At 35.6% G+C, this 72,089-nt stretch overlaps 6 protein-coding genes across 12 annotated transcripts; 1 reads left to right on the forward strand and 5 right to left on the reverse strand.

Moving 5' to 3' along the window:
- The first annotated feature begins 7,173 nt into the window (after positions 1–7,173).
- On the forward strand, positions 7,174–9,377 carry EB1A (microtubule end binding protein EB1A). 2 transcript variants are annotated; one of them, XM_079000199.1, is made up of 8 exons: positions 7,174–7,623; positions 7,973–8,041; positions 8,133–8,219; positions 8,314–8,420; positions 8,506–8,648; positions 8,728–8,804; positions 8,881–8,942; positions 9,055–9,377. In XM_079000199.1, the coding sequence occupies exons 1-8, from the start codon at positions 7,516–7,518 to the stop codon at positions 9,098–9,100; spliced, it is 699 nt and encodes a 232-aa protein (XP_078856325.1). In that variant the 5' UTR covers positions 7,174–7,515; the 3' UTR covers positions 9,101–9,377. The 2 variants fall into 2 exon arrangements, with proteins under 2 accessions (XP_078856325.1, XP_078856324.1); XM_079000198.1 differs by having other exon boundaries at positions 7,177–7,623; positions 8,881–8,994; positions 9,084–9,377.
- Positions 9,207–13,459, reverse strand: LOC145052381 (PH, RCC1 and FYVE domains-containing protein 1-like). The gene is made up of 7 exons (XM_079000197.1): positions 13,176–13,459; positions 12,728–12,806; positions 12,354–12,440; positions 12,063–12,152; positions 11,858–11,938; positions 11,618–11,782; positions 9,207–11,544 (listed from the first exon to the last, which is right to left on the reverse strand). Exons 2-7 carry the CDS (start codon positions 12,773–12,775, stop codon positions 9,421–9,423), a joined length of 2,595 nt encoding a protein of 864 aa, XP_078856323.1. The 5' UTR covers positions 12,776–12,806; positions 13,176–13,459; the 3' UTR covers positions 9,207–9,420.
- Positions 13,460–13,711: 252 nt separating this feature from the next.
- LOC145049775 (HVA22-like protein a) lies at positions 13,712–15,403 on the reverse strand. The gene is made up of 5 exons (XM_078998133.1): positions 15,149–15,403; positions 14,964–14,990; positions 14,546–14,671; positions 14,162–14,420; positions 13,712–14,050 (listed from the first exon to the last, which is right to left on the reverse strand). Exons 1-5 carry the CDS (start codon positions 15,217–15,219, stop codon positions 13,976–13,978), a joined length of 558 nt encoding a protein of 185 aa, XP_078854259.1. The 5' UTR covers positions 15,220–15,403; the 3' UTR covers positions 13,712–13,975.
- Positions 15,404–16,331: 928 nt separating this feature from the next.
- PYE (basic helix-loop-helix (bHLH) DNA-binding superfamily protein) lies at positions 16,332–18,381 on the reverse strand. Of its 4 annotated transcripts, none has more exons than XM_079000203.1 (5): positions 18,073–18,381; positions 17,399–17,507; positions 17,187–17,305; positions 16,967–17,094; positions 16,332–16,867 (listed from the first exon to the last, which is right to left on the reverse strand). In XM_079000203.1, exons 2-5 carry the CDS (start codon positions 17,422–17,424, stop codon positions 16,535–16,537), a joined length of 606 nt encoding a protein of 201 aa, XP_078856329.1. In that variant the 5' UTR covers positions 17,425–17,507; positions 18,073–18,381; the 3' UTR covers positions 16,332–16,534. The 4 variants fall into 4 exon arrangements, with proteins under 4 accessions (XP_078856329.1, XP_078856328.1, XP_078856327.1 ...); XM_079000202.1 differs by having other exon boundaries at positions 17,399–17,512; XM_079000201.1 differs by having other exon boundaries at positions 18,179–18,380.
- A 22,896-nt stretch (positions 18,382–41,277) lies between these two features.
- Positions 41,278–43,755, reverse strand: LOC145052384 (uncharacterized). Of its 3 annotated transcripts, none has more exons than XM_079000205.1 (10): positions 43,501–43,755; positions 42,830–42,996; positions 42,671–42,735; positions 42,525–42,565; positions 42,363–42,451; positions 42,034–42,147; positions 41,866–41,943; positions 41,714–41,779; positions 41,561–41,638; positions 41,278–41,470 (listed from the first exon to the last, which is right to left on the reverse strand). In XM_079000205.1, the coding sequence occupies exons 1-10, from the start codon at positions 43,619–43,621 to the stop codon at positions 41,363–41,365; spliced, it is 927 nt and encodes a 308-aa protein (XP_078856331.1). In that variant the 5' UTR covers positions 43,622–43,755; the 3' UTR covers positions 41,278–41,362. The 3 variants fall into 3 exon arrangements, with proteins under 3 accessions (XP_078856331.1, XP_078856330.1, XP_078856332.1); XM_079000204.1 differs by having other exon boundaries at positions 42,830–43,014; XM_079000206.1 differs by having other exon boundaries at positions 42,830–42,993; positions 43,501–43,754.
- A 14,712-nt stretch (positions 43,756–58,467) lies between these two features.
- LOC145052385 (transcription factor TCP15-like) lies at positions 58,468–60,063 on the reverse strand. Its single transcript, XM_079000207.1, has one exon. It carries the CDS (start codon positions 59,812–59,814, stop codon positions 58,609–58,611), a length of 1,206 nt encoding a protein of 401 aa, XP_078856333.1. The 5' UTR covers positions 59,815–60,063; the 3' UTR covers positions 58,468–58,608.
- Positions 60,064–72,089: the final 12,026 nt, after the last annotated feature.

Consider the following 72,089-nt stretch of genomic DNA (forward strand, 5'->3'; position numbering starts at 1 on the left):
AGTGGGCAAGACCCAATATGTGTTATTATATGGTATGTGGTAGTTTATGGGAGCTCAAAAAGCTCCATGCTTACGGTTTTCTGTTTTGGTTTCAGGTACTTCCACTAGAAAATGGAATGGCTCGGGATGATTGCATGGCACACACCACAGTCACAGCCTGGGAGTTTACTCTGATATTTTGTTATGAGATTTTGATTCGAGACAGACACTATGATGTTTTATGATACATGATTTATGTTTTTATTTATGACTTTGGATGGATTATGATTTTAATAATGATTTGAAAACAAAAAATTTTGGGTCATATTATTGGAATGTTTCAGCATACTTGTGGCATTGTCGTCTTGGACATGTCAACAAGAAACACATAATCCAACTCCAAAAGGATGGAGTGTTGGAGTCATTCGACCTTAGGGACGATGATGTGTGCGAGTCTTGCTTACTTGGAAAGATGACCAATTCACCCTTCACTGGTACTTGTGAAAGGGTGATGGTTTATTGAATCCCATACATAGTGATGTCTGTGGGCCCTTTAGATCCACCACAAGTGATGTGAGCCGCTTCTATGTGAATTTCACTGATGATTATAGCAGATATGGGTATATCTACTTAATCAAGCACAATTCAGAAACCTTTGAAAAATTCAAGGAGTTTAAGCAGGAAGTGGAGAATTAGTTGGGCAGGAAAATCAGGATGCTTCGATCCGATCGAGGTGGAGAGTACCTTAGTCTTGAATTCAATGACTACCTCAATGTATGTGGAATCGTTTCGCAATTGACACAACCTAGTACACCGCAGTTGAATGGTGTAGCTGAGAGGCGTAATCGAACCTTGCTAGACATGGTTCGTTCCATGATGAGTCGTGCTTCGCTACCTATCTCATTCTGGGGGTATGCCTTAGAGAATGCCACCCATATCCTTAACTTAGTCCCTACAAAGAAGGTTGCCAAAACACCTCACAAGATGTGGATAGGGAAAGCTCTCTCGTTGGCACATATCAAGGTTTGGGGTTGCGAGGCTTTCGTAAGACGAGAGACTCACGACAAGCTCTAACCTCGTAGTGAGCGATATATTTTCATCGGCTACCCGCAAAAGTCCTTTGGATATCTCTTCTATAGATAGAGTGACAATGTTTGCGAGGAGAGGGGTTTTCTGAGAGCAAGAACTCATAAGCCAAGGGGATGGTGGGAGGCAAATCGATCTTCAAGATCTTTAAGAGTCGAACGATGAAGGAACCTCTAATGCTGACACTCAACTTGAGGAGGAAACTCTTGTTGAACCGATTGATGAGTCCCTACCTCTTAGATGTTCTAGTAGAGTTAGTCTTCCACCTGTGTTGTATGGTTTTCATATAACACTAATAAATTTGGATGAACCTAACAGCTACAAGGAAGCCATGGCAGGCCCGGAGTTTGCGAAATGGAAAGAGGCTATGGACAACGAGATTCAGTCCATGTATGACAACCAAGTTTGGAATTTGGTTAACAATGTGCAAGGTCGTAAGACGGTCGGGTGCAAGTGGATCTTCAAGAAGAAGACCGTCATGGATGGGAAGGTACACACTTATAAGGCGCGATTAGTTGCAAAGGGCTTTACTCATACTCCCAGAGTTGACTATGATGAGACCTTCTCACCGGTTGCGAAGATAAAGTCTATTAGGGTGATGCTAGCCATTGTTGCATTTCATGATTATGAAATATGGTAGATGGACGTCAAAACCGCTTTCCTTAATGGGAAGTTGGCTGAGGATGTTTACATGAATCAGCCAGAGGGTTTTGTCGATGCGAAGCATCCTAATAGAGTGTGTAATCTTGAGAAATCCATTTATGGGTTGAAATAAGCATCTCGCAGATGGAATCTTTGTTTTGACGAGAAAGTCAAAGAGTTTGGCTTTCTGCGAAGCGAAGATGAATCATGTGTATATGTCAAAGCCAGTGGGAGTACAGTTAGCTTCCTCGTATTGTATGTCGATGACATACTGCTTATAGGAAACGACATCCCGACCCTGCAAGAAGTCAAGTACTGGCTTGGGAAGCGTTTCGTTATGAAGGACCTTGGAGAGGCTGCCTATATTTTGGGAATAAGGATAGTGAGAAATATGAGTAAAAGATTAATAGGACTTAGTCAGAATACTTACTTGGACAAGGTACTAAAGCGTTTTAGTATGGAGAATTCCAAGAAAGGGGAGTTACCAATCCAAAGTAATGGCAAGTTGAGTAAGACTCAAAGTCCGAGTACCGAAGTCGAGATAACAGAGATGAGCCGAGTACCTTACGCTTTCGCAGTTGGCTCGATCATGTATGATATGACTTGCACTCACCCTGATGTGGCCTTCGCTTTGAGCATGGTCAGTAGATATCAAGGGAACCCTGGTAAAGCACATTGGACCGCAGCCAAGAATATTCTTAAGTACCTTCAGAGGACCAAGGAATGGTTTCTAGTCCTCGGTGGGAGTGATAAATTAAGGGTGCGAGGGTATAGTGACGCCAATTTTCAGACCGATAGGGACAACTACTGTTCACAGTCGGGCGGGGTCTTTACCCTAAATGGTAGTTCCAAGCAGGAGATCGTAGCTAATTCAATGTGCGAATCAGAGTACATAGCGGCGAGCGAAGCATCAAAGGAGGCGATATGGTTGAAGAACTTCATTGGAGACCTTGGAGTTATGCTAGCCATAAAGAAGCCCATGGAAATTTTCTGTGATAATGAAGGAGCGATTGCCTTGACCAAGGAACCGAGGGATCATGGCAGATCTCGACATATCGACAGGAAATATCATTTTATTCGACATAGGGTGGAAGAGGGACTCCTTGTAGTAAAGAGGGTATCGTCTGAGGATAACCCAACATATTCTCTTACGAAGGGACTGAGTAGGGTTAAGCACTTGCAGCACGCTAGGAGCATCGGGCTGAAGGACGATATTAGTTTAGATTAGATAGTTTTCGAAATGTGTAATAGATAAATGTAATTAACATTTGATGATTAAATAAAGGAGTATTATTTATGAGTAAAGTTACTATCTTATGTTAATTGTTTACCTATTGTTTCAGTTTGCATGTTTTGACTTCCTGAATAATAAGATTATTCGAACAGTCCACAGTCGCTCATACTTTGGAAGTAGGTATGAAAGAAGACTGTCATGAATTGGTTTGTAGACTGTTTGAAGTGTATTAGACATAGCAAAAGTTTGTTGCAACGTTCATGAGTGCTTATGAATAAGATTTGAGCATTGGATTAAACCCATGCTTGCTGGTATCACTTCATGGAATTTATCACGAGTGATCGCAAGAAGATAATATCATATGGTCTTTAAACCTAGATATATGATTTATTATTTTCAAGTTGGTTGTGCATTGATAATGCGTAAATGCATCAATAACTTGATGTTATAAAACACATTGTTGTGCATGATTTGATGAGTGAATGGTAAATGCATATAAGTCGAAGTTTATCTTTTTCTTTTATCCTAAGAGGGTAAAAGCGATATATGGGCCCCTCGATGATTTGGTTCGACTTATGTGTCGAGCCCGGTCAGGACTGAATTGATGTGTTCAATAAAGTTCTATGTCAGACAAATCAGAGATCGAGAAACAAACTGCTGGACAATAAGTATGACTATGTTCCATGTAATTGTCCGCACAATATCTTGAACAGAGGATTATACGATCCCTTATCTAAAGGACATGTTATTGATAAGATCAGAGTTCGACAACGTCTTTGAGAGTTACGATTGCTAATCGGATCCTGAAGTCGTACTAGCATTTATAGTTACTAGACTTATCCAAGTGGGAGACTTTTGGATTAGTGTCTAAGCCCGTAACTATATTTGGTATACACTTGACCTGGTTGTGCATGGTCCTTTTGGGTTGCCTTCACCAAAGCAAATTGACAGGATGATTTATATAGAGAGAGGTTATTATGGTTTGTTAATATATTATATGAATAATATATTAAAGGAGAAATCATATAGTTTAATTAATATTAGTCAAGAATTAATTATGAATTAATTTTGTGGCTAAAAGAGATTAATTAATTAAAGGGGACTGGAACTGCAATTACAAGATAATTGATTTTGGGCTGAGAATCCATAAGGATTAGGGCATGGACGAATTTTAGGGTGGAGTCCATCTTGAATTCGTCCAAGGGGGCCTTATTTTGGAAGGTTCTTTGGACTGCTTAAGGCCTAAGTTATCCAATTAGGGTTTTGACTGAAACCCTAGCAGCACAAGTATATAAGGACCCCTACGGCTAGAAAAATCGGCCACTTGATCCCTTGGAAGCTTGGAGCCGATTTCTAGCCTCTCATCCTCTCTCCTAAACATCATCCTCTTGCTTGTGGTGTTTATGAGCCATTAGAGGTGTTACACTTGTGACACTAAGCTTCTTGAAGACCAAGGATTCTTGCAACTAATGAAAGGTATCATCTAAACTTGTTTTGTTATAGATTTCGATTTCAATGTATGCTATATTAGGGTTTTCAAGTCTTGGATGTATTGCATGTACAATAGAGAAACCTAGATCCAAACTTTAGGGTTTTGCATGAGCACATAGGATTGTTCTTTGCTCTAAACCCATCAAGTCGTGGGCCCGGAAGGCAAGCCAGACTCACACTGTTGGCCTAGGGGTAATCCAGTCTGTAAAGATGTGGATCCAGTACATGTTGTTATTTGTATATGTGCTAATTGTTGTGTATCGGTATTTTGGGGGAACTCACTAAGCTTTGGGCTTATAGTTTCAGTTTTGGTTTCAGGTACCTCAGATGATCGCGGGAAGGCAAAGGCGTGATCGTACAGCTCTTCACATTTTATGACTATGTTTCTGGGAGACTCTGATATTAAACTATTTTGAAAACATTTTGTAATAACTAATGACTTTTGAATGTTTGAAAAAGTTTTAAATTGACTTGATTTTTATGGGTGTTACATCAGAGGTCTTTATAGTTTTAGATACATAGAGATGGATTGATGACCAGATCTTACCAAACGTTGATATTCAGACCATGTAGAATCGCTTTGTCTCGTGAAAGGTTAATATTCTTATTTGGAGGCTGTATTTGGATAGGATTCCAACTAGGACTAATTTAGACCTAAAAGAATTTGACATTCCATCTATTTTATGTCCTATATGTAACTTGGAGGCAGAACAGTTGAATCATATGCAGTGGTGGAGTTAGATAGGGTGTTAGGGGTACAATTATACCCCAAAATAAAATTTATATATTAAACTTTACATATTAATTTTCTATATGTAAGTAAGCTTAACTACCTTGCACCCCCACTCAAAACATTAAATTTTGCTGCCTGTTGTTTTTCTTCTCATGAATCCAAGTGATTACTGCCGATAGTTTATAGACAATGGTAAGATCGATATTCCACCATCCATTCGGAAACTTTTGTTAAAAAAATACAATTTCAAGAGGCTTCATTGTTCTACCTAGATTCTAATTGTTCAAATGTTATTTTAAATTCCGATTATGTTTGTACCCCCGTATTAAAATTCCTGGCTGCGCCACTGGTCATTTGTTCATCAGTTGTGATGTGGCGGCTAGAACGTGAGATGCAATATTTAAATGGATGGACATTAGAGCAGTTGTATTCAATTCAATGAATTCTCTATTTGAAAAGATCCATGAACTTCGATATAGTGGTAAGAAAAAAGTGGTTGTTGAGGCTATTGTGTGTACCACTATTCGATACATATGGAGATTCAGAAATGATAAACTTTTTGTAGGTGGTAAGATGTCCCGACGCTATTTTGATTCGATCAGAGAAATTTTCTTTTTTGGTTTTGTGATAGAAATATCAATTGTTCTTTAAATTGGGTTAGTTGGCTTCAACATCCCCTAAACAATTTGTAATTGGTTTTTGCTCTAGTTTTTTGCTTGTTATTTTATATTTGGCTTTAGGGGGAAAAAAAAGATGTGAATGACAAAAAACAACATCGAAGAATAAATTGTGTATCGTGGAAAAGAAGTACTAATCTTGGAGGAGTTATGCTTGGTTAAGTATAGAAGGATGGAAAAAAAAAATTATGGTTTTTTTTTTCAACCACATCATTACCGTATACCGCGGTCCATGTAATCTCACTGCAAGATGTGATACATTTGTTATTTTTGATTACCCTATGTACATTATGGGTTAAACTTTTTTAAAGAAAGTCAATATCCTCCTGCATTATGTTTTTACCCATCTTCTTATTTTGTAGATATAGATAAATGTCATAACTAAAAAAAAAACTTAAAAAAAAAAAAAAAAGATTTAAGAAAATTACGCATCATTATGTTATGAAAAGGAGCAAAAGCTAGACGAAGATTTAATTTTTCACTTTTTTTTTTATCATGTATAATATAATATATCATTTCTAAAAAAATACTATATGCTATATGCATGCTTGAGGATCGAAAAGTCTTGGTTTAAAATTTAGAAAATACAGTAAACATTTTCTTTTATGGTAGTACATTTTTTAAAATTTCTTTTACTAATAGTACACACGTTGGTTGTACATATTGTCGCTATGCTTCGATTTTGCAAGCTGACATTTCTTAATTAAATTTATTGTGATAGGGTTCTTTTTAAGTAACACATTGTCCAATATCATTTTTAGAAATTAGTAGATAAATGAAGATATACAAGTACTACACGACAAGCATATGAGACAAGTGGTTGATGCATTTGTTTACAAGAGACGAACATTAAACTCCATGTGAGCGGTGAACCCGTCACCATCAAAAGCATGATTCACGAGGATACCGTCTACGAGCCTTGTCGCAACCGAGGGCCCGGCCGAACCCTGCACATGACCGAGTCCATGGTCCCACCACCCCTTCCCCCCTCACCCCTTTTTTAAAGATTGAATGAATACACATGACATCCTTACACTTGGAGGCCATTACTATTTACCAACTCTATTTTCATTAAACACCCTCCTACATTTCCAAATGCCGCTTCAATCCTGTAATTTAATTCTGTTTTTTTTTCAAGAATAAATAACTGTCTTTTTATCTTTTGACTTATCAGATTTGATACTTTTCTATGAAATATATCATGTCGATTGACATATACGTGACAACATCTTCTTATTTAATATAATATATCAGATTTTACTCATTTTAACATTTTATTTTTGGTTTTGATTAAATTAAAAAAGAAAAGGAAAATTAAATTAGCGCCATCTTTTTGGTTTGGGTGGCCGGTAGGGGATGCCTCTCGTGCCTGACGGCTGACGCCATTGCCAGCTTTTCCCCCTTTTTCCTCCTTCTCCCTCGAGTTTTGCTTTTTCACCATTTATACAAACAATCAAAACTTCCTCCAACCCCAAACACCACAACCCTACTTCTTCAATTCTCTCTCTCTTTCTCTCTCTATCTTAATTGTTCTTCGATTTTTCACTGTTTCAGAATCTCTGCCTTTCCTGTTCCAAATTTAATCTCGTGATTTGAATTTTAAACCGAGTAGTGTGTGTGTGTGTGTGTGAGAGAGAGAGAGAGAGAGAGAGAGAGAGAGAGAGAGAGAGGGGATGGCGAGCAATATTGGGATGATGGACAGTGCGTATTTCGTTGGGAGGAATGAGCTTCTCTCATGGATCAATGCCAACCTTCAACTCAATCTTTCTCGTATTGAAGAGGTAACCACAACCACTTCATCTCTCTCATAATTTCGTTTTGCTCATTACTGAAACGAGGATTTGAAATGGAGACTTGATCCACAAAACTAGTGTTACGAGTATAGTAGAAACGAACCAATTCAAATATAAAATTTGATCTTCATACTCCATAAATCATTCTCCTTTTTTATTCATAACCCCTCCCCTCGATGTAAATTATCATATGCGAATTGTTGGTTGTCAGAGGGAAATTTGATCTTCATACTCCATAAACGACTGGATAACATAGATCCCCCCTCCCTATGCTTGTGATTAATTAAATTAAATTTAGCTTGTTAATTTATGAACTGCGGACATTCTATCTATGTAGGCTGCTTCAGGTGCTGTACAGTGTCAGATGATGGACATGACCTATCCAGGAGCCGTTCCAATGCACAAGGTAAGGTGACCACAATTCATCTTGTAATTCCATCTTCAATCCCTAAGCCTAGACTCTAGATTGTTGACATGATTTTTTTTTTTAACTACAGGTTAACTTCGATGCAAGAACAGAATATGATATGATCCAAAACTACAAAGTACTACAAGATGTATTTAACAAACTTAAAATCGATAAGGTAGGTAGTATTAGACTATTAGTATTACTAACAAATTAACAATCATAAATTCCTTCTTCATGTATGTTTACATTTATATAACCATTGGTTGCAGCATATTGAAGTAAATAGACTAGTGAAGGGTCGGCCATTGGACAACTTGGAGTTTCTACAGTGGTTGAAACGCTATTGTGACTCTGTAAATGGTGGCATCATGAATGAGTATATAACCAAATTTTTTGTGATATTATTTATTTTGGTATTGGAAGTGTTAGTTATATATGTATGTTTGGTATTCTTGTTTCAGGAATTATAATCCTCTGGAACGCAGGAGTAAGATATGTAAGGAACGTCATGTGAAAGCAATGGCATCCCAATCCCAGAAGAGTTCCAAGTCTTTACAAACAAACAACTCCCAGAATCCTGGATCAGGGGACCACAAGATAAATGGTGAGGTCATGAGTGCTGATGTGGCATTTGCAAAACCCAAATAAAATAAAAAAATGTAATGTTGATTGTTTTGGTTCAGGGAGTAAGCAAAAACCAAGTGGAGTAGTAGAAGTGGAGTCTGATTCTTCAGAGAAGATTAAGGCTTTGTCGAATGAGGTATGGATCACATATTGACCAAGTGCGTGACTCATAGATTTGAAGTATTGATTGATATAATATAATATGATTTCAGATTACGGAGCTGAAGATATCTGTGGATCTTTTGGAGAAAGAACGGGATTACTACTTTGCAAAGTTACGGGATATTGAGATACTTTGTCAGGGACCGGAATTGGAAAATATTCCGGTAACATTTTCTAGATCTTTAATATTTTTCTGAATTTTAACCTAAAATTGTATTTTCCAGATACTTTCTCATGGATTTTACTGCAACAGATGGTTGTGGCAGTTAAAAAGGTGCTCTACGCTGCAGATGAAGACTCTGCACTTGCCGAAGCTCAACAAATCCTATCTGCCACTGCCAATCAGTAAATAATCACCAGCTGGATAAACAAAACCAAACCAAACTATTGTATCATTTCATTTCATTCACATTGTAAAATTAAGTTATCACATGACCTGGCCATTTTTCACCACAAAAAGGACATGGAACTTGTATTTGTATGTACAATCTTGTTTATTTAAATTGATACAATTTAAATGAAATGAAATCTACACATATTTCTCTTAGTTGATAATCAGAATCAGAACTGAATAAAGGTATGCAAATACCTTAAAGGCTCAATTGCCTTTGGATACAAGGTTTTCCTGACACTCTGCATCTCCAACAACATCCGTGACCTATCCTTGTGGTCAAATTCTCCACCTGTGTGGTGAGAGATGTTATTTCTACATTTGCAGCTTTGTTTTTCTCTTCTTCATCTTTAACTTGTTTGGTTGCTTCTTTCAATTGTATTGATGTTTTTTTGAGATCAGCTTCTACAATCTGAGCCTTTTGTGTTAGATACTCCACCTGTTCTCTCAGTGTCGATATTTCTTTCATAAGATTCTCCTCCTTTCTCTTGGAATCATCTCCTTTTGTTTCAGGAAACGCAAGAGAAGCAATAGCAGAAGAAATCGAATTGGAGTAACTAAAACTCGATCTCACAGGAGATGCTGCTTGAGATTGAGAAGTACCAAACGTTGGGTTTTCAAATAAAGATGGAGATGAATTTAATGGAGAAACCACATAATTATTACTTGACTCCTGTGAGCTTTCTGGTTTCACTAACTGGCTACCAACGCGTCTAAATGAATCAAAAGCGGAAATCCGTGAAAGTAAGCCTTGTGATTTAAGATCCCAAAGCTTGTGATTACGTTCGTTATTACTATTCCTACTTTTGGGAGGTAGATAACTTGATGTCGTTTTCCCATTTGTTTCCTCTTTATGAAGACAACTATAACAATCTTCACACACACGATAATACTTATCCGCATTTGGAGCTAACGATGCCCTTAACGATTTTTTACTACTACACGCTTTACAAAACACAAGCCCACAATTATAACAATTATGTCGCTTTCTTTTAAAATTAAACACCGCATTACAAGATGAACACATCGGAAGTTCAGAAGTACGCACTTCTTTACGTAAACAAATCGCAACTGTCGCATTCAATCCACATACCACACTTTTCACTCTCCTTTCACTCAAAGCTTCAACTAAAGTAGGCGTCTCCCTATCTTTATTGTCCCCATGCCCTAACTGCCCTTTTGTTCCCTTCCCCCACGTGTAAACCTCGGATTTTGAAGTTAAAATCGCAATATGGTGGGACCCACATGAGATTTCCTGTACGTAGTTGTCTGTAAGTTTACCTTTGACTGGATGAATACCGTGTGTCCCAATTGTGTACACGTGTCCTGAGTTGGTCAAAGCTATGGTCATACTATGACCACATGCGACTTGACAAAAGTTTTTATTGTCCAGCAAAACTACACGAGAGGGGAGAAACCGTGGGTCCCGGTCTTCGTGACCGAGTTGACCGTTGTCCCCGTTTCCCCATGCGAAAAGTTTTCTAGAAGATGAGCTGTCAACTTCTACAATGGCGGCTGTATGCCAAACACCACATGAGACTCTAATGGTTTTTAGTCCTTTTAGAGATTCAACCGGTTTAGGATAATATATGCTAGTGTTATCCCCGTGTCCTAACGCACCGAAACTTCCATCACCAAATGTGAATAAAAGACCTTCTGATGTAACAGCTGCAGAATGCCATGGTCCACAAGAGATGAATTTTACATTCATACTCTCGATCTGACCTCCTACTTTTCTTGGAATCCAATGACTGATTCCGATTCCGATTCCGGCCTCGTCACCGATTTCACCCCATGTGTAAAGATCACCGGATTGTGTCAAAGCACAAGTGTGATGTTCACCACAGGCTACCATTTCGACATTTGATCTGCTGAGGTCATCGATGAGCTTTGGGGTTGGAATATCGGATTCCATTCCGTGCCCGAGTCGACCACCGAAACCCTCTCCCCAACTGTAAACTTCCCCTTGTTTGGTGACTAACACCGCGTGTTTACTTCCACATGAAACTTTTCGGGCATCGAAAGCGACACTTCGCTTTAAAGCCTTTGGTAAAAGTGAATCCATTTTGGTGGAATTGGACATTCCGATTCCGTTCATGCCACCACCTAACAACCCGTCCCCTGTTCCTTCACCCCAAATGAATACATCGTGTAGAGATTCCACGTCATCGAGACGTGGTCCGTGAATTGTGGAAGATTGTGAGGTGTATGATTTGGGAATATTTTGTTTTTGTGGGAAAGGTTTTACGGATTCAGTACACAGTATTGCATCTGAGAATGCTCTGTTGATTGGAAACGTAAATGTTTCATTTCTCCCTGAATCCTGTCATTTTGTAAAAAGAAAACTAGATTTAGTACCAGATTTAGGTTGTGTTTTATAACAAATAAGTTGAGACCTCAAATATGTCGCTGCTGCTATTCCTTTGAGAAAGGGCGGTTGATCCATCTGAAGATATACTATCAGCTTTAACTGTATTTTTTGATATATGGTCACTATTTCTTGAAATTAGGGTTTGAAGGGCAATAAGCCAAGTTTCAGCTTCACCTTTATCTTTGCATATCTGTCCATAGTGTTCAAATACTTGGTGAAATAAGAATGGTTCTATTGAATAAGATCAAGAAGTTAAGTTACCTACCACATCCAGGGAGTAGTTGTTATACAGAAGGGAAAATGATTGATTTTCCTTCTCAGGTTGAGGGTACCTTTGGAATGCTGCCTATTATATCAGGAAAAGGAAACATCATGAATGTTTTTAACTTCTAAAAGTAAGTTAAAACTTTCATAGTGTACTTATTTTCAGGTGTTGTATTAACATGGAGATGAAATGAGTATAAGTTTACCGTTTGTTGTCCAGGCATAAACTTGTAAACCTGGCTCAATGGAAGCTGTTTCTCCTCCCTTTTAATACACCACATTAGGGTTGTTTCATCCTGGATAATAAGATCTTATAAGCTACTTAGTAGTACAAAATAAGCATCTTTAAAATGAGCTCTAAGTATCAAAGTAAAATACAGAGCTCAAAATCACAAGATAGGTAACACAGAAAGGTGTACAAAAACATAATTCTTAATGCAAAACAGTTGTGTTAGAAAGCCTATTCATGTTTATGATACATCAGATTGATGACTTACATCAGAAATTCGAAAGGGGCAGAACCTTGGCTTCCCCATGCGCCCATATCTCAGTAAATATGACCAGTTCTTCAAAGAAGCGATAGCCTGAAATTATTGCAACACAATTAGAGCATGAATCCATGGTAGGTTAGTAAAAGGCTTTCAAAGTTTAAAAAACCTAAAGGCTTTATGTATGTTCCATTGAAAGTATTGTCATTGAAATCCAAACCAAACATGCATCGTTTCAACCTAACATCTTCTACCAAATATTGAACAGGCCTAAAATGGAAGAAGATACAAAATCAACACAGGAGGAAATGTGTGTGTGTGTGTTATTAACCTAATTCACCAAAGTCCAAAGTGAAGAGTAAGGAAGTGGCAATGACAAATACCTCCTCGACATTCTGCTCCTCAAGGCTAATCTTCTGTAGGTCAGTCATTCATCCACACTTCCGTTCCAACATTTAAAACCTGTTCAAAACAACAAAAAAACATCAGAAACTTTCCGAAGAGAAATCAACTTAAGAGAATGATCAGCAGGACGTTGAAGATTGATAATACAAATCATAACCCTAAGTTAGACGTCTGAGAGCATTAATAAGATTCAACCAACACTCACATAGTAGCCATTAGCCTAAGCAAAAGCAGCATGCTTAACAAAACAAAACCTAACTGGACGAAAAACGGAAACAAATTCCAGGTTTCCAGTACAATGTGAAACAATTAGCATCGGTATTTTCGAATTCCAAACATATAATCGTAAATGCACAACTAACTACTTTAAGAAATCATTAGAAAACATATAAAACATAATATAAAAAGAAATTCAGCGGTGGTCACCTTCGGTTCAGATATTGAAATGTTTCGTCCGCAAATCGCTATATCTTGACGATCTGAAACTCCAGAATATTCGTAAAAGCTATGAAGCACTGTAAATCTGTCGACATTTCTGTGCGAAAATCAAATCCGATGATCGATCAACAAAAAGAAATTCAATCGAGGATACGGTGAGAGAACACCGGTCGTTAACTTCCCTCGTAAAATTACCAAAAAATCAACACTGCTTTTAATAAATTATAGAATAATAGAAGTTTTTATGTTTAAAAGGTTCTTATTTCCAAAAGATAACAAGTCAATTCTCCTTATCCGTGTCATCTACACCAAAAAAATAATAATAAAATCAATATCAATATAATCAATAATGTAGATTGACTAGACATGCGGTTTTTTTTTTTTTTTTTTTTTTTTTTTTTTTTTTTTTTGTAAAAGAACAAAATGCAAATTTTAACAAGTAACAACTAAGAACTTCATACCAAAACCAACAATTAGATCAATATCATCATCTCATGAATAAAAACAACCAAATATAAGTTAACTTCTAAAACTTTTACTAATAATAATATGGAGCAGCTGAAACTCTATATATGTTACTTTGCTTCCCTTTTTCATCCAGTACACCCACATGGAAGATCGTAATTAACGTGATGAACTGAAATTAATTACACATTATTACAATAAGGTATGCATACATAATAAAAACCAACATCATACTATACTATATAGTATATACATATACATTGGTCAACGTTGACCAGCAAGTTTCTGATATCGATCGAGCAAACAGCAAGAATTAAACCACCTCAGTCGTATACATAGTCATATTCAGGGAAGAAACCACCACCTCCATAATACTTGATTTCCTCATGGTCATCGAACTGCAAAACACGTAATGCTATGCATGTCAATATATATGATATGTTCAAAGGCAAAACTATAACTATGTATGTATATTTGTAGGTCATGAGAATTGAAAGATATATACGTACAGCAGGTTGAATGTATTCCTGAAACTGAAAAGCATCTGGGGTGGTGTATTCGTGAATGTACTTGTTTGCAGAAACTAGGGTTTCATCCTGATGAGGGGTAAAAGCGTCTTTTTTCCGTGGGACATACCAGACGTTGACGGTTTGGTTTCCGGTATAGAAAGGTCGAACGTAGTGCTCGTATACGTATGCAGCACCACTAAATTGAGGTATCACTAACCAACATGTCACAATCAGCTTAACATATGACCAAAACGGGATCCTGCCATTTCACCATATATTAATTAACAATAAAATACAACCCAAATTAATAAACCTTGCTACTTATCACATAAATTAATGAGTAATTGACCCAAGAAGGGATGGGAATTAATTAGAGATAATTACCATTCAATAAGCTTGTCAAAAGTGAGCTCAAAGAGAGTAATCATGGAGTACAAGACCCAATAAGTAAGCCATTGTCGATCATCACCAACAACATTTTTAGTCTCGATTGCTCTGATCGAGGCATACCTGATCATGTGAAACACAAATAAAAGTCGAGAAAGATTTAGGATAGTATAAAATATAATAAAAACTACATTGACATTTTGCATAGCATTCGTCCATATGCCGAAATAAAAATGAAGTCCAAATACACTTGAGCATTAGAGTGTCTGAAATCGACAACATGTTATCATTTTCGGAACAAAATACGCAAATCGGAATTCGGTTCCCATTAATCATGCACAAAAAACAGTATAGTAAAAGAAGAAGATTGCAGTAATTCAACAGAAACCGATGGAAAGTGGAGGTAGGGACTTACAGAGGATATGCCAAACTAACAACGGGCCTGCAAAATTCAATTTCATTTACACCAAATTAGCCATGAATAAACAAACCATTTGGGAATCGAAAATAAAATCTAATGGATTTCTCTGTTTCTCCAGATCAATAATTAATTATGAACAACGATATGAAATTTGAATAGAAAGAGAGAGTACAGAGTACCCGGCAAGAACATCAAAATTTTGAGCGATGAGTAGTAATAAATCTCCGGCTGCAGCTCCGGATTTGCCCATCACGAATCAAACTAATTGATAAATGGGTCGAAGAAGATGAAGATTGGAAGAATGGTGGTGAATTGATTAGGGTTTATACGAGTGAGGGGGCTCGGTGGAGGGACAGGTGTAGAGAGGAAACGAGTGTTTGTCACCACCCTATGAGGCGCTGATGGGGTAGTCAGCATTCGTATTCCAGATTTTCAATTATGCTTACATCATTATTTATTGGAATCAGAAATACTTATTTTAACGTACAGGATAATGTTAATTTAAAACTTGAAAGACTAGTTCTTTGACGAGTTGCCGAGTGTCACAATATTAAAACTCCTAATTAATATGATGTCACTTGTCATTCTATTAATTTTCTATTTTAAATTCATTAAACCTCCTAATTAATGTGATGTTATTTGTCAATCTATTTATTTTTTATTTTAAATTTTATATTATTGTTTTCATTAGTTCACAAATAAAAAGAGTCTAATATATATGATAAATTAATTCCACATATTTATTTGAATCAATAATTATAATTTTACATAACTAATAAAAAAATCTCTTAATTAATAATTTATTTAAAATTTTATATAAAATAATTGATTAATAATTTTAAATTTTTTACTATGAATATTTAATTAATTTTGTAACCGTGGTTTCCACGGATTATAAACTAGTATATATATATATATATATATATATATATATATATATATATATATATATTCGCTTTTTATACTTAAAATAATTAGATAAATTTCGATATTTAATAAATATGATTGATTATTTAAAAAGTAAAATACAATTTCTTCCGTTCATATGCATTGACCTTTTTCTTTTCACCAAATTAGCTAAATTAATTCACTAATACCACGATAACTGTTACGTCATTAATGCTTATGTAAACATAAAGAGGATTTAAAGTCGAAGATTACCTATAATCGATACTAAAACTCTGCATTAAATGTGTGATTTTGTGTTTTATTTTTACCACTAGACCAAACGACCAATAAATGTTTTTATGTAATCATACAAAAGTAAAGTAACAAGCATTTCTAGAAAAAAAAAAACAGAAAAATAAACGTTGTGAATCTGCTAGTTTCAAAATGGCATGAATAAAGAAAGCTCTCTTAACATTTTAAAAAACATACGAGTAGTATTATGCTCTCATTTCCAATGATACTTGGGTTCTTCAATGTAACCCCTGTGTGACTATTATCAAGTCAATATGGTTATATCAACACTAACACAACAATTTGCCATTTCTTCAAAAGACAACACACACACACACACACAACATATTACAAACTAAAATGAGCTACAACAAGTTATACAAATTTTACACTCGAGATGGCTTTTCAAGAAGCTGTAAAGGCCAAGAATCGGATGGAGTAGGATACCTAGGATATGGTTTACTAACATTTGACACAGGGGCATTATTGTCAATAACCAAACCCGGATCTAGTTGTGGGTGACAAGCAGGGATAACAAAAACAGGATTTAAATACTGTTGTGGTTCGTGGGATTCTATTTCTATCGCAGGGGCATTTAGGTCAAGATTTGTTTGGACATTGACTGTTTGACTTCTTTCTTTTATGATGTTTTTTAGTTCACTGATTTGCTTCTGTAGACCACAAGCCTCATCTTCAAGTTCATTCCTTTCCACCATCACCTGCCCACCAAAACCAAAAATAAAAAATAAAAATCAATAAAATAAAAAACATAATATATTTTTTCGTATTAAAAAAATATATAATAAAATAAGCCTTACATATTGTGATTCAGAGAGTAAAGTTGCATTTTCCTTTTTGAGGGACTTAATCTGATCAATCATGTCCTTCACAACACGAGTAGTTTCACTCAATATACACGCTTTACCACTGTTTTGCTCTGTGAGTTCTGTAATGTAATAATAATAATAATAAAATTAAATTAAACAATAAAAAAAATGTTAAAAAGATATAAATTGATAAGAGTTGTGGAAAAATTACCAAGTGCACCAGCTAATTCAAGAAAGAGATCATTTAAATGTTCACGTTTCATTTTCTCCCTTTCAGCCTTGTGAATTCTTTTGGGTACTTTACCTGGATTCTTCTTTGTAGTGTGCAAGCTAATAAAAAGAAAAAGAAATTTATAGTTATTATTTTTCATATTTTTAGGTTAAAAGATGAAGAAATAAAAAGTGAATATTGAGTTCATGTACCAAGTAGGTGATTTTTCTGCTCCCATTGTAATATTGCTAGATGTATACACACTGAATCTTCAAAATCTATGTTCAGATTGTTGTTCTTAATTTGGTAACAACAGAATTCCTGTGCTATAAACAGAAAACAGAAATGAAAAAAAGAATTTAAGAAATCTTCAAATTCAGTTTCAAATCTCAGATCATCTTGAGAACAAAGAACAGACAAATTCATAGTTATTTTTCCCAAAAGAAGAAAAGAATCACAGCAAGTAGCTAATCCGATTCATTATAATCGTTTAATTGATAAAATTCCAATCGAAATTACACATCTTAAACGCAAACACAATCGAAAACCTAACTTAGATGTCTGAAATCAATCTAATAAGCCAAACTCAGAATCCGATAGTAAAACGAGGTATAAAATTCTTCAAAAAACAAATCAAAAACTGAAGAACACAATACTACATATAATCGTATGTCAACCGATCAAAGAACTAAGACACACAGATAAATAATCGATTAAGTCAAATCGTAATTACACATATAAAAAAAGCAAACATAAACCCTAGATTTCAGGTTAAACATATTGAAAACCGAAACTACATATCCAAATTCAATTCAACTTACAAAATCCACACATAGAATCTGATAGTAAACAATAATGAATCGTTCAAACCAGATTAAAAACTCACAAACACAACCGCAGCTGAAGAATCGTAGGCGATGAAATACAGATTAAACACACGAAGAACCTTGTAACTCCACCGATCTAAGAACTACGGCAGAAGACGAACATACCTTGGAAAATATTGGAGAGGTCGACCGTGACGCGCCGTCGAGGAGAAAGGGAGGCGTGTGGCGGAGAATAGAATAGTTATTATAGAGGGAAGGGAGGAGCGTGGCCAACACCTGCCTACGAGAAACATCTATCACAAATATTAGTTTAAATTGCCGCGTAGGATGTCACAGCGTGTGGATGCACACTGAGCTCATTTGCTACTTTACAATCACACACTCCTTCCATGCGAGCACGTTTTTACAACCGCTTTTTCAACTAACACACAACATTCGATGTTTTTGGGTACAAAAACAATTTCAACGAGGCTTAGAGTTATATTTACATTTTCCACTACAACATTCATATATAAATCGGTGAATATTTATGTCAAAAATATGTGATTGTTACTTTTTGGAAATGCACATGTTACAAGAATACAAGTTGATGCAAAAGTCCAGTCTAAAGATATTATTTTTGGCAACAATAGCTAATTTTTATTTTTGCATATTAAAGTCTAATTATTTTGACTTTTTTTTTTTATAAAGTATTAGTTTTTTTTTAACAGAAAAGTCTCAATTATTTAATATTTTGAATGGAAAAACCAAAGAAATCGGTTAATTTATTCACTTTAAATTTTTTTAACATATTTAGCATGAACAAAATCTTTAATTTTCCCAAAATAACATGACCATATTCTAAACCTAGGTTTAAGTTGGTTTATGACCGTTTTTATGATCCATATTCTATACCCGAATTTAAGTTGGTATATGATTGTTTTTGGACAGTTTTAGAACACAAAACTATCATGTGGCAGTTTAAAGATAGAAAGTTTTTCTTGTTATATGATCATTTTCGAAATAAGTTTTGGTACTCTTTTTCTTCATAACATCTTTAACATTCTCTCTCATGTTTCTCTCGTTTTCTGAGTCTCATCCGATTAAAGATTAGGAGTACCATCCAAATATTTTAAGCTGAAAGTGTTATACACAATTATCAGAATTTTCAAGTGTTTTTACCCCTCTTTTCTAATATATATATATATATATATATATATATATATATATATATATATATATATATATTACTCATTTATTACTTCGTTTAGTTGGCTGATCGTTTGATTTAAATTATCAACTCTAGAAGACATACTTCTTATGCTTTTGAGTATATCTCTTGGAGTAGGTTCCAGAGATTTCGACATTTCACCTATATGAAGAGAAACTATTAAGATTCTAGGTGGTAGCCTTTCTCTTAAAGCTTTTTTGTTGCTGACTATGTTTAAAGCCCAAGAGCTATCTTGAGGATCTATGTCATAAAATTGTTTATCTTTGACATGTCCTATTTCTGAGAATACATCTTCAAGTTCTATGTGTTCTTCTTTTTTATAGTGTATGTTATGACCACTGTTTGTCAATGCATATCCTATGAGGTAGGTTATTGTGAAGGGTTTATCTCCTGGATTCATGAGATCACTTATTTCAAAGTGATGAATAAACAATAAAACCTTATTTAAGTTTGCTGATTTTAGATCTAAGACAAATTTAAGATAAAACGGAAAACATGAATTTTTGGTAAGCTAGATTTCCTTTGGTTGCACCAAGAATACAATCTTGTCGATGATTGATTCTATCATCAATCAATGTCATTTTTATTGGAGAATTAATTCCTTCTTGAAATTGAGATTTGATTAGAATTTTTACTGCTCCGATGACCATTCTAATTTTAGATCTTATTTTTATGGGAATATTTTTTAGATTATTGTTTATCTGTTCTTTGGTTAATAGTGGTAGATAAACAAATCTTGTAGTATCTTTTATGTCGACAGACATTTCTTTTATACTAACGAAGTAAAATATTTCGTTTTTTCTTTTTAACTTATTCAGAATATTAAATCTTAAGGGAAAATTTCTGAATATATTTTATTTCTTTATTTTAAGATCTATTTTCTTAATTTTTGAAAGAAGTTATTGTTTAATCATTAGGCTTCCTTGAAAACTATATTCATTTTCAATGATGCTTAACGTATGATCTGAAAGATCTGAAAGTTGTTCTTCAGAATCTCTTTTACCTTTATTTTTTAAGGATAAATCCATAACAAGGCTTTGATACTAGGAATTAGTTGCGGATGAAGTCAAGTTAAAAGCTTATATATATATATATATATATATATATATATATATATATATATATATATATATATATATAAGATGTGTAATTTCGATTAGAATTTAATCAATTAAACGATTACTAACAAAGAAAAAGACTTTATTTTTCAAAGTTGACTTTGATCCTTAAGTTGGGAATTTCTTAACTCGGTCATGTATCAAATGGATTTTAGGTGGAAATGGAGAATATGTATCAAAGGTTGTTTATCCACAAGTAGGGCATCTATCTTAGTCAACGATGCTCTTACAAAAGAACTCAATATTAGACGGGATGTTAAGCAAGGTGACCTATTATCACCTTTTCTCCTTATTATTGCAATGAAAGACCTTCACGTTGCTTTAAAAAATATTTGTGATCTCCATTACTTCCATGGTCTCTCCCTTCCTTATAATGGTATGCATTTATTGTTGGATTAGGTGTCTAAGCCCATAGCTATAATTAGTATGTACTTGACCGAGAGTAGCATGGTGCATTCGGGTTGCATATCACCAGGACAATTTGTGGATGAATATTTGAGTAAGAGGTTATTTATGATTTATTAATATATTATAAGTTCTAATATATTAGTATGAAATCATATTATTTAATTAGTATTGATCAAGAATTAATTTAGTGATCAAAAGAGACTAATTAAATTAACGATGACTGATTATGTAAATCAATGATATATATATATATATATATATATATATATATATATATATATATATGGTTTGGGTGACATCCCCAATTTCACGGCCAGAAAAGACCGATTTGTTTATGCTTTGTTTTTTTTTAAATCAGAATAATCTTTTAAAGAAAAACAGTTGCGGAATTTGTTCCCAAAACAAAATATGATAAGAATTTTTCAAAGCATTTCTTTAAAGAAATGTATTTTCATTATATTACAAAATCTCGATATGTCATGTTCAATACAGACCAAAAGCATAAACAGAACAAAATAGACCTTACAACAGTTATTTACAACTACTGGTCTATTATCCAAAATCTCTCGTCAAGTTCACCAACTTATACTTTTGTGCCATTACCTGTAATACAAAGAAAAGCTGAGAGGGTCAGACTTGGGAGCCTGGTGAGCATATAGGGTTTTCAACCCACAATGTTATAATATATATATATATATATATATATATATATATATATATATATATATATATATATATATATATATATATATATATATATTAGAGCTCACAAACATATACAATTTCACTATATACAAGCAACTCTTATCCCACCCCATCGATCCTCACAACGACACGATCTAAACTCTCGTATCTAAAATTTTCCTCTTTACTAGATCCCTACTCACGGATCTAAAACTATCCTCTTCACCCGGTCCATACTCACAGATCTAAAACTAACATTTTCACCTGATCCATACTCATAGATCTAAAACTAACCTTTTCCCCTAATCCATACTCCCGGATCTAAAACGACTTGATCCATACTCACGGATCTAAAACTAACCTCCTGATCTGATCCATACTCCCGGATCAATAATTGTACCCAATCCATACTCCCGGGATAGGGACAATTAACTATACATTAATCCTGATCTGATCCATACTCACGGATCAATAACTGTGCCCAATCCATACTCCTGGACTAGGGACAATTAACTTAGTCTTAATCCATACTCCCGGACTAATAACAAGTTTTATCTCTTTACCTGATCCATACTCCCGAATCTAAAACTAACCTCTTGGTCTAATCCATACTCACGGATCTAAAACTAGCCTCTTGATCTGATCCCTACTCACAGATCTAAACTAATCTCTTGATCTACTCACGGATCTCATCTACCCATGTCCTACCCAACATATTTGTAGTTACAAAATACATATACAGTTTCACTCATTAAAACCTATATAATTCATCCATTCCACTAACATCTCAAATAAACCACAATATATAAACACATAGCACGTATTTCATATCAAATACTTCATACTTATGTGTTAGAAGAAAGTAACTATACACTCACCCAAACATATACTCAATACATTCGAACAATACTTGTATTAAAATCGTGTTTATGAAAGGGACTATACACTCACTTGATCAAAAGATGATCAGACAACACTACGGCTCTTCAAATAGTATTCTTCGGTGAAATCGGGGTCACTTCACACACCGGACTTTTCGCGGGCAGAGCTTTGGCTCGGAAACTCTTTTCTTCTCGGATGTTCGAGGCTTCGGGACTTGCTTCGGGTCTCAGGATGATACCGGGGCTTCGGGGGTACTTATTTGCACGAAAATCCAGGTAATATGGGTGAGAGAAGGGTGAATTAGCAACCTTGGTCGGCTGCCCCTTCAAACCTATTTATAGGGCTAATTTCTCATTTTCCACGTCGTGGGCTTGGTTGTCACTGCATGCGTCATCGCAAGTTGGGTCTAGCAGACTCCAGGAGGCTTCAGAAAACATGCCACGTCATGGGCACCGTTTCCACGTCGTGGCCACTGACACAGCTTTGGGGTTCGCGCCCCGAACTTCAGAAAGTCATAACTTTCGCATACGAACTCCGTTTTCGGCGTTCTTTATATCGACGCGTAGGTGAGAAGATGCTATACAACTCTCGTTTAGACTCCGTTGCCTAATTTTGACTTTATTTTTAATATATTATAAATATATTACTTTTATATTATTTTTAGTAGGCCGGGACAAGAAAACTCCATTAGAAATTCATAACTTCTTCATCTGACGTCTGTTTTCATCTGTCTTTTTACCGTTGGACTAATATCGACGAGATCTTAGATTCTCGTTTAGATTGTTTCGGCTAAAAATCAATCGATATCATATTCGAGTATTCAGTCTGCATGCCGCTAAGTCGAAACTTCGGAAAATCATAACTTCCTCATACGAAGTCAGATTTGGGCGTTCTTTTTATGCACGCTCTCGGTTTAACATATTCTACGAATTTCGTTTAGATCACAAAGCCTAGATATATCTCTATCTTAAATTCATATTTTACGTCATTCAGCGTCGTGACGGTTCTGTCGCGAAACATCGATAGGTCATAACTTCTTCGTTATAACTCGGATTTCGGCGTTCTTTATATGTACGGAATCCTTGTAACATATATTAAAACTTAGTTAAGATTATTAATTCTAAATAATATTCTATAAAAAAGTCATTTTTGACACTTATCGTCTCTAAATTGACTAGCCCTTATCTATGGGCGTTACAGTTTGGGCTATTGATCCATGATGGACTAAGTTTATGTAAGTTCCATAAAGAGTTAGCCCGCATGAAACATGGATCAGAACCCAAGAGTATGGATTAGGGTTTAATCCATGACTCTTGGATTCCTACATATGTATACTAGACCCCATGTCCAAGTTCGGTTAGATGGTGTGTTCTTGGAGAAGCATAGCCGATTTTGTGTGCCTATAAATCTCTCTCAAGTCATCCGATTGTTCAAGGGTGTGTTATGAACCATGCAACTATTTATATAGGGGTATGAGACATGTTTATTGGTCAGATGAAAAGTGTAATTGCTGTAATTTCTATAAAATGTATTATATTTATCAAATGGAAATCAAATAACTACAATGTATGTATAATATGAAGTAACAATGCTAGTATATACATGGTTAGTTATAAGGCCATGTATGATTTCCAATTACCAATTTCAAGCATGTGTTATAAGTTTGACTTCCTTATACATACAATACTCAAATTTTCCACATATTAGAACTATGCATATAAAACCAACTAATAATGTGAAAATACATGAGTTATGTATGTACATGATAATTTTCTATAGAATTATATATATATATATATATATATATATATATATATATATATATATATAACTTTAGAAAAACAACAATACATATGGTAAATTATAAAAATATGCCAAGCACTTGTGTCCAACTTTTAACCCCCTCAAAGACTTTTAATCTCGTTACTTTCTCACACACACATGAATCAGTAAGTGCAATCTACTCTCAAAATCTTTCCAAGATTTCTAAGTACCACCACAATCATCAAAAAGTCTTCTAAAAATATGTTTTTGGTCACACAAAATTCACTCAATCTTCCTCCCCACTCATCTCGATCTCTAATTCCCTGGTTCTCCTATTTAAAGCCAAAACAGAGATCCAAGAAGGAGGCTGCTACCCTCATTTTGATCCAGTTTTCTTCCACCTACAATTGTCGAGGTTAGCAAGCCTAACATCCTTGTTCGCTGCTACCTCTGCTCCTTCTCTACCTGTAATTTTGCAAATCCCAACTACCAAACACCCCTGAAATACTGAGAAAAACAACAAGACAATCAACCCTTACCATTGACTGTGACAACCCGAAATTTTCTATTGCTTTGAAAGCTCATTCAATCAACTCAACTTAGTGTTAGACTCATTCTTGCTATCATTTAGCACAGTTTAGATTCCGTTGGAGCATTCTGAGCTATTATACATCAAAGGATTTAGTGAATAAGTGCGTCAGATGAACTTAGAATCTGTCAAACAAACCTTAAGCCCTCAAAAGAGAAGTTTACAGCCAAGACCTTGGAGTTTACGGACGTAAACTCAAGGTGGTCGTAAACCCCTTAGTATATATATATATATATATATATATATATATATATATATATATATAGCCCTTAGTCATTTTTCCTCATTTCTACCATTTCTAGCTAGAGAAATCTGATTTCTCTCCCAATGATCTTCAAGTTTCTCTTCAAACCTTCACATATGTAAGTCATCTCTTCCATCTTTGTGTTGATTACATCCTTTCTACTTGAATCCACCTACAATTCCATCTTTTATGCTTAGATCTTCAAGATCCTTAAGAACACTTGTGTGTTTTGGACCTTAAAATACCCAAACAAGCTTCTACATTGTAAGTACTCTTGCCCTAGCTTGTGGTGTACTAGATTTAACTTGTTTAGGCCTTAGAAACATCAAGAATTATGGGTTGGAAGAGAGTTTACGGCTAATGATCTCCCAAGGCCGTAAACTCCCTATAAGTGTGCAATGATGCCCTATTTTCCTTCCCAATGCTTAGAAACTAGACTAGAACCAACCACCATTGAACTAAGGACCTAAAAATTCGACTTTGTGGAGTTTGCCATGGGTTTACGACCATAAACCCTAGGCCGTAAACTCCTTAAGGAGTGGTCATTGGGCCGTAAACTCAAATGCAATGCCTTACACTCCTTTGGTGCAACCTAATGGCCTTCTAACACTTAGATCAAAGTGTTTTCCATGTTTTAGGGTGTTTATACTTGCTTAATTAGTGTGTTAATCACTAATTAGATACATATATATATATATATATATATGTGTGTGTGTGTGTGTGTGTGTCTTTATATGCTAAATAGGATCATTGTGTGTGTTCAAGTCTTCACTTGACACCTAGTACCTTGTCCAACACTACCGTACAATCCACTCACTACAGGTGAGTTCATACCCCTTAATTAACTTTTTAAATGTTTTTAAATGCTTTTATGGGGGGGGGGGAATACAAGTTGAATCATGATAGTTATTATATCAATCACATGTGATTAATAACTATCAAACTATGGATTTACTACACTTTTAGCTGTGTTACTAAGCATACTACTTCAAAATGATTCTCAAAACGTTTTTACATGTTAAACTCTTTATCAAACTGTCTTACATACTATATCTTTCCTTTCAAACTTTGTTATAACTATGTTTCAAACAATGGTTTTCATGTACTTCAAGCTGTGTTTCAAACAAAGGATTTCTTATACTTTAAACTATTCTTATCAAACAATTTGCTTTTAAATCGTTTTATAAACTGACATCAAGTCATCAATTCTTATTTATTAAACTTTTAAAAGGTTTTACAAAACTTCTTTTATACTTTTATATTGTCAAATGCATGCCTATATATGTATAGTTATATAAGTAATGTTTAAAGGACTTAGGACTGCTAGCTCGCTTTAATTCCTTTTCCTTGTTTGGATGTGGCCTTAGAGTATCGGTTATTTGTCCGAATGTCATCTAAATATTAGTTATATATTATGTATACATATATAGACATAAAAGTTCTATCAGTCAATTCAGTACCTTTGGGTAGCAAAGACATACTTTCGGTTATACACGTATATTACTAGTAACTATAATAGGTATAGTTAGCAGATACTATTTACTATTCCTAGTACAAGGAATCACACTAAGAGTCAGTTCATACATGTGTCAATGCATACTATAAACAATACATACACTACACTAATACATACACTACTCAAATACACACTAAATGAAGAGACACTAATACACACTAAATAAAGAGACACTAATACATACTATATGAAGAGACACTAATACATACTATATGAAGAGGCACTAATACATACTATATGAAGAGACACTATTACATACTATATGAAGAGACACTACTACATACTATATGAAGAGATACTACTACACACTCCTGGAGTGATCATCCTACACATGGCTGCTCGCTACAGCAAGTGTGTTCATCTACGGATGTTCTTGGTTGTACTGTTCAGCTATTTACCGCGCCGTGTTTATCCTAGACAAATGGATACATTTTTAAGGATTATAAAATTTTCCTTATTACCTTTACTTTGTGACACGTTCACATAAACGATGAGGTAGAATATATATATTGATACAATTTCAAATGAATATATTATTTTCCTTATTACCTTTATTTTGTGATACATTCACATAAAAGATGAGGAAGACTATATTTTTATAATAATAGTTATACATGGGAAAAACCGTCATTTTTACAAAGAAGCATACCTTCAAAACAGTCGAGTCTTGGTAGAAGACAACATTTACTACTAATAGGAAATATAGGATTTTTTAGGGTTTTCATACTTATACACACTTTTCATCAAACATTTACAAGTCTGTTCTTTACAGTTTTACAAATCAATGAAACTAAAATACTTATGAACTCACCAGTTTAACACTCTAAAAATTTCAACCAATTTAAACTTTTCGAAAACAACCTAGTTTCATAAATTTATTACAAAAAGGTTTTAAATACAATTATTATCATAGTCTTCCCAGAACCACATCATAAAACAAAATCATGAGGAGCGGTACGATCACGCCTTTGCCTTGCCACGGTCTCCTGAAGAACCTGAAAAACATTAAACCACAACTGTAAGCCCGAAAGCTTAGTGAGATACCCCCAAAATACCAACCACATATACCATACACGCACAACATGCCATATCATAACAGAACACAGAACAGCCATGCACTTCGGGTCTACTGTGTGACTGGTCCGCCGCACCGGCCTTTAGTCCACCTGGTCCACCCTCCGAGTCTAGCCACATACATCGAGTCTACAGTGTGATTGGTCCGCCCACACCGGGCCTTCAATCCACCTGGTCCACTCTTTGAGTCTACAGTATGACCGGTCCACCCGCACTGGGCCTTCAGTCGCCCTGGTCCACTCTCCGAGCCTCGACACGTCTGGTCCGCCCTCTTGGGGCCTACAGCCTATCCGGACCGCTTGCTGGGCCTTCGGGATAACCGGTCCGCCCTGGGTATGTTGGCCTATAGCACAAAGCAGGACCCGCCTCAACCCAACCCCAGTCCAACAACCATGTGCACATAAACATTCAATCATATAAAAATTCACATCCAAACAAACCGATCTAGCAGATCACATAGCGTAACATCATCCTAACCAGGATACCGACCTAACCGGTCACTAACATAGCATCATCCTATATACCAGGATACCGACCTAACCGGTCACTAACATAGCATCATCATATATACCAGGATACTGACCTTAGCTAGGTCTCTAAAATTATACCATCCTAACTACCAGGATGCAAACATAGCAAAGCAATAACATAACAACGATACCCGGATTACAATCTGATAAAAGGGCCGGCCTTGGTGCCGTAGACCCTGTCGATATAGTGAGGATAACTAACCTCACAACTGCCGACTGAAAAGATAAGACCAAGATGCTCCGACCACTGACACGATCTCCACTACTAGTCGACACCAACACTGAACTCAAAACAAAAGCCAACAATTACCAAAATGCCCCTGGAAGTCAACTGGTCAACCCTTGGTCAAAGTCAAAGTCAAAGTCAACCTCCTGACTAACTCTACTCACCGAGTCAACCCGATGACTCGTCGAGTCCCCATGCTCAGAACTTCCCCAATCCGCGACTCAACTCGCCGAGTCCAACAACTCTGAGTCCCCTCGCACTCAACTCACCGAGTCCTCCCTTGACTCACCGATTCACGGCTCAACCAGAAGAAAGTTAGGACCTCACGACCAGACTCGCCGAGTCCAAGAAAAGACTTGCCGAGTCCAAGGCTATCTTCAACCAACTTGCCGAGTTGTTCTTCTAACTCGTCGAGTTCCTGCCCATCTTCAAGCGACTCGCCGAGTACACCTTTGTGACTCGCCAAGTACCCCTAAATCTTAATCCATACAGAAGCTTTCCAGGCCATGCAGATGATCCAAACCATAGATCTACCCTTCTACAACCCATTCATCACGTAAAGTGGCAAACTTTACGTGAATCCAAAGAGATCTAGGCATTTTACACTCTAGGATTAGGGTTTGGGACAAGATGGCTTCACCAATCACTCAAGAACAGGGACTTTAATGCACTCTAGACCTTCTCCATTCCAGATCTGAGGTAGCAACCTTAGATCTAACCTCCAAACTCAAAACACCACATGCTATCTTTTCCAAAAACTCCAAAATGAAGAATAATAGCCCAAACAACGAAATAATACCTCAAAGGAAAGCTCCAACAGAAGTGAAATCCAAATCCTTGCAAATCCCCTTGCTCCAAGCCTCTTAGCTTTCCAAAATCTCTTCTCCAAGGTTCAAAAGCTCATAAACCACTCACAAACACGTCTGAGGGTTTTCTGGACTTCAAGAGAGGGTAAAGAGGTTGGGGGAGAGGGTATAATGTCCTTTAAATAGGGCTCATCCTCCAAAATTAGGGTTTTCTCCACTTAGCACCAACTCGCCGAGTCCAGCCGCCGACTCGCCGAATTGGCCACTTAACACGCAAGCAGAGTCGCGACCCTACTTGCCGAGTCCACCCCTAGACTCGCCGAGTTGCCCTTTCACATTTACACTTTGAACCTTGAACTTGCACTCATGAACTCGGGATGTTACAATTCTCCCCCACTTAAATTAGGCTTCGTCCTCGAAGCCTGTGGCAACACATCTCTGAATTACTCTCGCAATACACCTCCTGGCATTAACCAGACCAGGTTCCTCGAAACACAACCACCGAAACCCAACTCTTCCCCTGCGGCGTTCTGACCACCGCCTCAAGCCGGCCACCGGACTCATCCTCAGATAACCACACTTAACAGCCAAGTACCACTCCATGATACTTCACTCGTTCCAGATCACAACATTCACTTGACTCATACGAGCTAGGAATAACCCTGAACCACCGGAATCCTGATCTGAACCCAACTTTATCCACTCCATGCTGACAGGATGACACATCCTTCAGCTTCAGAGCAACTCCCATGAGTTCTCCTCCGCAATCACATACACATGCTGAACTGGCTCTAGCATCCTCGGGTTAGGAAGACCCGACACACTGACGACACCTCCAAACATCCCCCATGATGAATTACTACTACATACACGATTCCTTGATCAAAATCAAGCTGGGAATCCAAGACTCCATCCTTGCATCCCTTCTGAGCCTCTTGGCTCTACACACTCGGAATTCCTTCCGTGACCTCAGCAGACATCCAATCTGGATGTGATTCCATACCACTGCCGCAAACACGCTTCTCAACGACCATAATTGGAACACCCCAATCATAACTCCGCACTACTGCTTTCACTTCCGTGAACTTACACTCCCTCTCGGAGCTACATTCTTTTCCCTTTCCTTTCCAAGGAAAACCACTTGGCTGCCTTGACACTACCACAAGTGCCACGGTGCTTACCCAATACTACACCATTTCCTTATAGCATAACCGCTATCCCATGCACCACACATACTCTGAATCCACTCGCAGGGACTCTCGAGTCCATGCACTACCTCCACTAATCATGATCAATATTCGGGGCCAGACCTTCTGATGCTAACATCGCGACATACTCATTCCATATCCTCATACAGATCTATCAACACATGCAAAGTCTTCAGCATGACTGGACCGCCTTACCAGGCCTTCAGCCCATCTGGACCACTCTCAGAACCTTCAACAGGTCTGGACCGCCCTCCAGGGCCTTCAGCCTATCTGGACCGTTCTCCGAGCCTCCAGCCTGACTGGTACGCCCACCGGCCTTCAGTCTATCCGGACCGCTCAACTAGCATTCATCATCCCGCGTTATCCCTCCAGAACACTCTCCCATGCATACTGTTCTAGCCCTATAGGGGTTCCGAACTCTATCTCCACCCTATATACTCAAACCTGGCCTGATCCCAAGCCTTCCACAATCAATCACCCTTGGTCTGCATCCCGCCCCGCTTGTCTGACACTTGCTCATACCAGCCTACGCTCGGTTAACAGAACCACTGTTGAATCCCAACAGCTAAACAACCTCTCATGCTTATCGATCTTCCGGAGAATTCTCCAATTCTCCCCCACTTAGAGCACTGACTACCAACCATCGGTCGCCATCACCGACCTCCCTTAATAACCCTACACAACACAAACCCTTACACTCGAACTGATTCCCACCAGAGCGAGCAATCTTCACAAATTTACATAACAACACTGATCATACCGGGCTCAAAAGAAACCCGATCTTCAGCTAACCACTCCTCAGACTGCAGATGCTACCCGACATTCAGACCAAAAGCCAGATTCCTACTAATAATCCTCATGAATGATAACCAACGAAATTCCCAACACCAAAAATCACACAGCGAGACTAGCAGATAAACAATACTCCACAATAATCACCAAATAACAAGACATCAAGAAAGAAACATACCCGCAGCTGCATCCGGCACTACCCTGACCTCCTCCGCTGTAAGCTGAAAAGCACGACCCTGAGCCCTTGGGGGCTCCGCTCCACCCTGACCACCACCCGAAATCCTCAAAGTGGTCGGTGCTGGAACCTGCACCGGTCTTGCAGCAAGCTATGGACAGTTGACCCTCAAGTGTCCAACCTGATGGCAATGATAACAAATCCTCAAATCCCGAACCGAGGCTATCTGCCGACAATCCCTCGCATAGTGTCCCTCTTTTCCGCACTTGCGGCATGCACCACCGGACCTACAAACTCCGGTGTGACCCTTCCCACACTTCCCACAAGTGTGGCTGCTCTAATCTCCCGATCTAGAATCAACAGTCTTGGACCGTTTCGGCGCTGGCTGCGACTGCACCGGAGCCTGCCTCTGCTCTTGCAACTGCAACTCAATCTCCAACTCACGCCGCCTGGTGGCCTCTTGCAACTCCAACAAGGTCTCGCACCTCTGCGTAGACACAAACTGCCTGATATCCCTCTTGAGCAAACTCAGATATCGGGACATCTGAGCCTGCTCCGAAGCGAACTCAGTGAAAAACATTGCCCTCTCAGTGAACATCCTGGTGATCTCCGTCACCGACTCTGAATCCTGCTTCAGCTCCAGGAACTCCTGAGCCAACCTCTCTCTCTCAACCCGCGGAACATAACGAGTGCTAAAAATCTCCCGGAACTGATCCTAAGAAACCGCAGCCCTCTGCGCATCCGAATATGACCCCGTGGTCAATCTCCACCAATCCTTCGCCCCGAGCCTCAACAGGTTCAGAGCACACCTCACCCTCTGATCAGCAGGACATGAACACGTGAAGAAACACCCCTCCACGTCCGACAACCATCTCATAGCAACAATCGGGTCCTGAACCCCATCGAAGGTAGGGGGCTTCGTATTATCGAAGTCCCGATACTGAAAACCTCGACCGGCTCCTCCCCATGTCGTTGCTACAGACGTTGTAGCCGCCGCGGCAGCCGTCTCTGTGAGAGCCGCATAACGCTCATCAAAATACTCAACCATGGGGGTCTTGATCGACCCAAACAGTTCCGGCAACTCAGCCCAGAACAACGCAACAACCTCATCATGCAGGATCTCACGAATCCTAATGTCCAACTCACCTGTGCTCATCGGACCAATAACCTTGGGCAGTACTGACCCACCCTGACCGCCCTCTCCTGCTCCCGATCCTGACCCGGATCCACTCCCAGCATGCCTCGTAACCACCATACTGAAAAACATCGCGAGATCTCAGATACTTCCCACTATCCTGGGAACCAACCCCCAACCCAACCCTAGAGGTTGTGGTTTCTTTGATACGCGTATGGGTCCTATGCTTTCAGTAGTACGGGCCCATACTACCTTCCACACCTACCCATATTTGTATCAATTATCACCACAACACCCTAGTGAAGAACATACATAACAAGCACTCAACCCTCACTCCTAGAGGAACACTGGAAATCTCCCACAGAAGAAACCCTAGACTAGCAGGCATCATAAATCAGGCAACATTATCATGAAATCCTGAAGATCCCTAGCCTAGTACTAGCATGTTGTTCTATCAAAGCTCAAAAACAAATATCATGTATGGTATTTTGGGGTTACTTACTGGCTCCGGCTGATCGTAACTCCGCGTCCTCCTTTACTCATTTTGAAAACCATTTTAAATTCTCTTTTGAAAACTCTCCTTGATTTGAGACTAGATTCACACGAATGTTCCTCCAATTCACTCAAACCAAGGGTCTGATACCAACTTGTAACACTTTAAAATTTTCAACCAATTTAAACTTTTCGAAAACAACCCAGTTTCACAAAGTTATTACAAAAAGGTTTTCAATACAATTATTATCAGAGTTTTCCCAGAACCACATCATAAAACAAAATCATGAGGAGCGGTACGTTCACGCCTTTGCCTTGCCACGGTCTCCTGAAGAACCTGAAAAACATTAAACCACAACTGTAAGCCCGAAAGCTTAGTGAGATACCCCCAAAATACCAACCACATATACCATACACGCACAACATGCCATATCATAACAGAACACAGAACAGCCATGCACTTCGGGTCTACTGTGTGACTGGTCCACCGCACCGGCCTTCAGTCCACCTGGTCCACCCTCTGAGTCTAGCCACATACATCGAGTCTACAGTGTGATTGGTTCGCCCACACCGGGCCTTCAATCCACCTGGTCCACTCTCTGAGTCTACAGTATGACTGGTCCGCCCGCACTGGGCCTTCAGTCGGCCTGGTCCACTCTCCGAGCCTCGGCACGTCTGGTCCGCCCTCTTGGGGCATACAGCCTATTTGGACTACTCGTTGGGCCTTCGGGATAACCGGTCCTCCCTAGGTATGTTGGCCTACAGCACAAAGCAAGACCCGCCTCAACCCAACCCCAGTCCAACAACCATGTGCACATAAACATTCAATCATATAACAATTCACATCCAAACAAACCGATCTAGCAGATCATATAACATAACATCATCCTAACCAGGATACCGACCTAACTGGTCACTAACATAGCATCATCCTATATACCAGGATACCGACCTTAGCCAGGTCTCTGACATATATCATCCTAACTACCAAGATGCAAACATAGCAAACCAATAACATAACAACGATACCCAGATTACAATCCGATAAAGGGTCGGCCTTAGTGCCGTAGACCCTGTCGATATAGTGAGGATAACTCACCTCGCAACTGTCGACTGAAAAGCTAAGACCAAGATGCTCCGACCACTGACACGATCTCCACCACTAGCCGACACCAACACTGAACTCAAAACAAAAGCCAACAATTACCAAAATGCCCCTGGAAGTCAACTGGTCAACCCTTGGTTAAATTCAAAGTCAAAGTCAACCTCCTGACTAACTCTACTCGTTGAGTCAACCCGATGACTTGTCGAGTCCCCATGCTCAGAACTTCCCCAATCTGCGACTCAACTCGCCGGGTCACCCCGAGACTCGCTGAGTCCAACAACTCTGAGTCCCCTCGCACTCAACTCATCGAGTCCTCCCTTGACTCACCGATTCACGGCTCAACCAGAAGAAAGTTAGGACCTCACGACCAGAATCGCCGAGTCCGAGAGCAAACTCGCCGAGTCCAAGGCTATCTTCAACCAACTCGCCGAGTTGTTCTTCCAACTCGTCGAGTTCCTGCCCATCTTCAAGCGACTCGCCGAGTACACCATTGTGACTCGCCGAGTACCCCTGGATCTTAATCCATATAGAAGCTTTCCAGGCCATGCAGACGATCCAAGCCATAGATCTACCCTTCTACAACCCATCCATCACGTAAAGCGAAAAACTTTACGTGAATCCAAAGAGATCTAGGCATTTTACACTCTAGGGTTAGGGTTTGGGACAAGATGGCTTCACCAATCACTCAAGAACAGGGACTTTAATGCACTCTAGACCTTCTCCATTCCAGATCTGAGGTAGCAACCTCAGATCTAACCTCCAAACTCAAAATACCACATGCTATCTTTTCTAAAAACTCCAAAATGAAGAATAATAGCCCAAGCAACGAAATAATACCTCAAAGGAAAGCTCCAACAGAAGTGAAACCCAAATCCTTGCAAAGCCCCTTGCTCCAAGCCTCTTAGCTTTCCAAAATCTCTTCTCCAAGGTTCAAAAGCTCATAAACCACTCACAAATGCGTCTTAGGGTTTTCTAGACTTCAAGAAAGGGTAAAGAGGCTGGGGAGAGGGTATAATGTCCTTTAAATAGGGCTCATCCTCCGAAATTAGGGTTTTCTCCACTCAGCACCAACTCACCGAGTCCAGCCGCCGACTCGTCGAGTTGGCCACTTAACACGCTACCAGAGTCGCGACCCTACTCGATGAGTCCACCCCTGGACTCGTCGAGTTGCCCTTTCACATTTACACTTTGAACCCTGAACTTGCACTCCTGAACTCGGGATGTTACACCAGCTTTATGCTAATAAACTCTTTCAAAATAACTTGTATTCTCAGGTCACTAGTAGACAGGTACGATGACTAGGTTTTGAGAAGACGGAGCAGTCAAGACTCATCTTTTATTTTGATTATTTATTGTGGTGTTTTATTCTATGAAAGAACACACGTGTATTAAAATTATACTATTAATGCAATGGATGATGTTGTTGCTTGTTTACTACTTTACATTGTTGTGATACTTTACATGACGTCCTCCGCCCAGAACGTTTCCGTTGTTCTTGGTTTTGGGGTGTGACATTGACTGTTGTTGTTCCTTTTTTTTATCCAATCTGATGTTGTCAGTGACGGAACTAGTGATTCAAGAGGAGCTCATTGAAAATCAATGGCTTCCCTCCGCTACCCTCCTCTTTGTGGTTTTGCTGCCGGAAGCATGTGAGAAAGAACCCACGAAGAACAGTCGGAGGTACCGACTGCCCCCCACCTTATTTTATTGTTGAACTAACCCATAAAGATCCTCCCCGTCCTTCATTTACTTCGTTGAGCACCACCACAAACATCCCCCTGTGATATGTTGGGTTGAAATACACCCCAGGGCGGGAGCCCATGTTTGTATTGGGTTGGAAATGAACCCTAAGGTTGGGCCCATTGTATGATTGGTATGTTTTATTTGGGAAACTCACTAATATTTTTGCTTACATTTTATTTGGGTGTTTCAGGTACTTTCGGTACTTAGGGGAAGGGTCTGGCTTGATGGCGTAAAATTCACTCTCCAACATTTTCTGCATTTATTGTTATGGATACTCTGATCTTTTGTCATGATTGATGTATAGGATTTCTGTTAAAATGAATTATGAATGAAATTCCCCTTTTAAAAATGAAAATTTTATCTGGTTTTGGGCTGGTACAACTTTTCATTTCGAAAACTTGGTCCTGATTTGTAATCGACGTGAATTGTCTACAAAACCTGTTTAATTTAATGTTTTTGAAATAGATTCCATTAATTTCTCTGCTTTTGCTTTGAAAAGTAATGAATGAACAATGGCATGCGGTGATGCCAAACAAGTGATTTTCCGAAAGGCTAACTGCTATGCGGTTAGTGCAAGGAATTGGGGGTTATAAGGTTAGTGCAAGAAATTAGGTTGTATGTATGTGTCGTGCGCTGACATTATACCCATTCGTTGTGTCAATGGAGGGGGGGGGTAGTATTTTTTTCATTATGACGCCTACGATTCATATTTGTTTTGTTTACAAGGGCCTATGTAATATAGAAGATGGCTAAATAGGGTTAGTTTAGAAATATTGTAATTTAAAATTTATGATTATTTATGCACATGTTCATATATGTAAGTCAAAAAACAAATTAATAAAATATAAACTTCAAGATGTTAACAAATATATCATAAGTTTTCACTCTTCACCAAAAAAATAAAATAACCCCAATTTGCCAAGTTATTTGTTCAAACTACAAATACAACTACAATATACTTTAAAATTGAAATAAATATAATGCTTTTTAATAAAATTTCTCATAATAAAAAGCAAGTATATTAGAAAAACCCCCAAAAATCATCTTGGGAAATTAAATATGTTTTACAGGGATGTAGACTTCTTTGATATTATTTTCTTTTATCATGAGGAAATAATGTTATTTATTTATTTATTTATTGCAATCGATTGTATATGGTCCTTGATATTATTTTTATTATGAGGAAATAATATGGGTGAAGAAGTTTACTTGGTACCCATTATCTATCTTCTCAAGTTCCAAATATCTCATGTGACATCAATTTGATCTGATTTATGGAAAGAACATCAAAATGAATTGATACATCTGCTGCTTAGCAAACAAAATATTTTGCAAAATGACTTTTGGATTTAAGAGAAGACAAACTTAGTGGTTCTAATGACGTGAAGTGATTATTGATTTTCTTGAGGATCTTCTTGAGGATCTTCTCATTAATGATTTGTGTGATCCTATAGGTTCATTAATTGAGTTTATATATCCTTCAATTCTTGAAGATTCCAACATTCTAGGATATTTTTAAAAAATAGCAACTTTCCAGGATATTCCCAAAGATCCAATTTTTACACATGGTAAATTTTATGTTGTCTTATCCAGAGTTACAAGTAGAGAATGATTAAAATTATTAAATTTAGATAAATATGATAGACCTACAAATAAAACTTCTAATTTTGTGTATAAAAAAGTTTTTAGAAATTTATAAATAGTTTGTGGAATATTATTTCCTATAACATCTTTTTTTTATTATTTTATTGTTAATTTTATTTGTAATTTGTTATATTTTTTCATATGTGTTTATTTCAAACAACTTATTTTTTTTTATTTGTCATATATCATTTTTAATTTACTTCACTTATCGTGATTATTTTATTTATATAATTAATTTAGCATTTCATAATGCAATATCATTTCTTTTTAATATATTCACAAAAAAAGTTATCTCATATATCTTGAAAAGTAATTTCACATATTTATTTGAATCAACAATTATAATTTTATATGAATAAAAAAAAATAAATCTCTTAATTAATATTTTATTTAAAATAATTTATTAACAATTACGAGCTTTCATTATAAAATTTTAATTATAAAAAACAATCGTGGTTATCACTGACAATAACCTAGTAAATAAATGGGAAAACTGCAATAAAGTCCCTACATATTGGCCTCATAATCGATTTAGCCCTTATATATTTTTTTATTCAATTAAGTCCCAAATACCGGTAATCGTATTCAATTTAACCCTTTGACCCGGTCAACAGGTCATCCAACTTTCAAAAATTACATTTTCGGCCCAGATTTTAAAATTTATTACAAATTTGGTCCAAAATTTACACTTTTGGCCCAAATTTTAATTTTTTTTTACAAATTTGGTCCAAAATTTACCCTTTTTGCCCAAATTTTAGGATTTTTATTATAAATTCATCCTAACTTTAGTTTTCTGTACAACTTTTTTTCTCAAAAGTTTGTTTCTAATATGTTTTTTCTTTAAAACTCATATTTATACAAAAAAAAACATATTTTCACATAAAAATCTTATTTTTTCTATATAAAAACTTTTTTGTATATGAAATATCTAATTATAAAAATAGGTTTGGATTATTTGTGTGATTTCTCTTAAAAAATCAATTAAGAAATTAAAAGTAACCCTAAATTATACTATTAAATTATAGTTTGTCAAAAACTAGTTACACTCATTTTAATATTATTTATTTGTTCTTTAATCACATTTATAGGAAAAGTTTAAATAATAGAAGATGCTACATATTGAAAACTTCATATTTTTTGTTTCTCGCTGAATACATGTTCATACATATAGTTCATCATCAATTTAGATTTCTTTATTTAAACTTCTTTGTAAAATCTGATTCATGTGTCAATTTTGTTTGTTGTAATAACAAAAAATAACTATCTAAAAAGGAGCAATTGTCATTTGTCGATAAGGAGGTTTTTGGCAGAAAATGGCGTTTAACAAATGTAAAAAAGTATTACAAACATTGATAGTTACAACTCCTACTGAAATCAATATGGATTGTCATATATGAGATTAGAACAACTTTACATACCTTTTGTCATATATATGTGATCAAAGGTATCATTTAATTTACGAAGATGCAACAGATTGAAAAATACATATAAACAACTATATTAAAATCTCATAGAAAAAAGAATATACACTAAATAGAACACATATTAAAATCTCTATATTAATTGTATAATTTAGGGTTACTTTTAATTTATGGTAACTAGTGTAACTAGTCTTTGACAAACTATAATTTAATAATATAATTTAGGGTTACTTTTAATTTCTTAATTGATTTTTTAAGAGAATTCACATAAATAATCCAAACCTATTTTTATAGTTAGGTATTTCCTATACAAAAAGTTTTTATATAGAAAAAATAAGATTTTTATGTGAAAATATGTTTTTTTTTGGATAAATATGAGTTTTAAAGAAAAAACATATTAGAAACAAACTTTTGAGAAAAAAAAGTTGTAAAAAAGACTAAAGTTAGGATGAACTCATAATAAAATTCTAAAATTTGGGCAAAAAGTGTAAATTTTGGACCAAATTTGTAAAAAAATTTAAAATCTGGGCCAAAAATGTAAAATTTGGACCAAATTTGTAAAAAATTTTGAAATCTGGACCGAAAATGTAATTTTTGAAAGTTGGATGACCTGTTGACCGGGTCAAAGAGTTAAATTGAATACGATTACCGGTATTTGGGATTTAATTGAATAAAAAAAATATATAAGGACTAAATCGATTATGAGGCCAATATATAGGGACTTTATTGTAGTTTTCCCTAAATAAATAAATAAATACCCCAACCTATAATAATTCAAGTGATGTATTTCTAGAAACCATATATACCATTTATAAAGAATATTCTTCTTTTTAATTAATAAATAAAAAAAATAATAATAATAAAATATAAAAGCATAAAAAGAAATATAAAAGACAATTATAGTCTTTTCAAATCTATGACGGACGAAAAACGCAACAAAATCATATCACATGGATTGTCCGAGTACAAAAAAAAATTAGGAACCAAACGTGCAATTTTGTCAAACTACAGAGACTATTTCAATAATTTAATGAAATAAGTAAAATGAAAATAAAAATAGTGGCCTTACCAAAAAAAACTTTAAAACAATTTGAACTTGTTGGGACGCCCGACCAAAAAGCAATGGGCAAAAGTTATAAATATACAAGCGACCTACACCACGACGCAAGGTTTTTGGCAATGTTCTCGTCCTGAAGCGATTAGTTTCTAAAACCATGCATCAAACTCAAAGAGATAAGTAGTCAAATATATAATAATTTCACGGATTTAAGATCTTGTGGTTCGTTATTTGTAATTGTAAATAATACAAGTGATTTGGAATGATAAAACATTGTTGATTTGTGGATTTAAACTACTAAAATTGAAAACAAGAAAGTCCTAAGTTAGATGATGGTGGTGGGGTATTTTAGGAAACATTTCTTTTATGAAATTTTTGTTTTTGTTTAGAATTTGTTTTTTTATTGATATGCCAGTTGTAAAACCCGTATGTTATACGGGTTAGATAAAACAAAAAAATTAAATATAAAGTTTAAACAAAAATTTATTTAAATTTGTAATTTTAGATTTAAAATTTAAAATTTAAAGTTTGAATTTAAAAGGAAGCATATTAAATACTATATGAGTAGTAATATTGTAATTTATTTGTTATTTTAAATTTAAATTAAAGCAATTATTAATTGGGGTGTAAATATGATGTGTTAATTAAGAAAAAATAAAAAAAAATGAAAAAATGACAAATAAAAAAAACATTTATTCAAAAATACCAAAAAAATGACATGTGTCCAAGTTAACGAGAGAGAGAGAGACATGTGACAAAATTATTTTCATTTATTAGGGAGGAAGAGAAATTAAATATCCTCCTACCTTTTGTTACCTTTTGTTAGTATAAATAACTAAATAAACATTATCTTTAGGTTAATTTTAAGTTAAGTTTTCCACGATAAAAGTTTTGTTTACCAAGTAATCTCCCCTGTATCTTTTCTTGTTCACTGATTTCTTCCTTAGGAATCAAGCTATCATCAGTTTGATATCTAACACTAGAGTTTGATTAGGTTTCTATTCCAATTAGAGTACATATAGATGTAATAGTTTGCCTTTTTAGTTAAGCAAGAACCAAAGTTGTGGTGAAACCTTTGTCATCAAGTAACTAAGTTATTTTTCCTCTATTTTCCTTCGGCTCCTATTTCCTTATATTTTCCTTTGTTGTGCGTCCTTTCTTGCAACAAAAAAATATCAACAGACTATTTGTTTAAATAGTGGATTTCTTATTTATATAGTTGTTCCCTTATAAATAAATTGTCATCTTATTATAACTCTTTTTTTTGTTGGTATTCAATAGCAAAAACTCAATGATACTGGATTCCTTATAACTTGTCATCTTATTATAACTTTTTTTTTGGTATTCAATGATAGTGGATTTCTTATATGTTATGTTACTATGTCATCACATTTATGAATTATCATCTTAATTCTGATTTTTGATTGTCAACTGAACTGTATGAACATAAATATGTGAATCTATCAACTTAGAAAATTACATATTATGTTTTTCATATAATATGTTGATACATGTATGTATGTTGTTTATCCTTTCCAACACCCAAATTTGAAACGACGTAGTTTCATTTTTCCATCTAAGGCCAAAGCCAACACATCATACTCTTCCACATACCATAGCTCCGAGATTGTAGCCTAAAACAATCACACACTTAGTAATCATTCATTATAGAAAACTAACTAAATAAATAAATAAATAAATAAATAAATAAATAAATAAGATACCTCAGTTCCACGGATGCCTTTGTTTAAACCAACTACCAGTTCATGAATGTATTGTAGTTCTAAAGCACTGCCTCCTTCCTATATTGTAAGAATGCCATCACAAAATTTTTTTTTTAAAAAAAAAAAAGAAAAAAGAAAAAGAAAAAAACCAACCTGGGATGAATTATAAGGGTGACCAATAATTCTTGCAAGTGATGTATGAAGTATGGCAGGAGCATACTACATCATACAAATCAATAACAGTTAAATTTCATTTCCCCTTTAGATTCGAAGGGTAAAGTAGGTAATTTGGTAAAGGTTCTTACAAGTTGCTTTACTGGAGCATGTGGAAGAGCATTTCTCAATTCAGAACGGATAGTAACAGGATCCGACCCCGAGATCACCTAAAAAAAAAAAACTCAATCGAATCTTTAAAATGATTTTTTTTGTTTCAAAAAGAAAAAAGGAAAAAAAAAAATAAGAGGAAGAAACACCTGCCACAATCCCAAAAGCACACCTGTTGAAGTCAAAACAACCCTATCCAACACAATTCTCATTCGACATAGCTTCTCTGCAACTCCTTTTACAGCATTTGCTTCAGCCTCAATCTGTCAATTTTATGTTTAGTACTGTATTCGTAAGGGCATTAACGCCTTTTCACCAGCGAGTCCCTGACGCACTTTTTTTCGTCTTTTTGTCCCGCTGACATCAATCTCAGTCCAATCCACACCAAATACAGTACAAGGCCGTCCTGTACTGTACTGTACTGTCTTGTCCTGTCCTGTCTTGTCTGGTATAAAGGCAATAATAGAAAGATGCTTACTTCCTCTTCGGAGGCAGAAACCGGTGAAATGTGGTGTGATGCATGGAACATACTAAAATGGTAGAGCTTGGGATTCTGAAACCAAATTACTAACCCAAAAATGATTAAGCATTACAAGAGAGACAAAAATGATCATTGGTAAATTTACGAATCTGCCCTTACCTTTATCGAGGGTTGGAGCAAATATGTCCCTTACTGCTTTCCTGAAGTAAGAAACAACAAAGATACATAACTGAAAAGATCATTGGTCAATTTTGGTCATACATTACAGACTTGTAAAAGGTTATGAATGATTGCAGTTTTCTTACGAGATAGGAAGTGAATATTCAGGACTCATATATAAGACATTAGCTCGAACAGGAGGATTAGCAGCCTGTAAAGGTAAGAATATTAGAATATTAGCCATTAATGATAGTGTTAAAAACTGAAAATATGATATTGTTAACTTGTTATACTCACATAATTACCTTTAAAACAGGAGTCACAGATCCATTCTTATAATCAAAGAGATCAGAAAGTAACAATGACTGTGAAGTCTCTCCCTGTTTAAGAAAAAGCGCACCATGCTCATCCAAATCCCTGGACATTTTGTCATACATTCGATTCCTCTCTGCATTTGAAACTTGAAGCTCTGCTACACATTTATTTGAACCTTTTGTCACTAGTCAGTGTGTATACAAAAGCTAAACTTTGGCTTCTTATCTACTTATGCAATTTCATATTAGGAACATTGACATTAAGGACTAACATAACTTCAATATTTCTTCAAATAACCAAACAAAGGATATCCATCTTGCAATTTCTTTTCTTACATAAAAAATCGTAGACTTGATTTTCATGCTAATCTGATTCCATTGGAGTAATGTACAGAAAAAAAGTTCCATAACTTAAAAATTGTAACTTGTTACTACTTTTTTCAGCTAAGCTCCATCATAATTATATATGCAAGAATTACACTACAGGATTCCTACTGGATCGTTTTAGGAGAACAAATCTTCTAGCAAATCGACATTCAGACGAGTATTATCCAAATCAATTACAGTAAGAATTACACTGCGGAATTCCTACTGGATCTTATCAGTTTGGGTTAAGAAATGAAATGAAGAGAATTAAAGGGAGAAAGCGATGCATTGATTACCTCTTGAGAGAGGAGAAACTTTAGAAGCCATACGGAAGACAGCGTAGAAGGTGATTAAGGAGATGAACCAAATCAAAGTAGCTGGTTTTGATTGATTGTACCAGTTCCTAACCCTAGCCATTCGCTAATTTAAAATCGTGTTAAGAACTGAGATCAATCGTATCATCACTATCAGGGTTTCGATTGAATTTGGTAGCTATCATGATTTAATGTACTCTCATAAAAATCATGAAAGGGAAATCACGGCAATTTCACTTCTAGTGGTTTCTTTGATTATTTATAAATTTAAAAAATAAATAAATACACTCTAATAAATAAATATTTTTTTTGTCCCTCATATGATATTTTAAATTAATTTTTTAACATATTATTTATTATTTTCTTTTATTTTATTAAATTTCACACAGTATCTAAATATAAAAATTATAATTAATACAAATCAATTTAACATATTATTTTGCTCCTGTTAACAATTTATAAATAAGATTTTGTGACCAAATTTTCAAAGATATCTTAGTTTTTAAGTTTTGTCGTTCCAAATAGGGGATTGCTCCGAAAAAAACCAAATGGCCCATAAAGTCATAATGATAACTATGTCGAAGCACTTACATGATACTATATTAAGAGTAATTCGAGTTAACCACAAAAGCCTATTGAGTTATGGGAAGGAAATAAGACATTCCATTATTAACCGACTTGAGACAACATTTGTTTGGAAAAAGGACAAGTAATCATGGGATAAATAAGCTCTCAACTGAGCAGTATAAGCTAGAACAAATGAGACTCTAACACCGAATCCAAATATATCCCTTTGTCAACCAAAATACTTTGGTCGGTATCCTAGTAAGATGCATCTTCCATGTTATAAAATTGAGTTTGATGAGAATAAAATTGTTCCACTCGTGGGAGAGTTTCTTGTAACCAAAGTGGCATCATAAAGAAAACCTTTTAGTAAGAACACCAAATCAGAAACCATTGAATCCTAGCTCCAAGTACACATATCCCTTTGATGAGAGATAACACACTATTGCATCAAAATCAATATAGTGTCTCGTTTCTCTTTATCAACCACCATTTAGGAGAAAATGTAAAAAAAAGGGTCTAGTGAATACACCAAATTCGATCACGGACCATACACGAATTATATTATCCAACAACAAAATTTTTAGGAAATCGATCCTTGAAAACCTCATATCCCAACCAATGATCTTCATGGTTTTAGAACTTTTCTTACTGCCCATACAAAACTCCAACAAATAAATACCATGTCTGTTGAGAGAGTGGAAGATCAAACGATGTAAATCCAATAACCAAGTGGGAATTCACGGTTGTAGTCATCACATCGTTGTCACAACAAGTTGCTTTTATACTCTAAACCCCAAAAATAATTCTTGCTTTAGAGAAATCACCAAAGCCATTTTAAATATAAAGCACGATTAAATGAAGTCAAACCCCATAGCCACCTATTTTTTTACCAACTAATACTTTTCTTTCAAGAAACTCATGCTAAGTTTCTATCTCCCAACTCACCACCCAAAAAACCGTTTCGCAAAGCCTCCATAACTTTTAATACTGTTTTGGAACTTTAAACAAACATGTAGTAAATGCCTAGAATTTCCATTACCGATTTTAATAACATAAGTCTTCCCTTGATTGAAAGAATTTTTGCTTTGTACATAGAAAACTTGTTTTTGAACTTGAAAAGTAATAAGTGAATTTTAGTCTTTCTGAATAATTAATATTAGACAAAATTGCAAAAATGGTCCCTGTGGTATATTTTTTTTTTTGGAGTTTTAGTCCAAACCCCGACTTTCTTTTGGGTTCGTAGTCCTTTTAAGCTAGTTTCATTGTGGATTTGGTCCATCCGTAAACTAAAATGACTTTAATACCCTTGGGTATTTATTTTCTATTTCTAAATTCATTTTTTAAAGTTTTAATAATTATTTTTTCATTTTAATAACTAAAAAAATGAAAAGGCTCTCTCTCTCTCTCTCTCTCTCTCTCTCTCTCTCTCTCTCTTCGTTGTTTTACATCAGAACTCACTTAGAATAAAAAATTCCATACAAAACATAGGTAGAAGATAGTGAATTCAAATTCATTTATGACTCGGAAGTTCTCTCCCTCTCTGTTTCTCGCTCCATGTATCTCACCCCACGAATGATTTCATGGGCTTTGAATCGGTGAGTTTCAGAAGGCGATTGGAGATCGTGAAGGCAATCGAACCCCCACAAGGTCCGATCAAAACCCTCCTCCCTTAACCCCTTTAGTTAAATCCTTTTCGATTTAATTCTTCCCTCTTTTTTGTTCATCTTTTTTTTTGTATGTTATCTCTTTTCCCTTTTCTCTGATGGATGCTTCCTTCTTCATTGATTTGCGAAATTCATTGTTGTTGATTGCTCTTCATCTTTAAAGTTATTGTTACAGAGATTTTGAAGTCCGATAACAAAATTAATTGGGTTTTAAACTTTAGGGTTCTGTTCTTTTTTCCTCCCATCCTTTTCAATTTCATTGTTCTGGACTTTAAGGAATTCACAATTCAATCCATGAAGATTATACATCCCCCGATTTTTCTCCCTTACTTACATCAGGTTCTGTTCTTTTTATCCTCCTGAAACCTTTCCAGATCATTTCTCAACTTGTTCAACATCATATTATCGATCGATGTTCCTCATTTTTTTTGGATCAGGCACAAATTCTTTCTTTCCACTAAGATTGACAACATATGTGATGTTTGGGTCGGTTTGCTTAACAATACGATTCATGACTTCGAATTCGAGGTTGGGGTGGGCGGATTTGGTAGGAGATGTAAATACCCCTAAATATGTCATCGAATCCCTCTCAGGTCCCCAAACCGAAGATTATCATACAAATATTCAGTAATGACTCGGTGGAAAGAAATCTAAAAAAGAGGAAATAAATAAAAGTGTTAAGAAGGAGTGTGGTGGGTTGCTCTAGAAATGAAAATAAGTATTTGTTCTTGAGTTCTTGAAAACCCATAAATATAGGTGAGAGAGAGAAGGCCCACTTATTTTTTAATTTTTAAATAAATAAATGAATATAAGATAGAAAAATGAAAGAAAAATAGAAAATAAATACCCCAAGGGCATTACAGTCATTTCAATTTACCGAGGGACAAAAAACGCAACGAAACTACCTCAAATGGACCACCAATCCAAAAAAGTCATGGTTTGTACTAAGACAAAAATAATGCATACCACAGGGTTCATTTTTGCAATTTTGTCTTAATATTATTGTAATCCATAGGCTTTGTGTTTCAATGCATTGATTCAATTCAATCTAAGTAAGTGAAGTACAACTGAGTTCGATGTTCAAATATAGATTTGAATAATTCAAACTAAATTAAAATATTATCCCCGACCAACTAAATTACAACTATTGTCTATTTTAAAATATGGTTTTTAATATATATATATATATATATATATATATATATATATATATATATATATATATAATTGTTGAAAATGAATGTTTAAAATTATTAACTATTGGTAATATTTTAATAATAGCAAGATCATTAGGGGTTTGCTCCATAACCCATTTGAGCAATAAGGAATTAAGATAAATAAGTTTATTAATTTATTATGAATTAATAATGTAGTTGGAAATTAAAATTGAATTAATTAAAGGGTTGAATATTAATTAATTTTTAATTAATTAGAATGTTCTAAATCCCTTACGGAATGATATGTACAATTTAAAGAAACAGGGAAAAGGATAATCCTAAGTGGCGGAACCAATTTTTTTTGCCAGGGGTAGCACAATTTTTTTTGACATTCTATTTGTACAAGTGATCTTATACAAATATGTAACTTTTAGCATATAGGATTGGGTCAATTTACACCTTAGAACCACCTACTATCTAGGTTATGGATTTTGAACAAAATTTTAGAGTTAAGGACATGTGATTTTGTCACTTTATTTTTTACACTTCAATCATGAATTTGGAAACAATACTATACCAAAAGAATATGAAGTTTGAAAAGAAAATGAGTTACAATTGGTTTTGTCAATTTATGTTCTTTACTTATCACTCCATTGTCAACAACAAAAACCTGTATGGTTACAACTGAAACGACCCAAAAATCACGACTAAAAATTTCTTTTAAAACATTACTAAAACTGGATTTATAAAACGTATCATAAGTCAAACATAACTTTCGAGTATTAAATTCAAAACATAATATTATTATCAGAGTCAAACATTCTCAGGCTAACTGACTATGGTGTGTGCTCTGCAATCTTCCCGAGCTCCTCTTTTGAAAACCGAGTACCTGAAACCAAAACTGAAAACCGTAAGCACGAAGCTTAGTGAGCTCCCCCAATCTACCACATAACACACAAAACATATAAACACATATTGGGCCTTGCCCACTGCATCGGACCGAAGTCCGGACTAACGGGGCCTTGCCCCCTACATCGAACCGAAGTCCGAAGCTGGCATCGGACCGAAGTCCGAAGCTAACTGACTGGGGCCTTGCCCCCTCCATCGGACCGAAGTCCGAAGCTGACTATCCGGGACCTTGTCCCCTCCATCGGACCGAAGTCCGAAGCTGACATCGGACCGAAGTCCGAAGCTAACTGACTGGGGCCTTGCCCCCTCCATCGGACCGGAGTCCGAAGCTGACTATCTGGGACCTTGTCCCCTCCATCGGACCGAAGTCCGAAGCTGACATCGGACCGAAGTCCGAAGCTAACCGACTACAGCATATCATAGCATATCAACTGGCATAAACTCACATATACTGCATACTACATCGGGCCGTAGCCCGGAACACATAACACATAGTTCCTGTCTGAGCCACGAAGGCATCAAACATACTAACTGCTGTATCAGATCAACATCCGAAACTACTGCTAGCTAAACGGGCCGGCATTGTGGCCTTAGACCCGTTCCTACTGGAAGGAAACTCACCTGAACTGCTGAGCCCTGCTGATAAACCTCTGGCTGCTACTCGACAAACCCCTGAACCGCTGCTCCTCTAGCTCTCCGAGCTATCAATATACATATAACACTTAGTCTGACAGCCAACTAAGTCAACTCTGGTCAAAGTCAACCTTCCAGGTCAACCCTACTCGCCGAGTCACCCCACTGACTCGCCGAGTTCATAAACCCAGAGTCCTTCCACTCGCGACTCTACTCGCCGAGTCAGCCCCTGACTCGCCGAGTTTACCGATTCCCGATTCCTGTCCTGACCAACTCACTGAGTCCTGGCTCGACTCGCTGACTCGAGTCTTAACTCGAAGGGTTTGGGACCACTCGACCTGACTCGCCGAGTCTAAGAACAGACTCGCCGAGCACACGACAAACTTCATCCAACTCGACGAGTTGTTCATCCAACTCGCCGAGTTCATGCCCATCTTCATCCGACTCGACGAGCTGTTCATCCCACTCGTCGAGTTCCTCCTCATCTTCAAGCTACTCGCCGAGTCCACTCGAAGGACTCGTCGAGTCCACTAAGATCCACTTACATGCAGAGGACTTCCGAGTCATGCATGAGCTCCAAACTATAGATCTACCCTCCCCAAGCCTATTTCCCACGTAAAGTTGCAAACTTTACGTGTAGAGAATGAGATCTAGGCAAAAATACACCCCTAGCTAGGGTTTTGGACCAAGAGACTCCAATTTCCACTCAATGGCTGATACTTTATGGGATTACATACCAAAATAAACATGGATCTGAGGTAGCAACCTCAGATCTGGACCTCAAGCTCAAGATTGGTCTTAAACATGGCTTAAAAGCCCCAAAACTCATAACCAAAGAAGATCTAAAGGAAGGAAACGAATTGATACCTTCCAATGCTCTGAAATGCTTCCCAAACTTCAGATCCAAGGCCACTCCTTGATGCCTCCAAGATTCCCACTCCTTCTTCTTCCTTAAAACCACTCAAAATGGCTAAAAGCTTGAATGAACACAATGGGGGCTTAAAGTGCGGCGTTCTGGGTGCAAGAGGCTGTAAAGGAGCCCTAGGAAGAAGATTAAGATGCTTAAATAGGCTCCAAGCCCCAGATTTAGGGTTTTCCTCGCACAGACCAGACTCGCCGAGTCCACTTGGCCGACTCGTCGAGTTGGTCTCTTTCTTATCGACCCGGATCCCGCTCCGACTCGCCGAGTCCGTCCTTTGACTCGTCGAGTCCCTCTTAAATTTAGGGTTTCCTTTACTTTCTTTTCTTGGCTTTCCAAACTTTGGGGTGTTACAATAACAACATTTACACTTTACAAGTTAAAGGCTAATATAATTTCATCATTATTATACATTTACTCGAATATATGATTTAATCCTGGTGAAATTCGAAAGCCAAAGCCCACCAGATGACTTGAAATTAAAGAAACACAATAACAACAAATTTGACTTCAAATCAAAGTAATTTAATGAAAGATGGCATTGATAACATTAAACAAATAGACTATATATGGTCATTACTTTGAACTCAACAATAAAAAACTAAACCCACACAAAGTTTGAAACTAAAGAAATTCAACAATCTTCTATGTCTTTTATCCCAAAAAATCTATTTAATGTGGCATAACAATCTCCTCTGTTCTCAATGGGGATCACACGGAATAAGATTAGTCAATTAGAATCTTAAGTAATGTTCTTTAGTTGTAAGGAAAATATACCATTGATAATCCTAATTAGATTTTGTATAAATGGGTTATTCAAATCCCAATTCATCAAAGATACAAAAAAATGGTTAGGTCAAATTAAATGCTAAACTTGAAATTGAAATCAAAATTTCTAATTGCAATCCATCAACTAAGATGCGAAACTTGAACTTGAGACAAGTAAATTTAAGTGTAAAGCAATGTTAACCTTGCAATTTTTTTTTGATGATTTCCTGCGATTTGGATGAAATTGATGGTTAATATCGAAGTTATAGTTTATCACCTACGCTTGAGATCTCCCTCCTTCAAAAAAGCGCAAACACAATGAAAGAGAACAAACGAATTGGGTCTAAATTAGATCCAATTTAAAATGAAATTAGATTTATTCTATAATTTGTAATTGTTAAACTCTTAGAGCAGAAACACAATGTTTATTTTTCAGCTATTACCGCCAAAGAAGCCAATGTTGCCATCTGATACTTCATCTTCCTTAGAAAGGAGTGCACCTCAAGAGTAACAAATTTGCAATGTCATTATTTTTTCATGTTTCTCGGATGATTTTTAAGGGGTAGCACAGGCTACCCCTGGCTATTATGTGGTTCCGCCCCTGATTATCCTTAAGTTTTTGAATTGATTAAGGATTAAGCAACAACCTATATATAAATAGGATGTTACAGATCAAACCCATTTTTTCTTTTTGGCTCTCTCAGAACTGACCACTCTCTCCTTCCACTTGTTTTCTACGAAATTATAACCTCTCTCCAATGATTATAGAAATTTTGAAATAACCTCTCTCCTAAGGTTTCCTCCTTGCTCTCTTGGTGTTTTGGGTGTGATACAAAAAGAGGGATTTCTATTTCGGGTTCTCTCATCTAAGCAAAGGTGGATGTTACAAGATTTCACTCAAGGAATCAATAAGAAGATCAAGATCCTAAAGAGGTTAGTAATTTATTGTTTTTTCAGAGTAAATTGTTCTAACAGATTAAACATATATTTATTAGGGTGCATGTATACATAACATTATTTTGATGTTTCTATTGCCTAACTAGTACATCTAGGTTGCTTGAAAACTCATTAATAATTTCAACTTTAACAAATTTTTTGTCAAGATTAATTTACACATAAATAGCTTATCAACTCGAGTAAAAGAAATAGAAACAAATTGCGGTGAACTAAGTTTTGCAAAAAAACAAAAAAAAAATAATAAATAAATAAATTACATTATAAATGCATCATCCAACTTATACATTTAAAAGAGATGCGATGAAAAGTTGTAAGCGACCATTGAATTGAGGAATCTAAATTAAAAACATTTTTTCTAAAGGTATTCCATGAAGATCCATGCCAAAATTAGTATAACAAAACGACTAAACCTATACACAAATACTACATTACCCATGCATAAATCTTATCTTAGTTCTCTTAATGACCCCAAATGGATCAATGTCATGGAAAATGAATTTAATGCTCTAATTGCTAACGATATTGAGAACTCATTCCTAAGCCCCAACGGTGTTTTTTTTTCAGGAAAAGGCTAAAGATGGATCATGCTCCCGAGCTTTACAATTCTTGACTTATGAAAAAAATACAAAAGTCAAAGATCTAAGATTGACTATGATGAAATTCGTTATGTTTGTCAAATTGACAACTATATACATAATCCTCAATCTTGTTGTCTCATGCAAATGGCCTACACACCAACTTGGTGTAAAAGAATGTGTTCCTATATGACATTCTTAGTGAAACAGACTATATGCACCAACAATCTGATTTTTATGACAAAAACTCATGGTAACTTTGTTTGTCTCCTACATGAAATCATTATATGGTCTTAAACAATCACCAAACATTTGATTTCAACGCTTTTCCACTTTAATCACTAGCATCAACTTCATTCTTAGCAAGTTTCTAACTTGATTTTCCTTGACTTCGGCCTTTAGGTACAAATGTCTAACACTACCAACTTGATTTCATATTTTGATGTTGATTATGGAGGAGGGATTCATTTCCTCCCAACCCACTGAACCCACTGCCACATCATTTTTTCTCTTTTATTTTTTTTTCATCTTTCCCAACCCACAACACACGGAAACCCTATCTTTTTGAACTCACTCAATTAAAAAAAAAATACAAAACAATCAAATGTAAAATCTTAATTATCAATAGAGTTACCGGCGGTACCACTCCCGCTTCAAACAGGTTGGTTAATTGGTTTCACCAATTCACTTCATCATCTCTCTCTATTTTCTCATTCTCATTTTCTCTTGTACCATGTGTTTTAAACTTGTACCTCAATTGTTTTGTATTTTTTTAATTGAGTGGGTTGAGAAAGATAGAATTTCCGTGTGTTGTGTGTTGGGAAAGATGAAGAAAAAGAAAAGACAAAAATTGATGTGACAATGTGTTCAGTGGGTTGAGAGGGAACGAATTCCTCCTCCCTTAGGGGGATATCCCTCTACACAACATGTCTACTAGTGGCTGCTGCGTATTCTTGGAGACAATCCCATGTCGTGGTCCTCTAAGAATCAAGACATTGTCTCCAACTCTAGTGTCGTAATATCGAAGGCTTGCTAATGTCATTTTATAAACATGTTGGATTTGTAATCTCTATAGGGAGCTTCATTCCCCTCTTTTGAAAATTACTATAGTCTAAAGTGACAACATCTGGGCAATATACATTTCTAACAATTTGGTTCAATATCAACGGACGAAATACATTGAGATCAACATCCACTTTATTTGTGGAAAGGTAGCCAGGGCCAACTTTGAGTTCTTCATGTCTCATTGGGACTTTGGTACACTGTCATTTTCACAAAAAGTCTCCCTACTTCTCTCTTATCGGATTTCCATATTAGTTTGAATGTCTGTTCTTGACCTACCAACCAAATTGTGGTGGTGTATTAGTGTATTATATTGGTGTATTGTGTATTAACTTATTGTGTTATCTCGTTAGTCCATGTATTAGCCCAATTGTATCTATCATGTATTAATTCTCTTTATATAGAATGAAATCAACATCGTGGATTATTCCAATTACACCGTCTACCTTTTTTTTTTTTTTTTTTTTTTTTTTAATTTTATTTATTATTTTTTTTTTGTGCTTTCAATCTAGTTTGAACGTTCGCAACAATAATCACGATAAAAAAGAAAGGGATGTTATTATTACATTATATTTGGATTATATTTCTTTTGGATTTGGCCTATAGTGTATAGTCTGGCCCATTATATCACACGTGTAATTTACCTATATATTTCTAATTAATAAAAATATCATTAAGGGAAAATATTATATTATCCATAAGAAGAAAGGGAAAAAAAACTGCGGGATGTAACGTTTTTCACCATTCATTGTGCATATTACCTTCAGATTTTAATTTGATATTTATTTATGTGTTGATTTAGACATATGTCATCTTAATATTTAAACTTTATACAAAAACCCTCCTTAACTAGACAAATCCCCACCTTTCTAGAGAATAGGGTGACCATTTTATATGGACACACCAATCCAGAACCAAACCTTGGCGTTTCACACAAAATATGTTATTAGACCCTTGTTCATATGCTAGTATACATATGGTACCATATGATGGGATTTTAAATAATATTAACTATAAAAGGAAGACATGCCTGTGTCTTTTCTCATTGGTACTTTCACCAACATAAGTACGTAAAAGGTTATTAAAAACACTATATAATGGTTTAAGGACATATGAAAATATAAAGATTATGTACAAATTCTATTAGTCAATGTAACTTATCTTTTGAATTGTCATATCAAAATAAATAATATGGATTTTATCGATGTTAACATATACAATAGTTTTGTTGTACTTAGTCTTGGTATTTATAAGATTATGGTTTTGATATGGCTATCATGGTTTAGAAGCAAGGTGCACCATATTGGAGTTCTGATTTTCCTATTTTATACGTTGAATAAGTTGTTTACTTAAAGGGATCAATATAATATTACATGATATTCAAAGAAACATTTTCGAGGTCGTTGTTCCACAACATTTTTTTAAGACATAATTTGTGGAGGTTTCCTAATTTTGTTCTTTTCCAACAAAACAAACCAAAAAAATTATTTTAAAACACAAGTTTTGGATTTACAATAGAAGTAAGAAATTCAAAATTAGTTAAGTTAATCGGTGTACTTCAAAATCCAATTCTAGCCTTAACTAATTATGTAATATTTTTTTTTTTTTATTAGCATTTTGCTACTTAAAATACTACATAATTTTAAAAGATTATAAGATTACAGTTAGTCTATCTTCATCTCCCTTTTGTATTTTTACTTATAGTTCATTAAATTTTGTAACATAAACTCACAATTGTCATTCACCACCATACATTACCGTTTACCACCCTCAATAGCCTTTACCAACTTCAACCACCCCCTTGGCCCCATTTGGCTTCCGTAGTAACCCTCGACAACCATCAACAATTCTTAGGACCTCTCAATAAGTCTCGATAACCTTTGGACACCCCCACCAACAATAACACTTTGTACCTCTTAACAACTTTCTAAAGCTCTCAGTCATCCTCAACACTATACCCCATCCCTTCAGACTCATCTCCACGACTCCCATCTCTACCATCTTATTCATTGAGGACCTCATATTTAGACTCGTATACCCGATTTTATCCATGGTAAACTTTAAATGACCATTTATTAGCGATAATATATATATATATATATATATATATATATATATATATATATATATATATATATATATATATATATGGAAAAGATCAAATAAGAACACCAAAAAGGTTGAGAACGTGAGAACAAATATATTCATTTGTGATTCTATGTATTCATTTGTTGATAAATAATAATTTTTTTTACGCACAATCAACATGAATATGTTTTTTCTCTTCAATTGAAATTAAAGGCGAAAAAATTTATCATTTCTCCACAAATGAATACATGGAATCACAAAAAAATATACTTTGTTATCGTGTTCTCAACCTTTTTGGTGTTCTCATTTGATCTTACTCCTATATATATATATATATATATATATATATATATATATATATATATATATATATATATATATATATATATATATATATATATATATATATATATATATATATATATATATATATATATATATATATATGATTTGATCTTGCTATTTATCTACATATATGATTGTCACATATTTTATTCTAATTATAATTGATATCTTCTATGGTATATCGAAGCAAAACTTAAAACTTCTCGTAACTTAAAATTGTCATTGCTGTTGAATGCCAAAATTATTTGCCTTTGGCAACGTTCCTTCGTTTCTCGCCACCACTATTACTTCCCATCACTACATATTCTAATGTTCTTTAAGGAGTCTTCATAATCATGCCATTAAAACCGAGTATTGTGTATTTTCAGGTTATTACTTGACATCCTCATCTTTCAAACATCAAACAACGATCTTTAGATCATGTGCTCAAGTTTAGGACTGTTCACTATTCGGATAAAACCGAATTATCCAATTGGACAATTTGGATCGGATATTCGGATTTTTGGATTGGTTTTCAACAAAACCAAATTATTATTTTGGATTTCAGATTGGTTTTGGTTTATAAAATAAGAATCGAATAGTCCAAAAAAACCGAATAAACATTCCTTATTTATCTATTTATAATATATATCTATAGTTTTTTATTAATTTTGTAATTTATTTTTTTAAATAGGAACGTTTCACCCAATAAAAAAACATTAATATGCATTTTCATTCAAAAGTTTATATCTACAAAATATTTAAATATAATATATCTTCTTATTAGTTGTTTATTAATTTCAAATCACAACTAAGTAATTTGTTTTTGATTCTTGTGTAAAGTTTAGTAATCTTATAATTATTTTTTGTGTTAAAATGTTTCGGTTTTTGAAAACCAAATTATAAAAACCTATCCAACCGAATTGTAATTGGATCGGATCGGATTGGATTGAATTTAAATTTAGTTTGGACTATTCGGATTCATGTTTTGAAAACCGAAATCAATTTGGATTCATTTGATTGGATTGGATCAAACCGATCCATCCAAACGAACACCCCTACTCAAGTTGAGTATCAACATCGCTTAATATACTACTCAAAGTTTACGTACCATTTACACAATACAATGTTGTATATTTTGACAATGTCCGTGCATATTACCCTTTATTGAAATCATTTAACATCAACGCACCTAACATCTTCATATTATATTGATATTCATTTTATATTTGAAAATGTTTGAGTACGAATTTTTAAGGTTCTTCATCGTTCTTAAAAAAATATCAGCATAAAGACTTCCCTACAATGTGTTTACAATATTTCAATCAAGTTTAAGCATTCAACTTGCAGGGGTGCATTACCGATATAGATTTCAAATATTTATAAATATGTTTTTTTTTGTTTTTTTTTAGATTTGACTTGATACTTTTATTTTAAACAATCAACAATTTAATTTAACTGATATATCAATTCAGCTTAATACTTTTATTTTAAACAATAAAAAAAAATCATAATACAAAAGCTTTGCTAAGTAACTTATGATAGCTATTAGGAACTTTCAACTTTTATATTTTATGTTTTATGTTATTTTATACCTTTAAAAAGTCTACATTTATCTTCTTAGAACACTTTTACGCAAATAAAAATTATAGCTTTTAGCTTGCAGCTTCTAGCTATCATTTATTTTGACCAAATTATCATTGATCATGATGTATATATTGGGTTTCTTTACAATGTTTAATAAAAATTTAGTTCAAAATTTAAAAAATAGGCAATTGTTATTAGGACCGATCTCGTTGGTCCTATGGCTAATTATAAAATCCAAATGACCATATTGATCAATTTTGGTATTGATTTTAATATTTGAAGAAATGTCGATTTTGGTTATTAGACCACTTTTGCTAAAATTTGGTTGGTATTCGTCAATTTATACTTCTTATTAGCAAAAAAAAATCAAAGTATTGCGGTCAAATTTATATATAATTATCTTAAATCATATCAATGTGGTATATTTTTTAGTTTGCTACAACTTATTTATCTTTTGGAAATATACAAAAGATGTTTCACCAACAATGTATACATCATTTGATAGCCTCTGTAATAGTAGTGTAGCGATTGAAATATGATATTATATACATAAGATGCAAAATTCAAACATAATGTTTAAAATATTAGTGGTGATCATTGGAGAATGCAATTTACTTTTTTTTTTAATCATTTGACATTATCAATCTATCATATGATTGAACACACCTAGCTTAGTTAGTTAAAGAAATGAACATCACATGCCAAATCACTTGATTTGATTAAGTTACGTACCCCAACAATCCTTCATTTGTAAAGTGAAAGGACATATGTCCCCCTCGCCACTACTCTACAACCTTCTTCAATATAATTTGATTACCTTAAATTAATATACTAGTATATGACACAATTAACAGATCAAAAGATCAATCATATGAAAAAAGGTGTCCATGAAATTTAGTTTAGTGAGTTGCTTTTTATAACGTTTGTAAGTCATGACAACAACGAATGAGTCGTAACTTGTTCTTAACTTCAAGTTATTTTTAGTCATAACGATCAAATTACAAAATTATCATTGTAAATTGATCAACATTGTTTTACCAAGTACATAGGGTTAAAAATGTACTTTTACCTATCACTTAATATGATGTAATTAGAAGTTAATCCAAAATATTCTAAAAAAGGCTTCTTATTAATAAACATTATGTTTAAGTTATTATAAGAAATAATAGACACATCTGCATAAATATGTAATAACATCCATTATGAACACACACCGGCAACATAATTTTAAAAAATGGTTGACTAATATGGTCAAACATCTATAAAAATACATAATTAAAAAAAATGGTTGACTAATATGATCACCTAACAATCAACAGTTTAATTCAACTGATATATCAATTCAGCATTTTAGTTCCTTTGTGAATTAATTACAAATTACGATAGTAATATATAAGTAAATTACCTTAATATATAAGTAATTTAACTGATCATCTAACAATCAACAATTTAATTTAACTGATATATCAATTCAGCAATTTAGTTTCTTTGTGAATTAATTACAAATTACGATAGTAATATATAAGTAAATTACCTTAACCAAGCATCGTAATTTCATATCGTTAATTTGAAAATTTTCAATTAATTGTTTGTATAAGTAATTAAATTAAAGACCAAAAGATAGTATATAAAATTCATACTGAAAAACTACAATGGGACTTTTTTTTTCTAATATTAAGACCACATTTTCGTCCCCAAACCCTTTGAAAATTTTCATTATATTAATCACACAGATGAAATGGAAAAATTAAATAAAATATTAAAAATCAGAATATATAAGAATTGTTTTTGAAATTTTTCAAAAAAATGGAGAAAATCAAACCTCACGTGTGTGTTTTACACATCAAATTTAACAACACGATTGTGGAGGCGGGAATCGTCTACGAGTTGTGGCTGGTTGTATCATGCCGATCATCACCGCCACCGCCGCTGCGGTGGTGAGACTGAGACTCAGACCCACTCGCCGTAGGTTCAGATAACCCTGGACCGAATATTGGCCGATAAGGATTTAATCCAGCAAGCATGTTCAATTGCCCTTCACTATAACAACCACCACCACCACCACCACCATTGTTACCGCCGATTCCCGCTCCTAGTTGTTGACTAGGCAGAAGCGCGACGGGTGTCGGAAAATTCATAAAATGTAAGCCACTAGAAACCGTTCCTCTATACACAGCAGCACTGTTATTTACGTTCGGAAAAGTCCAGATAGGGTCGCCGTTCATGACTTGGTGTTGGTTAGGATTAGAGACCATCCAAAAGTTCGCCGGAATCGATGGGTGACTAGCCGCCATCGCTCCGGCGCTTGACTGCATCAAATAGTTTCCCATCTGTTGTTGGTGTTGTGACGATAAATCCAGCTCCATCGGAGGCCGTCGTTTCCTTCCCATTCCCTCCTCCATCTCTGATAACTCGACCGTATTATCCCTCATTTCTTGCTTCGCTTGTAACATCTGATTCAGATTCATCGTCGACCCAAAACTCAAAAGATTAGATGAAGAATTCTCCGATGGAGATAACCCAATTCCGGGAAAAAGATTCCTCCTTTGTGGGAGAGTGAAATTCGGCTTGAAATAAGTGGATCGTAGCTGCGACGGAACCGACATACTTGACCCAGAACTCCGGAGTGAGATATTGAGTGAAGTAAAGTTCGCCGGGATAGTACCAGTTCCGGTGGCTGCGATGACGGAAGGCTCAGCCTGTTGCAGGAGCCACTCAATGGTTTCACCGTCAGACTTGTGTCCAAGCTCACGGGTAAGCTGGAAAACCCTTGCGGCACATAAAGCCGGCATACGGATACGGCGGCCGCGGCCATCGACCTTTGTATGCCGATCTTTGGTGGAAGTTCTCTTGGGGGGTTGTTTCTTTGAAGGCTCGGCGGAGGAAGTGGTGGCGGTGGTTATAATTTGCATATTAGAGGTGTTGGATCTAAGCCCAGGGTTTAGATTAGTGTCGGCGGAGATGGCAAGAGAAGGGTATGCAGCAGTGCCGGAGGAGGAGCAGCTGGCAGCTTCATCGTCTTTCTTTTCAAGTAGTTTAAAAGGGAAATTTGGGCGATGGTGGAAGTGATCATCACCACCATCCATGATCGCATGAACTTACACAATACACGCACTAAAACCCACAAGAAACACACACACACACAAACACACTGTGTGTGTCTTCACTTATGTGAACTGAATTAGGGTTTTGTGGGTCTTAAATTCTTTCTCTTTCAAAAACACGAACAGTCTCTCTCTTGAAATGTTGAATATTGAAAATTGTTTCGCATTTGATTTTTGTAGAGATACGTGGGAAGATAAGGAAGGAGGGCAAGCTTTAAGCAACAAAGACAATGAGTGGGAATTATATGGGTGAGCTTTAAAAAGCAAAAACAAATACAAATTGAAATGGAAATGAAAAAAGTATCTATTTGGTGTATAAAGTATCAGTCAACCTACAATTTTAGTCCTTCGACTTGAAAACGATTGCTCTTATCATAGAAACACACAAATGGTTAATGACATACGTACGTACTTAGTTATGACTTATGAGAACTTCTAGAATGGTACTATTAAAATGTTTGCATACATATGTCCATTATTGGTAACATATCTATATATAGGTCTTGTTTTTAATTACAACTACGGGTAACTTCACAAGTAAAGTTTGTGGGATTAAGCGTAGTGCACTAGTGCGTATATTTTTTTATTTTAAAAGACTTAATCCAGAAATAATAATCACTAATAGCATTAAGCCATTAGCAAGTTGCTAGAGCAGGGAAAAACGTTATAGAGGTTGTAAACCTTCACCTTGGTGGTGGTATCTATAAGGATACAACATAACATGCACATTTTGCAAGCCTAATCACACAATAACCATATTTTATATTATTAAAAAAATAACATGACTATTTAGTTTCGTTAAAAAAATTAAGAGTTTTGAACTCAATTATTACTTTCGAACACAATAGTTGTGGTTCCCTCTACTTAAAGTTATGTGATTTTCAAAAACTAACACTACTTTGAAAATCTTTTTCGAAATTTCTTTGTAAATAACAAGTTCAAAACTTGGAAATGTCTATTGATTTTGTTTTTGTTTGAGCTATAAACTATTCTCCTATCTATCCAATTTTTGGTAGTACAATTTTTTTCATGATCGGAAATCACGAACAATGTTCAAAATCTTGAACTTGTTCGAAAATCATTGGCAATAACATGTTTGAGAATCAGGAAAATATTCCCAAGATGAATAACATGTTTGAAAATAAAGATGTGTCCTTTTTACTAATCTTCAATACAAGATTATTGTTATTCATTGAGTGAATGATATATCAGTCATCGTGCTACTCATTTACAGAATAAAGAGCACTTTTCCAATATTTCGGAAGATATTATATTGGAAAATCGGTATTGTTTACATATCTCTTGATTTGATGATTACTAAAGTGAATGTATGTCGACGACTAATCTTTCATGTGAGTGATCATTGACCAAATGATAAAAAAAATCATTCGTAGTATTTTAAAAAATAACGGTATAGACTGTACAGAAAAAATATTATAAAAAAATCTTTCTTATTAAGTAAAATTATGAGATTATTAAATTTAGTAGTATACTGTTGTGCATTAAAGTATAGCTTGTATAATTATGTGATGCATCAAAACATAACTCACACACTTTGTAACATTCGTATTTTCGCTAGACACTTAATAAGATGATGTAATAATCAGGGTCAACAATTATAACATATTTGGTATAATAAAGGAAAATTTTGTGAATATTATATGTTCCATGTGTAGTTATTTGTAGTATATGTGCTTATAGTAATATAATAAATAAGAATAAAACATACGTCTAAATAAAAAAAAATAATTAGGACAGATCCTTGCCAAAAGTTGAAGAAGTCCTGACAAGGACTCCGAAGATATAAGGAACGCTTAAATCAGACGTACGACGAAGGAGTTATGATCCGTCGAAGTTTCGCGATTCAAATACGACAACGTGCGTCGTAAAAAGTAAATTTTTGTTAGATTACTTTTTAGCCTTAGTGATCTAAACAAAAGTTATAGTAGTCGTTAAACCGATACCGTGCATATAGAGAACGTCTAAATCTAATTTCATTAGAGGAAGTTATGATTTTTCTAAGATTTAGCGTAGTAGTATACAATTCAAAAATCGAATTTTAGATCGGTCGATTTTTAGCCGAAATAATCTAAACGAGAGTTGAAGATCTCATTGATAGGAGTTCAACGATATTACGACAGTCGAAAACGAATGTCGGATGACAAAGTTAAGCATTTTATACGGGTTTTAACAGTCTAAGCATGTGTAAAATAAATAAAGTCAAAACTAGCCGACATTGTCTAAATGAAAGTTGTAGATCTCGTTGATAACTATTTGTGGATATAAAGTGCATCAAAAACGGAGTCCGTATGAAGAAGTTATGTAATTTTGAATATCTAAAATTCGTCACGCGCACGTACCTGACACACATACCTTCTAGAAGGGGGCGCCGTGGCTCCAACAAAAAACGGACACGTTTTAGCTGCAGAGAGGGCCGACCAGGCTAGTACGTGGCGCGCATTTGGTTTGAGTGTGGAGCGCATATGACAATTTGGCCGTATAAATAGTTGGTTACTCCTGATCATTCCTCACACCCTCTATACATTTCTCTCTCTATTTCTTCCGGTTTTAACCCCAACATTTCCTTAAAATTAGTATCCAGATGAAGCCCTGCGATCCCTGAGTGTCCGACAAGTAGTATTCATCGAATAGGAACTATGCCAGTACAATTTCCATACTTTTTTCTAGGGAATCTCTGTAAGTTAAATTACATTCTATTCTATTTTAGTGTAATTTTTATTTAAATTCATAGTCGTTGTTATGAATTTATAAATAAGGTTTGTGAGTGGTTCCAATTTCATATTACTGATTGATCTACTTACAAGGATGATCTCTAGGATGGATTTAGTGAGGTGTTTAAAGTGAGATTTCCAAACAGAATACTCTGTATACCAAACGGACACTACCTCTGATATGATCCTACCTGGTTGTCTCTTATCAGCCATAGATTAGTAGACATTGGGATTGTTGAGAAATCTAGACTATTAATTATTCATAAGAGATAATAAAATAAAGACTTAGAGAAAATTGAACCTAGGTCATATCAAAGGAAAAGCCAAGTGTCGAAGCAAAGCACTGTCCAACTTTCCAATTATCTACTTTTATCAAGTAAGTACATAGGTACTTTCATTTTACAAATAGATATAAAGTATTTAAGATAAACATATGTTATATGTGCCTATTATATGTGTTCATGATATCTATGCTAGATGAACGATCTATACATATTATATTTGATTTAAATTGTATATGTATTTTATACCTATACATATATTGGGTAGAGATGGGTAGATGAAAGATGATAAGAGATGAAAGATGAAATAGACGATGGGAGGCCTTGACTTTAAAGATGATTTAGTCGTCTAGCGGAATATAGAGGACAAAAACAGACTATTTTAGACAGTTCACTGGAACGCTAGCAGGCTCGCTGCTTGTATGTGTTTTTGAACTAAGTATTCACTAGGTGTACTCTATCCTCCCTGGTTGCCTTATTGACATATACTGCTAAGGAATCCCCTAAGCATTATTGTCTATCCTGAAGATGATCATTAGGATAGGTCCCCTGGATTAAGGTGTCTAAGCCAATAACTAAAATTGGTATATTCTTGAATTTGAAGCAAAGTCCTTTTTAGGTTGCCCTTAAAACTAGTATTTGAATAGAATGACTTTTGGAGGAAGATGTTGGATTGTTAATTTATTATATGATTAATGATTTATTAATATATAATATGATTAATATATTAATTGGAAATAGTAAAAATTAATTTGGAATTAATCAGAATATAATTGGAAATAATTTGGGATTAATTAGAATTAATTGGAAGCACATGGACTGAGCTGTAATTGTTCAATAGTTGAACAAAATAGGGTTTCTAGAACCTTCTAGATAGGGCCGAATTTTAGCTTATCTTTTAGGGTTTTAGGATAATCCTATTGGATAATGATACTTGATAATTATCATGAATTTGAAATATTATTATTTAATTCAAGATTCGGGTTTCTAAGGTTATCCTACAACCTATAAATAGGACCCCTTGGGATCCTATTTTATTCAACCACATACACTTTTACAGGAGCCGAAATTTTTCTCAAGCATCCTCTCTCCTTAAGTCTTCTTGCTACTAGTTGTGACATCCCCATTTTCACGGCCAGAAAAGACCGATGTTGTTTATGCTTTATAAAAATCAGAGTACTTCATTTTATAAAAATGTTGTGGAATTTGTTCCCAGAAAAACATGGTAAATACGTTATTAAAACATTTTCGAAGAAACGTATTTATTTCATTTTAAAACGTTTGGGATGTCATCGTTAATACAGAAACATAAGCATAAACAGAACTTACAATTATTTACACTAGTGATCTACATCTCTTTAAATCTCTCAATGTAATGTCACTTCATATCAACACCTGTGATATAAATAAACTGAGTGGGTCAGGTTGGGAAACCTGGTGAGTACATAGGGTTTTCAACCCACAATAATATAATTATTATGTTTAAACAATCAAACAATCAACCCAATTACCCATCCCCATTATCTTCTTTATTCTTAAGGATCTACCCTAAGAATCAGCTATTTCTCATTCATTCATTCCTAAGGATCATCCTAAGGAAACAACATGAAGTCCATTGTTGCCAATGACACATTGGTCAAGCGCAGCTGCTAATATTGTCACTTAGGCTCAGCTGCCAGAATTAGGACATTTTCTATGAGGCGCTTCTGCCGGTATTGACCTTTAAACACTACTGTCATGGTCATAAGGCTCCTTATTAGGCGCAGCTGCCGATACTATCCTTGGAGCGCAGCTGCTAGGACATTTACCGTAGATCTAAATCATCTACGGGTTGTGGCGCAGCTGCCAGTGCTCATCTATAGGGTACTAGGTCCACTGCTGCCAATGTATACCTATAGGGCACTAGGTCCGTACTACTAATGTTCCTCTATTTCAGCTTTTATCCATCATCATTCATCTACCCATGTTTTACCCAACATATCTTGTAGATATAAAATACTTTATACAGTTTACATCATTTAAAACATGTATAAAAATCTTTCACCAGCATAGACATCAAGTATTTAGACAATATGCACACATAGCACGTAAATTTATAATAAAATACTTCATATCTATGTGTAAGATGAAAGTAACTATGCACTCACTTGAAAGGTGGTGAGTCGGCACTCGGACAACACTTCGTTACTCTTAAAACAATTATCCCTTGACGAAACCTAGTATCATTACCACTAGAGTTTAGTCTAACGCTTGACGAGACTAACTTAATAGTCTAGCTATTATTACTATTATATAAGCGTTAAATAACACCCAATATAACTCATAATAATAGCCTAAATAATTATTTTAAGGTCCTAACAATGTTACTATAATTAAATAAAATCTATATTAAATATACTATAGGCGTAGCTCACTTACAGCGGGTTTTTATTAAAAACCGGGCTTCGCTGGAGCAGCGTTTCCGAGCCGAAAGCTTTTCTTCTCGGAGCCGTCGGGCGCTCCGTGGCTTTCTTCTCGTGATAGGGAGGTTCCCTAGACTTGGGAGGGGTTTAGGGAGGTTAGAGAGAAGTTAGAGAGAGAAAGAAAGGCTTATGGTGTGAAGAAAATATGAGGAGTTCACCCTTGTATTTATAGGAGTTTTATAGTAAAGTAGTCTCTAAGCTTCGTCCGTAACTTTTGCATACGAGCTCCGTTTTTGTCTGTCTTTTTACCGTTGAGTTCCTATTAATGAGATCTTCAACTTTCATTTAGACCTCGTTGGCTAATTCTCATTCTATCTCGGATTTACAAAACTGTATCGAATTCGCCGCGCTCGAAAAGTAGGGACTAAGCTTCGTCCATAACTTTCGCATACGAGCTCCATTTTTGTCTGTCTTTTTACCGTTGAGTTCCTATTAATGAGATCTTCAACTCTCATTTAGACCTCGTTGGCTAATTCTCATTCTATCTCGTATTTACGAAACTGTATCGAATTCGCCGCGCTCGAAAAGTAGGGACTAAGCTTTGTCCATAACTTTTGCATACGAGCTCTATTATCGACGTTCTTTATATCCACGCGTTGGTATTTACGAGTACTACAACTTTCATTTAGATCCCGTCGGCTAAAAATCGACCGATCTAAAATTCAGATTTCGGGCTGTGCACTGCTATGCTAAATCTTAGAAAAATCATAACTTCCTCATACGAAGTCAGATTTGGGCGTTCTTTTTATTGATGTTCTTAGTTTAACATATTCTACGACTTTCTTTTAGATCGCTAAGGCTAAATCTCGCTCTATCGTAAATTCACTATTTACACTTCCCGGTATCGTGCCGGTTCCGTCGCGAAACTTCAACGGGTCATAACTTCTTCGTTATAACTCGGTTTTCGGCGTTCTTTATATGTACGAAAACCTTGTAACATACTCTACAACTTGGTTAAGATTATTTATTCTAAATAATCTTTTGTAGAAAAGTTGTTTTCGACCCCTATTGCCTCTAATTTGACTAGCCCAGATTTGCGGGCGTTACAATTATCTCCCCCTTAGGATGATTACGTCCCGGAATCATCAACAAAACAGGGTCGTATAATGACTCCATACGTCATCTCTTCATCCTAGATAATAATTATAACTTCTACATTCCTTCAATTCTATCTTTTAAACTCATTGACTGTAAGTGTACTCGATCGTGCACCTGCTCTCTACCTCAGGTTAGACTCCAAATTATGACCTTCAAGTCACAATCTCGATCCCTGCTGGATAGGGACTTGAGATAAGTTCTTTTATTACTAATATAGATCGATGTATCATATTCTAATGACCTATCATCGTATGTTGCAACACTTAGACTTAGGTCTCTTAGAGTTAAATTCTAAAACAGACTATGCCTTCCTTCATGTTCTAATGTGATATAATCACACTTTAACATTAGGCATTTCTAGCCACCAACTTCTTTAACAACGAGTGCGATACTTCTATTGATCGCTTTGATTTCAACCGTTTGGTTTAAGTCGGACGCTACATCAAACTTGGTTCTCTGAACCACACAACATACTCATCGTAGTCGGACTTGATTCGATATGACCACTAGGGTCGGAATATCAACAATCTTCTTAGTCATTACCGAAACGATGGTAACAACACACTTGAATAAAACGAAATCAATTACTAGCTTCTTGGTAACCTTGTGACTTTCCCTGATCCAAGTGTGAGTCATGTGCTTCCGGTAGTATAGGCCTCTACTACCATCCACACCTACTTATACCCGTCCCAAGTATTGTCTCGCAGTTTTCCAAGTCACCATACAAGAAAATCACATAACAGTTTAACACAAAATATCAAAACGAAGGTTTTATATTATTCCTTAAAATGTTTACATAGGTGTTCAAGTTCATCCTAAACTATGCCCCTAACAGGCTACATCGCGAGGTACTATCTACACGATGACTCCATAACTCGATCCTTGGATGTCAAGCGTTAACTCCTGAATCTTCGCATTGTCATCTGCTTCGTCAAGAATCATTTGAAATGTTCTCGCCTTTTGCTTTGGCGGCACATATGGCTTTGTAGCCCCCTCTCTCTTTGGGTAGTCTTGCTTTCCTTTTTGGACCTTGAAGATCCTTCAAACTTCCGCTTCTCTACTGACTTATCTTTTTCTAGACCATTTTCTCTTACCTGGGCCTCTACGTTCTTAGCTGCCCTAACAACTGTTTTCAAGGTAGTTGCCATTTTGACCATTGGGCCAAAGTCAGTGGGCAGTCCGTTAGCAAACCTATCAATCTTGGAGAGTTTAGAAGGCACCAAGTAGGGGAATAGCTTCATCCTCTTGGTGAATGCGGTGGCATACTCATCAACACTCATCTTCCCTTTCTTCAGGTTCTGAAACTCGTTGTTTAGGTCTATCAGATCTATCTCCGAGCAGTACTGCATTTTCAACTGTTCCAAGAACTCTTCCCATGACATCCTTAAGGCTTCTCCTCATGGCATCGTATCTGCCAATAGCTTCCACCAGCTCAAGACTCCAGTTTTCAGTTGTCTTACGGCGAAGACATTCTTCTGTTTCTCGCTACAGTCGCAGCTCTCAAACACCATTTCCATCTCGGAGATCCAATCCATAATCTCAACAGGCTTTGGGCTTCCTGAGAGACTTGGTGGTTTCGCACCCAAGAAATTCTTGTACATTCGCCCATCCTTGTCGTTTCTCCTCTCCAGGCCATCTTGAGTCCCCACTTGACTCACTTGGCGACTGTAGTTCCCTTCCTCCGATTGCTCGGGAATCAGCTCGGGTTGCTCATTGGGCATAGTAGGTTCGTCCCTATTCGACATCCTCCTCATTTCTTCCCTTTATTCAGTTCGCATAGCCCAAATCATGGCTTGAACTCTAGCCATCGTGACTGGCTTAGGTGCAACTTCTTCTACAACGGGTATTTGCTGAACCACTAGGGGTTGGTTCCTATTCTCATTTGCATTCATGTTTCCGCTACGGGTCCTTGCCATCTTGATCTATACACCGAATAAGGTGAATCTAGACCTTTACTTAGGATTGACGTTTAAATCATCCTTATCACTCCGAAACGTTTACATGCTAGTTCTAATATCGTAGTCGTACGTTTAGAATCCTAAACATATAAGGTTTCCAGATCCGATCGGCAACAGACCATAGATCCGAATAAATAACAGCATATAAGGCATAAAGCATTTAGCACATAAAAACATTTTAGGCATAATTCCTAAAATAAGCTAGTGCTCACACCTCACAATCATCGTTTAGCATTCTAAGTTTAAGTCTAGAAATAAATTCATATTCCTAGTTCGCTTAAACTAATGCTCTGATACCAACTGTGACATCCCCATTTTCACGGCCAGAAAAGACCGATGTTGTTTATGCTTTATAAAAATCAGAGTACTTCATTTTATAAAAATGTTGCGGAATTTGTTCTCAGAAAAACATGGTAAATACGTTATTAAAACATTTTCGAAGAAACGTATTTATTTCATTTTAAAACGTTTGGGATGTCATCGTTAATACAGAAACATAAGCATAAACAGAACTTACAATTATTTACACTAGTGATCTACATCTCTTTAAATCTCTCAATGTAATGTCACTTCATATCAACACCTGTGATATAAATAAACTGAGTGGGTCAGGTTGGGAAACCTGGTGAGTACACAGGGTTTTCAACCCACAATAATATAATTATTATGTTTAAACAATCAAACAATCAACCCAATTACCCATCCCCATTATCTTCTTTATTCTTAAGGATCTACCCTAAGAATCAGCTATTTCTCATTCATTCATTCCTAAGGATCATCCTAAGGAAACAACATGAAGTCCATTGTTGCCAATGACACATTGGTCAAGCGCAGCTGCTAATATTGTCACTTAGGCTCAGCTGCCAGAATTAGGACATTTTCTATGAGGCGCTTCTGCCGGTATTGACCTTTAAACACTACTGTCATGGTCATAAGGCTCCTTATTAGGCGCAGCTGCCGATACTATCCTTGGAGCGCAGCTGCTAGGACATTTACCGTAGATCTAAATCATCTACGGGTTGTGGCGCAGCTGCCAGTGCTCATCTATAGGGTACTAGGTCCACTGCTGCCAATGTATACCTATAGGGCACTAGGTCCGTACTACTAATGTTCCTCTATTTCAGCTTTTATCCATCATCATTCATCTACCCATGTTTTACCCAACATATCTTGTAGATATAAAATACTTTATACAGTTTACATCATTTAAAACATGTATAAAAATCTTTCACCAGCATAGACATCAAGTATTTAGACAATATGCACACATAGCACGTAAATTTATAATAAAATACTTCATATCTATGTGTAAGATGAAAGTAACTATGCACTCACTTGAAAGGTGGTGAGTCGGCACTCGGACAGCACTTCGTTACTCTTAAAACAATTATCCCTTGACGAAACCTAGTATCATTACCACTAGAGTTTAGTCTAACGCTTGACGAGACTAACTTAATAGTCTAGCTATTATTACTATTATATAAGTGTTAAATAACACCCAATATAACTCATAATAATAGCCTAAATAATTATTTTAAGGTCCTAACAATGTTACTATAATTAAATAAAATCTATATTAAATATACTATAGGCGTAGCTCACTTACAGCGGGTTTTTATAAAAAACCGGGCTTCGCTGGAGCAGCGTTTCCGAGCCGAAAGCTTTTCTTCTCGGAGCCGTCGGGCGCTCCGGGGCTTTCTTCTCGTGATAGGGAGGTTCCCTAGACTTGGGAGGGGTTTAGGGAGGTTAGAGAGAAGTTAGAGAGAGAAAGAAAGGCTTATGGTGTGAAGAAAATATGAGGAGTTCACCCTTGTATTTATAGGAGTTTTATAGTAAAGTAGTCTCTAAGCTTCGTCCGTAACTTTTGCATACGAGCTCCGTTTTTGTCTGTCTTTTTACCGTTGAGTTCCTATTAATGAGATCTTCAACTTTCATTTAGACCTCGTTGGCTAATTCTCATTCTATCTCGGATTTACAAAACTGTATCGAATTCGCCGCGCTCGAAAAGTAGGGACTAAGCTTCGTCCATAACTTTCGCATACGAGCTCCATTTTTGTCTGTCTTTTTACCGTTGAGTTCCTATTAATGAGATCTTCAACTCTCATTTAGACCTCGTTGGCTAATTCTCATTCTATCTCGTATTTACGAAACTGTATCGAATTCGCCGCGCTCGAAAAGTAGGGACTAAGCTTCGTCCATAACTTTTGCATACGAGCTCTATTATCGACGTTCTTTATATCCACGCGTTGGTATTTACGAGTACTACAACTTTCATTTAGATCCCGTCGGCTAAAAATCGACCGATCTAAAATTCAGATTTCGGGCTGTGCACTGCTATGCTAAATCTTAGAAAAATCATAACTTCCTCATACGAAGTCAGATTTGGGCGTTCTTTTTATTGATGTTATTAGTTTAACATATTCTACGACTTTCTTTTAGATCGCTAAGGCTAAATCTCGCTCTATCGTAAATTCACTATTTACGCTTCCCGGTATCGTGCCGGTTCCGTCGCGAAACTTCAACGGGTTATAACTTCTTCGTTATAACTCGGTTTTCGGCGTTCTTTATATGTACGAAAACCTTGTAACATACTCTACAACTTGGTTAAGATTATTTATTCTAAATAATCTTTTGTCAAAAAGTTGTTTTCGACCCCTATTGCCTCTAATTTGATTAGCCTAGATTTGCGGGCGTTACACTAGTGTTTTGGGTACAAGCTATTAGAGAGATTCATTCCTTTGGTGCTAGCTTTCCAAGATCTAGAAGAAGGATTCTACGTTGATTATTTGAAAAAATAATCAAAAGGTATGTAACCCTAATCTAATATGAATTTCGATTTCATAGCCTCTCTCCTACGGTTTCTTGATATTCATAGTTAGTTATTATCAATAGAGAAAACATTTATCATTTCTAGGTTGCATGTGAACTTAAGAGTTTATGTGTTTTTCTGTCACATGTTAATTTTTATTACCTAGAAAACACATCAAATATATAAATAAAAGAATATAATTATTGTCGGTTGAAAACCCTATGTGCTTACCAGGCTTCAACGTTTGACCCACTCAGTTTATTGTATCACAGGTAGTGGCATAAGAGCACATGTGTGATGATTGATGGGAGATTTATGGATTATAGGCCAGTAGAATAACATAAGTTTGTAAGGTAGTGGCATAATTAAGAGCACATGTGTTATGATTGATGAGAGATTTATGGATTATAGGCCAGTAGAATAATAGAAGTTTGTAAGGTCTGTATTATTTCGTTTATGCTTATGTGTTGTATTGACGATGACATCCCAACGTTTATAATATAATTAAAATATATTTCTTTGGAAATGTTTTGATAATATGATTATCATGTTTTTGGGAACAAATTCTGATTTTAAATAAACATAAATAAATCGGTCTTTTTCTGGCTGTGAAATTGGGGATGTCACATGTAACGCCCGTAGATCAGGGCTAGTCAATTTAGAGACGATAAGCGTCAAAAATGACTTTTTTATGGAATATTATTTAGTAGGATTAATCTTAAATAAGTTATAGTATATGTTACAAGGTTTCCGAATATATAAAGAACGTCTAAATCCGAGTTATAACGAAGAAGTTATGACCTGTCGAAGTTTCGCGACAGAACCGGCACGACACAGCGCGACGTAAATAGTGAATTTACGTTAGAGAGATATTTATCCAAAACAATCTAAATGAGAATTGAAGATCTCATCGATAG

This window comes from Lactuca serriola, chromosome 5 (assembly GCF_051521515.1).
Source record: "Lactuca serriola cultivar US96UC23 chromosome 5, Lser_US96UC23_V15, whole genome shotgun sequence".
In the NCBI taxonomy this organism is placed as follows: domain Eukaryota; kingdom Viridiplantae; phylum Streptophyta; class Magnoliopsida; order Asterales; family Asteraceae; genus Lactuca; species Lactuca serriola.

Bases quoted from the DNA above. Each gene is read 5' to 3' on its own strand.
- EB1A (XM_079000198.1), top strand. From the start codon at position 7,516: ATGGCGAGCAATATTGGGATGATGGACAGTGCGTATTTCGTTGGGAGG. The intron at 7,624-7,972 runs GTAACCACAACC...CTATCTATGTAG, and splicing joins ATCTTTCTCGTATTGAAGAG to GCTGCTTCAGGTGCTGTACA. The intron at 8,649-8,727 runs GTGAGGTCATGA...GTTTTGGTTCAG, and splicing joins AGGGGACCACAAGATAAATG to GGAGTAAGCAAAAACCAAGT.
- LOC145052381 (XM_079000197.1), bottom strand. From the start codon at position 12,775: ATGACTGACCTACAGAAGATTAGCCTTGAGGAGCAGAATGTCGAGGAG. The intron at 12,153-12,353 runs GTAAGTCATCAA...CTTATTATCCAG, and splicing joins GCCCCTTTCGAATTTCTGAT to GATGAAACAACCCTAATGTG. The intron at 11,545-11,617 runs GTCTCAACTTAT...ACAAAATGACAG, and splicing joins GCAGCAGCGACATATTTGAG to GATTCAGGGAGAAATGAAAC.
- LOC145049775 (XM_078998133.1), bottom strand. From the start codon at position 15,219: ATGGGCAAATCCGGAGCTGCAGCCGGAGATTTATTACTACTCATCGCT. The intron at 14,991-15,148 runs GTACTCTGTACT...TGAATTTTGCAG, and splicing joins AATTTTGATGTTCTTGCCGG to GCCCGTTGTTAGTTTGGCAT. The intron at 14,421-14,545 runs GTAATTATCTCT...GTGAAATGGCAG, and splicing joins TTTGACAAGCTTATTGAATG to GATCCCGTTTTGGTCATATG.
- PYE (XM_079000203.1), bottom strand. From the start codon at position 17,424: ATGGGAGCAGAAAAATCACCTACTTG. The intron at 17,095-17,186 runs GTAATTTTTCCA...ATTACATTACAG, and splicing joins TGAATTAGCTGGTGCACTTG to AACTCACAGAGCAAAACAGT. The intron at 16,868-16,966 runs GTAAGGCTTATT...TTTGGTGGGCAG, and splicing joins TACTCTCTGAATCACAATAT to GTGATGGTGGAAAGGAATGA.
- LOC145052384 (XM_079000204.1), bottom strand. From the start codon at position 43,621: ATGGCTAGGGTTAGGAACTGGTACAATCAATCAAAACCAGCTACTTTG. The intron at 43,015-43,500 runs GTAATCAATGCA...TAGTGACAAAAG, and splicing joins AGTTTCTCCTCTCTCAAGAG to GTTCAAATAAATGTGTAGCA. The intron at 41,944-42,033 runs GTGTTTCTTCCT...TTTTTTTTTTAG, and splicing joins TGCTTTTGGGATTGTGGCAG to GTGATCTCGGGGTCGGATCC.
- LOC145052385 (XM_079000207.1), bottom strand. From the start codon at position 59,814: ATGGATGGTGGTGATGATCACTTCCACCATCGCCCAAATTTCCCTTTT.